Here is a 67,584-nt window from a genome sequence, read left to right as displayed (position 1 = left end):
CTTGAAATCCAAAGCAGATCTGAGATGAAGCAGGATCGTGTCCCAGGATTTTTATACATTTCCAGCAGCCGCTTGGCCTGAGAAAACAATAGGCTTAACTCTCCTTCTCCCAAACATCCTGGCAATTAGCACAGGGTCATTTACCCATTAAACAGTTCAGATCCAGGTCACCACAACCTTCAAACAGACCTAGAGACAATAATACTACTTCACTCCAGTGTCTTCCTAAATGTTAATCTTCCTCTTTTGATCTTTGAATTAAAGCTCTAGCAATAGACAAGACTTGTTTGCTGACATCCCAAGACCTGAGCAAACATCTCCCCTTCTCTCTCTAACAATGCCGGCTGCATTTCAAAGCTCTGTTCATTTACAGATCTTCCTAACCAGTCGCTAAAGTTCGGCCTTGTGTCAGGTCAGACTGGGAGATAATTAACTCTTTCTGGCCCTGTCAACTTCCAATGAGATATTATATTACACTCAGAATGTCACAGCTGGGGGCTCACGGGATCCAGGAGAGCCCCCCCAGCCGGCCCCACCCCCACCAGTCCAGGTGCATATTCAGCCCCCCCCCGTGTCCCTGTCCCACTCAATGCAGCCACCTCTGGGGCGGGGCAGCTGGGTACCAGCCGCACAGAACGGCGACACCCCAGGGTTTGGGTGGGGAGCAACGGGGGAGCCTGGATGCCAAAGGGGAGGTCAGCTGGGAACCCTGAGTTTGGATTAGACCTAGGCACTGGAGTCCACAACATACCAGTGGGGGAAAACATACCAAGGGGTCCCTGTGCTGGCAGCCCCGTGTCCCGCCCCAGAAGTGGCTGCATCTCAGCTCTGGGTTCGTGACCGCTCAAGCTTCTGTCTCCGGTTGCGGGCTCCGTGCTCGGCAGCTGCTGTGGGATGACGGTGCTGGCTGTGCACTGTGGCCTTGCCTTCCTCTTCCTCAGTGCCACCCTCGGGGCCGTCGGCTACGTGCACTGGAAAACCCGGGCCCAGCCGGCCAGCAGGTACCCGCCCCTTTAACGCCAGCGCCCCCTGGGGGCTCCCCCTGCCCTGCTTCCCGAGGCACAGAGCCAGCACTGACTGCCTGGGCACAGCGCCCCCTGCTGCCCCCCCCTCCCCAGTGCTGGAGTGAAAGGGTTACAGCTGCCCGAGCTCTGTGGGTTTCCTGATTTCCTCACAACCTCCTTCCTCTTCCCCTCAGGGGCTGGGAGCAAGGCCCCTCCCCAGAGACAGATGCCCCAGAGGCCCCTCTCACCGGATCACCTCCCCCAGCTCCACCATGCACCCACCTCTCCTGCCCCTGGCCCTCGCCCTCCTGGCAGTGGTGCCCCCGGGGGCTCAGGCAGGTAAGGAGCAAACCTGGCCGTGGGCCTGGCCTCTCTCACCAAGCAGGGTGGGGCCGGGCCTGGGATCGGCCAGGAGGCCTGCAGCGAACAGGGCGGGAGGCTCAGGGCTTGTCCCAGTGCCTCGGGGTCCCTGTATAACCAGCCGCCCCGCCCCAGAGGTGGCTGCATCTCCGCACTGGGGGAGGGGTCCCTGTATAACCAGCTGCCCCACCCCAGAGGTGGCTCCATCTCAGCCCCAGGGGAGGTTTCTCAGGGTCCCCCAGACTTGCCAGTGCTAATTCCCTGACACCGCCGGCCTGTCGGCCACCTCCCCGGAGCACGGCCAGGCCTGGCCTGGCTTGGAGAGGGGCTGGGGGCTCAGAGGAGGGAGTGGAGGGCAGCCTGACCCACTGGGCGTAACACGTCTCGGAGCGGCTGAGCCGGGAAGGGCTCACACCTGGGCGCGAAGCAGGGCCCAGACGCCGGGCACGGCCGCGCTGCAGCGGAAGCCAGGGGCTGCATTTGCCCGGGTCTGGGGCGTCCACACTGGTTTGTAACCCGCACCCGGGCTCCGGTGTCTCCACGACATTTGGCTGCCCGTGTCCCAGACACCCCGGTCGCGCTCGCCGGGCAGTGGGAAGGCAACTGGCAAAGCAACGAGCCCCAGATCCTGGCTTGACTCCGGTTCGGCCCCTCCATCCCCAGGACTCTTGTGTCGGGCGATTCTGGTGTAGCCGGCCCCTCAGCGGCACGGCCGGGCTCCTGCATGCTGGGCCCAGCACAAGACAGCCCGAGCGCCAGGAGCCGGCTGCTGGGGGCCGTGTGCCATGATGCCCGCGGGCGGCTTGTCCTGCCTGCAGCCTGGCGCGCTCCTCGGGGACAGACGCAGGGCCAAAGCCGGGAGCTGTTGTTAGCTGCCTCGCCCGACCCGCTGTGGAGAAATAATGCCAGGGCGAGGGGCTGCGTGCGGGGGCTTTGTCAGGGTTTACAGGTACCGAACGGCGACCCCTTCGCTTGTTAGCAAGGAGGGGCTCTTAGCGTCACAGGGGAATCCCTGTATGAATGTGCCCCACCCCAGAGCTAGCTGCATCTCAACACTGGGCAAGGGGATCCCTGTATAATCAGCACCCTACCCCAGAGGTGGCTGCATCTCAGTGCCGCGTAAGGGGTCCCCATCTCTCCAGTCGGGCAGGACCATTCAGCTCTGGCGTTTGCAGGCCCAGAGGTGACGGTAGAAGCCGGCTTGACTGTGAAACTTCCCTGCAACCTGACGTGGCCGAGCCTGAGCTGGCGGTGGGTCCTGCGGTACCCGGTCTGCGCTGGTGTCAGCGGTGGGATACAGACGATCTACACAGTGACGGTAGCTGGGGCACACAACACTCCGGAGGGGAGGTTTAAGAAGCGGCTGCGTCTCGTACCGAGTCAGGGAACCCGAACCTACGTCCTCGAAGTCCAAACCCTCCACATGAGCGACTCGGGGGCCTTCTTCTGTGCCAGCCCCAGGCAGAACGCCACGCCGATCTCCGTGACCATCACACCCGGTAACAGCCCTGCTGGGGGGCTGGGAACCAGGACACCTGGGTTCTTTCCCCAGCTCTGGGAGGGGTTCAGGATTTTGATGGGGGGGGGCTATAGACCAGCCCAGGGGGAAGCGGGAAGCAGCCAGCAGGGGGCGGGTCATTAACTGGATCCATCACGTTTGGCTCTGCCCCCACAGGCTGCCTGGCCGGGGCGTCCATCGCCGCGGTCCCCAAGGAGCCGGTCGGGGAGGGAGCGTCTGTGTCCCTCTCCTGTACCCCCTGTGGGGCGCAGGGACCCACGTCACCCCCAGCAGGGGGCGCCACGTGGCAGCTCAATGGGAAGCCGCCACCAGACTCCACAGCCCTTCGGATCCTGAGGTCCAAGTTGGCGATAGAGGGTTTCTCCAGCTCGTTGGAGGGTCTGTGGAGCTGCCGCCTGCCTGGGGATCCCCCCCGGTCTGGGGACTACTGCCTGGAGCGCGACCCGGGGGGGCACGGGACCCAGCAAAGCACCAGCCCCACCCCCACTAGTCCAGGTGCGTATTCAGCCCCCGTGTCCCTGTCACAGTCAATGCAGCCACTTCTGGGGAGGGGCAGCTGGGTACCAGCCGCACAGAACGGCGACACCCCAGGGTTGGGGTGGGGAGCGAAGAGGGAGCCTGGATGCGATGGGGGGAGGTCGGCTGGGAACCCCGAGTTTGGGCGCTGGAGTCCACAACATACCTGTGGGGGAAAACGTACCACGGGGTACCTGTGGTGGCAGCCCATGTCCCACCCCAGAGGTGGCTGCATCTCAGCGCCGGGTTTGTGGCCGCTACAAACTTCTTTCTCACGTCGCAGGCTCCCCACCCGACAGCGGCTGGGGGGTGACGGTGCTGGCCGTGCACTGTGGCCTCGCCTTCCTCTTCCTCAGCGCCAGCCTTGGGACCATCTACTACGTGCACTGGAAAACCCGGGCCCGGCCAGCCAGCAGGTACCCGCCCCTTTAACGCCGGTGCCCTGTGCTGCCCCCCTGCTCCCAGTGCCCCCTGCTGCCCCCCACCCCGCCCCACCCCCTGCACCCCAGTGCCCCCCTGCCCCGCCGTTTCTCTGCCATGTGCCTCAGTTGAAGTCTGTCTCCCTCCCTTCCTGTCTTGCAGGCCCCAGCGGGACTGAGGCCTCTGTTTCCCCAGCTTTGCGTCCACACTGCACTGACCCCCCCATCCCCTTCCACTCGCCTGAGACACCAGAAACTCCCCTCTGGGCCTCCATCCAGTCTGGTCACCCACCATGTATTTACTGCACATAATGTAGGACCTACATTATTAATCCCCCCGGCAGGAGTACAGAATGACCGGTTCCCGCGCTCAGGGTCCCCGCTGGGAACGGCCCCAGCCCCTGCTGTTGCCTGGGGAAGGTGAAAGTTGTATGCGCAACCCGCATCCACTTTGTTTACAGCTTGGCTTGTTTACAATACATAACGTAGGCCCTATAGTAAGGTCTGACTGGGCAGGATCTGAGGGAATCTTTCCCCTTTCTCCTCCCCTTCGAAGAAGCCTTAAAGTGCTTTGCACAACCTACCCCGTTGTTATTCACAACCTACCCCGTTGTTATTTGGTTTGTTTGCAATACATAAGGTAGGACCTAAACCCTATTTTTCCTAGAAGACAGGATGAGAGAGGGACTGGTTCCCATGGACCTTGCCCCACTGGACTCAACCCCTGCTCTCCCCCCGCCATTCTGCTGTTTGATGATGCAATCAATCAAATATATCCCCTTTCGTTGATGCTTTGGTTTGTTTACAATACAAAATGTAGGACCTACAATATTGTAGTCAGGGCCTAATAATGTAAGAGCCCCCACCTGCTGCCACTTGGAGAAGCAGAAAATGTCCTTTAGGGCTAGTACCCGTTGTGTTTACACTTGGGTTTCTGTACAGTACACAGTGTAGGATCTACAATATTATTCTCAGCAGTCAGGAAGGGTGGTGTACTGGTTGCCATGAGCAGGAGCCCCACCCATCTCCCACGGTATTCCACTGTTTGGACCAGCAAAAAATAGATTCCGTTTGTTTACAGTTTATCTTGTTTACAATACATCATGTAGGACCTACAATATTGTTCTCAGTGAACTGTAATGGTGGGGGACTGGTTCCTCATTGGAGAAGGGGGGGGTAAAGTTATTCACAACTCGTGCACATTTTGTTTATGCTTTGATTTGTTTACAATACATAATGTAGGACCTACCATATTGTTTGTGGATCGTGACTGATTCTCATCAGCAACAGTTTCCTCTGCCATCTACCCTCCCTCCCCCCTCCTGTTGTTTCAAGCCATAGAAAATGTCATTTGCGGCCAAAGCCCACTTTATTCACACCTTGCATTGTTTATGATACATAATGTAGGACCTACGACATGAGTCTCAGGGGCCAGGAACGGAGACGGGGCCCCTCCTCCTGGCTGTTGCCAGTTGAAGCAGCAGAAAACTTCATAGGGAGCCGTGCCCCACTTGGACTTGTTTACAATACATAGTATAGGACCTACAATATTGTCAACCCAGTTCCCCCACCCCCACCTCGACCAGAGAACTGGTCTCATAGACCCTCCCGCACCCACACCCGAATCGCCTGGGGCTGGGAGTCTCCGAGGGAAGGGGGCGTCTTTGCCCGAGCTGGGGCCTGCGCTCGCCGGCCCCGTCAGCCGTGGCCGGTGGCCAGTTCGGAGTAGATGGTGGCCGGGCCGGTTTCCGCCCCGGCCCCGGCCCCGGCCCCGTGGGGCCCCTGGAAGTGCAGGGTGCTGTACTGGATCCCCTCGGGGCCCTGCGGAGACCAGGCAGGACAGAGCGGGCGTTAGAGGCGCGTTACGGCCTCGGGCGCTGAGCGACCCACTGAGCGAGCTGACGGCAGAGCGCCCCCTAGTGAGCGCCCCACAGCACAGAGCCCCCTGGGATTGCATTGCAGCCAGCCCTGACTGCCTGGGGTGAGCCCCCTGCTCAGCCCCCCCCGCCCCTGCCGAGCCCCCACCCCGCTCCCCCCATTCCCCCGCCTCCTGCAGCCCTCTGCTGAGACCCCCCGGCCCCTGCCGAGCCCCCACCCCGCTCCCCCCATTCCCCCGCCCCCTGCTGAGACCCTACCCACTCCCCCCCACCCAGCGCCCCCTGCTCAGCCCCCCCCGGCCCCTGCCGAGCCCCCATCCCGCTCCCCCCTGCCGAACCCCCAGCCCAGCGCCCCCAGCTCAGCCCCCACCCTCCCGCCCCCTGCCGAGCCCCCACCCCTCTCCCCCCAGCCCAGCGCCCCCGTGCCGGCCCCCTGCCGAGCCCCCACCCCGCTCCCCCCAGCACCCCCTGCTCAGCCCCCACCCCAGCGCCCCCTGGCAAGCCCCCACCCCGCTTCCCCCAGCCCAGCGCCCCCTGCTGCCCCCCCGCCCCCTGCCGAGCCCCCCACCCTGACTGCCGGGGCGTTACCTCGCCATCAGGGTGGGGGTCGGGGGACGGTGGCTTCGGCTCAGCTCCGCCAGGCGCTGTGGGGCCAGGCTGCTCCACTGGGAACGGAGAGAGACAGCGAAAGGTGACGGAGGCCAGGGTTTGGCCCCCCCAGCCCCGCCCCCCCAGATGGGAGCCGGCGTCCCCTAAGGGGGACAGGCCCCTGCCCCATTCACTGCCCCCCTGAGCCAGCCAGTCCCCGCCCTGGGGCCGGGTGGGAGTGCAACGAAGTGGAGTTTTATTCATCTCGTTATGTTGCGTGCGAGTCTTCCTGTCCCAGACTTACGCCGCGTGTGCCTCAGTTTCCCTGTGTGCTGCACCGACACTTCGGGGGTGGGAATTGGGGGTGTGCTTTGCTGGGGCCCTGGGGCAGGGGAGGCCGCCCAGCTGTCTGCACCTCTGTGACCTGGGACCCAGGAGGGGGTGCGACCAGGTGACACCTTTGGCCCGGGAAGCGAGAGGAGGAGGAGGAGCAAAGGGGGATGTCGGAGGTGGGGTGGCTGGAGGTCTGCGAGGGGGGGCTGGAGGGGGAAATCCAGGCCCAGGACTCCCCAGGACGGACTTGGCTGAAAGTCCCTGATTTCTGTGCTAACAGGCTCTGCCCCACGCCGTGATCCTGTCGCCTGATAAACCTTCTGTGTCCCCGGCTGGCTGAGAGTCACATCTGACTGCGGAGTCGGGGGGCAGGGCCCCCTGGGCCCCCCCAGGACCCCGCCCGGGCGGACGCGCTGCGGGAAGCGCACGGTGGGGCGGGGGAGGCCGGATGCTCTGGGGTCAGACCCAGGGAGGTGGAAGCTGGAGACAGTCGCTCAGAGCGAGGAGGGTCCCCCAGTTACTGCCTGGTTTCGTGGGGAGCAGGTCCCGAGCATCGCCCAGGGACCCCGTGACAGGGAGCGGCGCCCCCTAGAGGGGACAGGCCCCTTCCCCATTCCCCGCCCCGCTGAGCCAGCCAGTCCCCGCCCTGGGGCTGGGTGGGAGCCGGTGCCCCCTGGAGGGGACAGGCCCCCTGCCCCATTCCCCGCCCCCCCGAGCCAGCCAGTCCCTGCCCTGTGGTTGGATGGGAGCCGGCGCCCCCTAGAGGCCCCTGCCCCATTTTCTGCCCCCGGAGCTCACCTGCTTGCTCCGGTTTTCCATCAATTTCAGTCACCATGGGGGTCGCGCTGGGGGGGACGGGGACAGTTAGAGGATTTCTGCATGGCAGAGAAACACCTGGGCTAGGCCTGGCCCCTATGGAATAACCCCCTATAGCGGCTGGCGGGCCTCACCCCCTCCTGCACTCCCCCCCAGAGAATCCCCTGCCCTACAGCCCCCAGGCTGGACCCACTGCCTCGGGCACATATCAGCCCCTCCCGTCTGTTCCACAGCCCCTATAGACAAACTCTCCCTCTATACCTTCCCCATCACCCCTATAGGACTTAGCCCGACCAGTCTATACCACGTAGCTCTGTGTCTGCCTCCTCCTGGTCCCTGTAGAATGGCATCCCCTATAGCCCCCATCCTGGGCCCTTCCCCTATAGAATAGGATGTCCTGTATGTACCTGCCCCTATAGGGCACCCCACCTTTCATTCCCCAATCGCTCCCCTGTCCCTTATAGAAATATTTTCCCCTGTAGCCCCATTAGCCCCCCATGGGATCCCCCCGACTCCCTCCCCATCCTGTCCCCCCCATGGAATCTCCCCCTATAGCTGCCCCAGTCCATCACCCCCCCCCCATTGGACTGTCTCTGCCTACCTCCCCCACCCCCTGGGATTGTACAGCCCCCCAGCATCGCCCCACCCCGACCCCCACTGCCCCACCGTACCTGGCATCCCTAGGCTGGCGCCTCCTATAGCAAATAACAGCAACGACGCACACGAGGACCAGGACCAGAGCGGCCCCCGCACAGCCCCCGATCAGAGGCAGGAGGGCGCCTGGGGTGCCGGCGTCTGGGGGGAAAAATGGGGGCTAGGATCACTCACCCGGCGCTGAGATGCGACTGCCTCTGGGGTGGGGCGCGGGGGCTGTTCATAGAGGGATCCCTCGGCCGGTGCTGAGATGCGACTGCCTCTGGGGTGGGGCGCGGGGGCTGTTCATAGAGGGATCCCTCGGCCGGTGCTGAGATGCGGCCGCCTCTAGGGTGCATAGGCACCGACTTCCCGTGTTCCCGGTGGGTGCTCGACACCCCCCTCCGCCCCTGGCCCCGCTCCTGCCCCCTGTCACCCCAGCCCCATTCCACAAATTTGCCCCCTGGCAGTTAAGTAGAATAATTTTATGTCACACCCCTTCCCCAAAATCCCTGCCCCCTTCCTGCCCCCATTCCACCCCCTTCCCCCAAGTCCCCGCCCCTGCCCCACCTCCTCCCCTGAGCATGCCGTGTCCCTGCTCCTCCCCCTCCCTCCCGGAGAGTCGTAATCGCTGCCAAACAGCTGTTAGGTGGCAGGAAGCGCTGGGAGGGGGAGGAGCGGGGACGCGGCGCGCTGGGGGTGGGGAGAAGGAGGTGAGGAGGGGGGCGCTTGGCTGCCGGTGGGTGTGGAACACCCACTAATTTTTCCCGGTGGGTGCTCCAACCCTGGAGCACCCACAGAGTCGGCGCCTATGCTGGTGTGGGTCATGGGGGCTGTTCATAGAGGGATCCCTCGCCCAGCGGCACCTCTGGGTGGGAGCTGGGGAACAGCCACAGGGAACGGCTTCTCCCAGGGCTGGTGCCCTTTAATTTCTGCCCCTCTCGGCCAGTTGCCTGCAGCCCCAGCTGAGCTGGAATCGGGCGGAGAAGCGAGGGGGGTGCAGGGCAGGGGGAGATCCACACACCTGGACTGGTGGGGGTGGGGCTGGTGCTCTGCTGGGTCCCGTGCACCCCCTGGTCGCGCTCCAGGCAGTAGTCCCCAGACCGGGGGCGATCCCCAGGCAGGTGGCAGCTCCACAGACCCTCGAACCGGCTGGAGAAACCCTCTATCGTCACCGTGTTAGACCTCAAGATCCGAAGGGCTGTGGAGTCTGGTGGCGACTTCCCATTAAGTAGCCACGTGGCGCCCCCTGCTGGGGGTGACGTGGGTCCCTGCGCCCCACAGGGGGTACAGGAGAGGGTCACAGACGCTCCCTCCATGACCGGCTCCTTGGGGACCCCTTTGATGGACGCCCCGGCCAGACAGCCTGTGGGGGCAGAGCCAAAAGTGATGGATCCAGTTAAAAACCCACCCGCTGCTGGCTGCTTTCCCCTCCGCCCCGCCCCGCCCCAGGCTATAGCCCCCCATCAAAATCCTCAACCCCTCCCCCCCTCCCAGAGCTAGGAGAGAACCCAGGCGTCCTGGCTCCCAGCCCCCCCTGCTCTAACCCACCAGCCCCCACTCCCCTCCCAGAGCTAGGAGAGAACCCAGGCGTCCTGGTTCCCAGCCCCCCAGCAGTGCTGTTACCGGGTGTGATGGTGACGGAGATCGGCGTGGCGTTCTTGCTGGGGCTGGCACAGAAGAAGGAGCCCGAGTCGCTCATGTGGAGGGTTTGGACTTCGAGGCCATAGGTTCGGGTTCCCTGACTCGGTACGAGACGCAGCCGCTTCTGAAACCTCCCCTCTGAAGCGTCGTGTGCCCCAGCTGACGTCGCTGTGTAGATCGTCTGTATCCCACCGCTCACACCAGCGCAGCGCGGGTACCGCGGGACCCACCGCCACCTCAGGCTCGGCCCCGTCAGGTTGCAGGGAAGTTTCACAGTCGAGCCGGCTTCTGCCGTCATCTCTGTGCCTGCGAACTCCAGAGACGGATGGTTCCTGCCTACAAGAGAGCAAGAGTGACAGGGACCCCTCGCCTGGCGCTGAGGTGCAGCCACCTCTGGGGAGGGATGGCTGATTATACAGGGATCCCCTTGCCCAGTGTTGAGATGCAGCTAGCTCTGGGGTGGGGCACGTTCATACAGGGATCCCCCTGTGACCCTAGAGAACCCCTCCTTGCTAACAAGCGAAGGGGTCGCCGTTCGGTACCGGTAACCCCTGACAAAGCCCCTGCACGCAGCCCCTCGCCCTGGCAGTATTTCTCCACAGCGGGCCGGACGAGGCAGCTAACAACAGCTCCCGGCTTTGGCCCTGCGTCTGTCCCCGAGGAGCGCGCCAGGCTGCAGGCAGGACAAGCCGCCCACATGCATCACGGCACATGGCCCCCAGCAGCTCGCTCCTGGAGCTCGGGCTGTCTCATGCCGGGGCCCAGCCTGCAGGAGCCGCCGAGGGGCCGGCTACACCCGAATCACCCGACACCAGAGTTCTGGGGACGGAGGGGCCGAGCCGGAGTCAAGCCAGGATCCGGGGCCCGTTGCTTTGCAGTGTGGACGCCTGGCGAGAGTGGCCAGGGTGTCTGGGACATGGGCAGCCAGACGTCGCGGAGACACCAGAGCCCGGGTGTGGGTTACAAACCAGTGCGGATGCCCCAGCCCTGGGCGAACGCAGCCACCGGCTTCCACTGCAGCACGGCCGTGCCCGGAGTCTGGGCCCCACTTCACACCCGGGTGTGAGCCCATCCCGGTTCAGCCGCTCTGAGACATGTTACCTGGTACACGTTACCCCCAGCCCCTCTCCAAGTCAGGCCAGGCCTGGCCGTGCCCCGGGGAGGTGGCCGACCAGCCGGCGGTATCAGGGAATTAGCACTGGCACATCTGGGAACCCAGAGAAACGTCCCCCAGGGCTGAGATGCAGCCACCTCTGGGGTGGGGTGGCGGTTTATACAGGGACCCCTAGGCACTGGGACAAGCCCTGAGCCTCCCGACCTGTTCGCTGCAGGCCTCCTGGCTGAGCCCAGCCCAGGCCCCACCCCACTTGGCGAGAGAGGCCAGGCCCATGGCCGGGTTTGCTCCTTACCTGCCTGAGCCCCAGGTGGCACCGCTACCAGGAGGGCGAGGGCCAGGGGCAGGAGCTGGGGGTGCATGGTGGAGCTGGGGGTGGGCGTGATCCGGAGAGAGGGGCCTCTGGGGCATCTGTCTCTGGGGAGGGGCCTTGCTCCCAGCCGCTGAGGGACAGAGGAAGGAGGTTGTGAAGAAATCAGGAAACCCACAGAGCTCAGGCAGCTGTAACCCTTTCGCTCCGGCGCTGGGAGGGGCAGGGGCAGCAAGGGGCTCTCCCCGGGCAGTCAGGGCTCCCCATGGCCCCAGGGCGGTGCTAGGGGCTGTGCTGCAGGGGGCGGGGCGGGGGGCAGCAGGGGTTCTGCCCGGGCAGTCAGGGCTCCCCATGGCCCCAGGGCGGTGCTAGGGGCTGTGCTGCAGGGAGCGGGGCGGGGGCAGCAGGGGGCTCTCCCCGGGCAGTCAGGGCTCCCCATGGCCCCAGGGCGGCGCTAGGGGCTGTACTGCAGGGAGTGGGGCGGGGGCAGCAGGGGGCTCTCCCCGGGCAGTCAGGGCTCCCCATGGCCCCAGGGCGGCGCTAGGGGCTGTGCTGCAGGGGGCAAGGTAGGGGCTCAGCAGGGGGCGCTGGGGGCTCAGGAGGGGGCACTGGGCAGGGCAGCAGGGGGGCTGGGCTGTGGGGACTGCGCAGGGAGCAGCCCAGCACCCCCTGACTGTCCCCAGCACCGCCGCTGCCCCCCCTCCCCCGCTTTAGATTAGATTAGATTAATGGAGATATCCCATCTCCTACAACTGGAAGGGACCCTGAAAGGTCATCGAGTCCAGCCCCCTGCCTTCACTAGCAGGACCAAGTACTGATTTTGCCCCAGATACCTAAGTGTCCCCTCAAGGATTGAACTCACAACCCTGGGTTTAGCAGGCCAATGCTCAAACCACTGTTTTCTTCCAGGGAGCTCACAATGCAACTAGGCAGCTTCCGTAGTTTCGATATCAATCAAGGATTCATCACCGGAATTGGGCTGATACCTGCCGAGCTGGGTGTGGGCAGGCGTAGGGTCATTAACATCTGGAGCAGAGCTTCCCATGATGCAGTGCGCCCCTGCGTCTCTGGTCCCAGAGTTCAGTGCGGTTCTCTGCTCTCCATCCTGTAGCTAATGGAGATGTCTCCATCGCGTCACCCTGGTCGGGGGGGTCTCGGTGTGTCCCCCCCCCGCCCACCCCTCACTGCTCTCTGCAAGTCTGTGCTCTGATGGGTTTTGGTTCAAGTCAAGGCTGGGGGGGCGGGGGTGAGTGAGACAGGCTGGTTACTGCGCCCTGGTTCCCCCAAAACACAGAGCTGACTGGTATCAAGTCACACACACAGACCCGGCAGGGACACACACAGATACACACACGCACACAGCCAGCAGGGACATGGACACACACACACACACACGGCAGGGACACACACACATGCACACATACACACAGAGCCAGCAGGGGGACACACACATACACACACACAGCCAGCAGGGACACGGACACACGCACACCCAGCAGGGAGACACACACACACCAGGGACGGACACACATACACAGACCTGGCAGGGACACACACACATGTAGATAAATCTCTGATAATTTTCATATGACTTTACATTGCGCCTCTTCATATAACCTTGTGGTGGGTCTACCCATGTGTGACCTCTGTTTTCATGGGACTTTGTATCAAAGCCTCATTTAGAAACCTTGTATTGATGAGCTTTGGTGTATGGAAACTTTGTATCAGAGCCTCATGTAGAAACTTTGTGTCAGGCCTTGGTATAACGTTATAGCCCCTAAGGAGCGTTAAAGTAAAAGGAAAATGTCTTTTTGCCAGGAGTAGAACAAGATCTTCCCCCCACTCTTAATCAATTGCCCTGTTGAATGACCGAGGTGTGGATGAGGAAGGCGGGAGGCAGGACCTCCAGACAGCCTCAACCCTTGGAGAGGGGCTGGGAGCCAGACCCAAGGACAATAAAACGTGTCCAGTGGGCTCACTGAAGAAGAGCAGACATATTGACGGCCTCGGGGGTTGGAAGCGAGCACCTTCTTTTGAAAACACCCTCTTTGAACAGCATTGGGACAACCCCCAGAGACAAACAGCACGAAGGACCAACGGACACAGACCCAGAGTTTGAAGCTGGTACAGATCTGCAGGAGAGAGAAGCTGCTATAAAAGTGAGGTGTCTTGCAGAGGACCCCGGGTCTCGTCTTGTCAACATGGGAGCATCGATCCGGATCGGCAGAAGCCCGGCTGCACCCCCTCCCCCATCTAACTCACCTGGCCAGTGCAGTTAAGGGGAGCAACTAGTTGGTAACAACAACAAGATGGAGTGTGTTTGTGTATGTTTGTGTGTGTGTGAGTGCATGAGTGTAATTTTTCTATCATATGCATATAATACAGTGTTAATGAATACATGTATTACTAATAAATGTGGCGTTTTGCCTTATTCCCCCTAAAAAGATCCTGTGCAGTACTTTAAGTACAACATTCACACACAGCCGGCAGACACACATACACACACACACACACACACACACAGACCCAGCAGGGACACACACACACACACACACACAGACCCGGCAGGGACAGACACACACAGCCGGCAGGGACACACACACACACACACACACACACACACACAGACCCGGCAGGGACAGACACACACAGCTGGCAGGGACACACACACACACACACACACACACAGCTGGCAGGGACACACACACACAGACCCAGCAGGGACACACACACACAGACCCAGCAGGGACACACACACAGACCCGGCAGGGACAGACACACACAGCCAGCAGGGACACACACACACACAGCTGGCAGGGACACATACACACACACACAGACCCAGCAGGGACGGACACACACACACAGCTGGCAGGGACACACACACGTGCACACACAGACCCAGCAGGGGGACACACACACACACACACACAGACCCAGCTGGCAGGGACACACACACACACACACAGAGACCCGGCAGGGACAGACACACACAGCAGGCAGGGACACGATGTGACGGAGCAGGGAGCAGGGCAGATTTGACCTGGGAATGTTGCAGGGGGGTTGCAGTGGGGATGGGGGACTTCCCTTGAAGGAAGCTACCTGAGCTGTAACCTGAGCCAGGAACGGGGGTGGGGAGAATTAACACCTTCTGCCCGGGAGACTGAACAAAGGAGAGGAGCAGCGGGAGGAGTGAGGAGTTTAGTTTCGGTTGGGGCTGGGTGGTGCAACGCAGGGAACCCCAAGCTGGGGTCTAAGCTCCCTGAACCTCCCAGAGGGACCTAATTGAGGGGGTCTGGTCGGACCTACACGCTCTGCTTGAGACTGTGTTCCTGTCCTTAAATAAACCTTCTGCTCTCCTGGCTGGTTGAGAGTCGCAGTGAATCTCGGGAAGAGGGGTGCAGGGCCCTGACTCCCCCACACTCCGCAACACACACACACACACACAGAGCTGGCAGGGACACATACACACACACACAGACCCAGCAGGGACGGACACACACACACACACACACAGCTGGCAGGGACACACACACGTGCACACACAGACCCAGCAGGGACACACACACACACACAGACCCAGCTGGCAGGGACACACACACACACACACAGAGACCCGGCAGGGACAGACACACACAGCCGGCAGGGACACACACACACACACACACATCTGGCAGGGACACACGCACGCACACACACACACACAGAGACCCGGCAGGGACACACATACACACACGCAGACCCGGCAGGGACATACACACAAAGACCCAGCAGGGACACACACACAGACACACAGCCGGCAGGAACACACACACACAGACACACAGCTGGCAGGGACATGCACACACACACACACACACACACACACACAGCCGGCAGGGACACACACACACGCCCCCCCACCCCGTGAGGGCTCCTTTCTCGACTGGCAGGGGGCGGCCATGTCCGGGGGGGGGTCCCAGTGACGTCACTGGAATTCCCTGCGGGGCGGGGGGGGAGAAAATTTCCGCGCGCGGCCGGTACGTCACTGGGGCCGGCGCGGGGCGCAGACAGACAGACGCGGCCGGGGCACCAGACACACGGACGGGCTGGATCGGGCGGTGAGCGACCCCGGGGCCGGGCCGGGCCGGGCCGGGCCGCCGGAGGGTGCAGGGAGCGGGGGGCATGTGGGGCTGGATGGGCAGAGGGCGAGCGGAGAGACGGGGCTGTGGGGCGGGAGGGTGAAGAGATCTGTGGAGCCGGGGGGACGGATGGGGGCTCTGGGGCTGGCTGGGGGGAAGAGAGGGGGACGGATGGGGTGGATGGTGGGAAGGGGGGTGGATGGTGGGAAGGGGGGGTCTGTGGGGCTGACTGGGGGAAGGGGGGGGGACAGATGGGGGGATCTGTGGGGCGGGAGGGTGGGGATAGGGGGGTCTGTGGGGCTGGCTGGGGGAAGGGGGGCAGATGGAGGGTCTGTGGGGCTGGCTGGGGAAGGGTGGGGGATCTGTGGGGCGGGAGGGTGGGGATGGGGGGTCTGTGGGGCTGGCTGGAGGACGGGAGGGTGGGGGACAGATGGGGGGTCTGCGGGGCTGGCTGGGGGAAGGGGGGCAGATGGAGGGTCTGTGGGGCTGGCTGGGGGAAGGGGGGCAGATGGAGGGTCTTTGGGGCTGGCTGGGGGAAGGGTCGGGGACAGATGGGGGGGTCTGCGGGGCTGGCTGGGGGAAGGGGGGCAGATGGAGGGTCTGTGGGGCAGGGTGGGGGACAGATGGGGGATCTGTGGGGCGGGAGGGTGGGGATGGGGGGTCTGTGAGGCTGGCTGGGGGAAGGGTGGGGGACAGATGGGGGATCTGTGGGGCGGGAGGGTGGGGATAGGGGGGTCTGCGGGGCTGGCTGGGGGAAGGGTGGGGGACAGATGGGGGGGATCTGTGGGGCGGGAGGGTGGGGATGGAGGGTCTGTGGGGCTGGCTGGGGGAAGGGTGGGGGACAGATGGGGGATCTGTGGGGCGGGAGGGTGGGGATAGGGGGGTCTGTGGGAAGGGTGGGGGACAGATGGGGGATCTGTGGGGCGGGAGGGTGGGGATAGGGGGGTCTGCGGGGCTGGCTGGGGGAAGGATGGGGGACAGATGGGGGGGATCTGTGGGGCGGGAGGGTGGGGGACAGATAGGGGGGTCTGTGGGGTTGGCTGGAGGGAGAGTGGGGGGCTGTGGGGCGGGGGCGGCGCGGCGCCCCCAGGGGAAAGGCCCCGGCCGGGGCGGGGGATCCCCGCGGGTCTCTCCGGGAACCCCTGGGGAATCCCCGGGGGGGACTCGGGCCTCGTGGACCCGGGGATTGAATGAATGGACAGGAAAAGTTCCGGCCTCCCAGCCAATCAGAGCGCGAAGGAGGGTCTAGACCCTCGCTACTCAGCCAATCAGCACAGGGACAGAGTTAAAACGGAGACGCCAGTGTCTCTGAGCCAATCAGAGCCTGGGGAATGGGAAATACCACCGCTCCTAGCCAATCAGCTCTGGGAGTGGGATATACCACTGCCTCTCAGCCAATCAGCTCTGAGCAGGGGCAGGAGGGCGCGCCGGCTCTCAGCCAATCAGCACCGTGTAACCCCTTCCTGTCCGGCTCTTTCTCCCCGCAGGCATCCCCTCCCCCCCCCCGAGATGAGTTCAATAATCTTCAGCCCCTGGGGCAGCGCCAAGCTGGTCCCGGCTCCCAGCCCCGCCCCGCAGGGGGCGCCCGAGGGGTCCGCAGGGGGGGCGCCCGGAGCCGCCGAGGGGAGAGCCCCGTGCGACTGGAGCGAGCAGCTGGAGGTTGGGCAGAGGCGGGACTGCGGGCACCACGTCTGCCAGCAGTGCGAGGGGGACTCGGAGAGGTGAGGGGCGCTGGGGGGCAGGGGCATAGCAGGGAGTGGGGCGGGAGGCACTGGGAGGGCTGGGCTGCACCGCGGGGAGTGGGGTGGGAGGCACCGGGGGGGCTGGGCTGCACCGCGGGGAGTGGAGTGGGAGGCACCGGGGGCGGGGGCTGGGCTGGGCTGCACCGCGGTGAGTGGGGTGGGAGGCACCGGGGGGGCTGGGCTGCACCGCGGGGAGTGGGGTGGGAGGCACCGGGGGGGGGGGGGGCTGGGCTGCACCGCGGGGGAGTGGGGTGGGAGGCACCGGGGGGGGGCTGGGCTGGGCTGCACCGCGGGGAGTGGGGTGGGAGGCACCGGGGGGGCTGTACCGCGGGGAGTGGGGTGGGAGGCACCGGGGGTGGGGCTGGGCTGCACCGCGGGGGAGTGGGGTGGGAGGCACCGGGGGGGGGGCTGGGCTGGGCTGCACCGCGGGGAGTGGGGCGGGAGGCACCGGGGGGGGGGGGGCTGGGCTGCACCGCGGGGAGTGGGGTGGGAGGCACCGGGGGGGCTGGGCTGCACCGCGGGGAGTGGGGCGGGAGGCACCGCGGGGAGTGGGGTGGGAGGCACCAGGGGGGTTGGGCAGCAGGGGGCGCTCTCCCGTGCCAGGCAGTGCTGATACCCTCACACCTGTTCTCTCCTGGGCTTTGCAGTGCCGGGATCCTGTACTGTGTTCAGTGTTTGCAGGACCAGGAAACGCAGCTGCTCAAGGACCTGGACCGGCTACGTGGAGCTGCGGGGGATGATTCCAAATTCAACCCCAGCCTGGCGCAGGTGGGTGAGGGAACGGGTCTGTCCCCTCTAGGGGGCACCAGCTCCCATCCGACCCCAGGGCGGGGACTGGCTGGCTCAGGAGGGTGGGGGAAGGGGCCTTTCCCCTCTAGGGAGCGCCTTGGAGCTCCTCTAACCATTCCCCCCACCCCACTCCCGGGGCCCGGCCTCCCCCAGACACACACCACCCCGTGTCCCTGGAGGAGCTGGTTTCTTGACCGTACGGTGCCCTGAGCTGCCATGTGCGGGTAAGTCCGCAGGCAGGCAGAAGGACGCGTGGCGCTAGTGCTCGGGAAAATCTAGTCCCCCCCCTCAAAGCACTGTCCTAGCACGAGGCGGATGGAGATTTGGGGACTAGTATTTCATAGAATCATAGAATATCAGGGTTGGAAGGGACCTCAGGAGGTCATCTAGTCCAACCCCCTGCTCAAAGCAGGACCAATCCCCAACTAAATCATCCCAGCCAGGGCTTTGTCAAGCCTGACCTTAAAAACCACTAAGGAAGGAGATTCCACCACCTCCCTAGGGAACCCATTCCAGTGCTTCACCACCCTCCTCATGAAATTTTTTTTCCTAATATCCAACCTAAACCTCCCCCACTGCAACTTGAGACCATTACTCCTTGTTCTGTCATCTGCTACTACTGAGAACAGTCTAGATCCATCCTCTTTGGAACCCCCCCCCCCTTTCAGGTAGTTGAAAGCAGCTATCAAATCCCCCTCATTCTTCTCTTCTGCAGACTAAACAATCCCAGTTCCCTCAGCCTCTCCTCATAAATCATATGCTCCAGCCCCCTAATCATTTTTGTTGCCCTCCGCTGGACTCTTTCCAATTTTTCTACATCCTTCTTGTAGTGCGGGGCCAAAACTGGACCCAGTACTCTAGATGAGGCCTCACCAATGTCGAATAGGGGGGGAACGATCACGTCCCTCGATCTGCTGGCAATGCCCCTACTTATACGGCCCAAAATGCCGTTAACCTTCTTGGCAACAAGGGCACACTGTTGACTCATATCCAGCTTCTCGTCCACTGTGACCCCTAGGTCCTTTTCTCCAGAACTGCTGCCTAGCCATTCGGTCCCTAGTCTCTAACAGTGAATGGGATTCTTCCATCCTAAGTGCAGGACTCTGCACTTGTCCTTGTTGAACCTCATCAGGTTTTTTTTGGCCCAATCCTCTAATTTGTCTAGGTCCCTCTGTATCCTATCCCTACCCTCCAGCGTATCTACCACGCCTCCCAGTTTAGTGTCATCTGCAAACTTGCTGAGAGTGCAGTCCACGCTATCCTCCAGATCATTAATGAAGATATTGAACAAAACCGTCCCAGGACCGACCCCTGGGGCACTCCGCTTGAAACCGTCTGCCAACTAGACATGGAGCCGTTGATCACTACCCATTGAGCCCAACGATCTAGCCAGCTTTCTATCCACCTTTTAGTCCATTCATCCAGCCCATACTTCTTTAACTTGGCGGCAAGAATACTGTGGGAGACCGTATCAAAAGCTTTGCTAAAATCAAGGAATAACACATCCACTGCTTTTCCCTCATCCACAGAGCCAGTTATCTCCTCAGAGAAGGCAATTAGGTTAGTCAGGCATGACTTGCCCTTGGTGAATCCATGCTGACTGTTCCTGATCACTTTCCTCTCCTTTAAGTGCCTCAGAATTGATTCCTTCTGGACCTGTTCCACGATTTTCCCAGGGACTGAGGTGAGGCTGACTGGCCTGTAGTTCCCCGGATCCTCCTTCTTCCCTTTTTTAAAGATGGGCACTACATTAGCCTTCTTCTAGTCATCCGGGACCTCCCCCGATCGCCATGAGTTTTCAAAGATAATGGCCAATGGCTCTGCAATCACATCTGCCAACTCCTTTAGCACCCTCGGATGCAGTGCATCCGGCCCTATGGACTTGTGCTCATCCAGTTTTTCTAAATAGTCCTGAACCACTTCTTTCTCCACGGAGGGCTGGTCACCTCCTCCCCATACTGTGCTGCCCAGTCCAGCAATCTGGGAGCTGACCTTGTTCGTGAAGACAGAGGCAAAAAATGTATTGAGTACATTAGCTTTTTCCACATTCTCGGTCACTAGGTTGCCTCCCTCATTCAGTAAGGGGCCCACACTTTTCTTGACTTTCTTCTTGTTGCTAACATACCTGAAGAAACCCTTCTTGTTACTCTTAACATCTCTTGCTAGCTGCAACTCCAAGTGTGATTTGGCCTTCCTGATTTCACTCCTGCACGCCTGAGCAATATTTTTATACTCCTCCCTGGTCATTTGTCCAATCTTCCACTTCTTGTAAGCTTCTTTTTTGCGTTTAAGGTCAGCAAGGGTTTCACTGTGAAGCCAAGCTGGTCGCCTGCCATATTTACTGTTCTTTCTTTTTCCAGGGGCACTGTGGGGCAGGGAGCAGGGCGGGAGGCTCAGCAGGGGGCGCTGGCCCCACGGCAGTACTGGGGGGCCCGTGGGCTCAGCTCTCTCCTCTCACTCCTAGCAGGTGCACATGGTGGAGGAGAGCGAGTCCCTGCCGGGCCCGTCCCACCGGTGCCTCGTGGTGCAGGGGCCGCAGGAGGCCCGGGGGCGGTTGGACCAGCGGCTGGCCGAGGTGGAGGCTCAGCAGAAGACCTTGCAGAACATCGTGACGGTGCTGAGCCGGGAGATGGGCAGGCGCGAGGGGGCCAGAGGCTCAGCCAACAGGGGCTCGTCCAACGTCCTGGGGGAAGCCATGGCCCGCATCCTGTACCTGGAGGAGAAGGTCAGCGCTTGCCCCACAGCTGCGGGGAGGGGGGTCAGAGCCCCACTTGCCAGCTCACTGTTGACCTCTCCCATTTGGCCCCTGCTCCCAGAGTTGACCTATGACCCTGGCTTGGACCAAGGATTTGACGTTCGAGTCATGATCCCTGAGATTCAGCCTCCGGCCCCATGGTTTAGCCATGAACTTTCAGGGTTGACCTATGACCCCACTGCTCTCGACTTTGACCTCTGACCCCTCATCTTAGTCCCATGGTTGCCCCAAGAGCTTTCAGAGTTGACCTGGGAGTTCTCACCTTTGACCCCTTGCCTTGGACCCGTGGTTGGCCCACGTGCTCTCAACTTTGACCTCTGACCCCTACCATTTGATCCAGGGTCCAAAAGTAGACCAAAGACCTTTCAGAGTTGCCCTACAACGTCCCCTATTGGCTACCACCTTTCACCTGCTCCCCCGTGGTTCAGCTTGGGCCCATGAAGCCTGAACCTTGACCCTTGACCGTAGCCACATTGTCCTGTCTCCTCCCTTGTGGTATATTGCCCCCCGCCCATGAGCATCCCAGCCACCGACTTGACCCCAGACCTCAACTCCCGCCAACTTCTCCGTCCCCTTTCTTCCAGGTGGCCAAGCAGGACACGCTCTTGGCCCTCAAGGACGTGATGATCAGCAACCTAGGGGCCCGGGTCGAGGCCCTCGAGCACACCTCCTACAACGGGCAATTTCTCTGGAGGCTCCCTGATGTGAGGCGAAAGATGCAGCAAGCCCTGTCCAAACAGACCCCTGCCATCTACTCTGCCCGTGAGTGCCATTGCCGGGGAGCAGAAGGAAATCCCCCAGCATGCACCACACCTTGGCCACAGCAATATCATGTGGCAGAGAGTTCCCCAGCCCAACAGCATGTGTGGGTCAGTGCAAGAGATAGTAAATCCCACAGTATGCACTTCAACAGGGATGCATCACCCTGGAGGATATCCTGGCTGTGCTAATATCCAGCAGCAGGGAGTTCCACAGGTTCACGCCAGCCTACAGCAAGGAAAACAGCGGTGGATGTTCAGAAATCCTCCGCAATGCTCTCCACGGAGGCAACATGCCTTCTGGGAATATTTTAGATACATAAAGATCCAATAGCAGACAGTCCTGCAGGCAAAACACCAAGACCAGATGGCGATGTTGAGGTCTGTGACCCTATAATGCCCCTCACCAGACAGCAAAGCCCCACAACTGGAATGTTCTCAGCACAATGATTTCCTGTTGTGGGGAGTTCCAGAGGTTAACAGTGGGCAGAGTATAGCCTAAATCCCACATAATGCACCACAACGGGTATTATCCCCCAGAACACTTTGCGCATGGTGAAATCTAGTGGCAGGTAGTTCCACAGGTGAACACTATTCAAAGTCATTAGCTCTACGGCAGACAACCAGGCAACAGTGGTAGGAAGTAATAAATCCCCTGTGATGTGTCAGTCTGCCTGGAACAGCCCTCGGCACAACAATGTCACAGGGCCTGGAGTCCCACAGGTTAACAGTGGCCCCAGGTCAGTGCACTTAGTGGAACATGGGGGAGGGAAGCAGAAATTCCCCCACCACGCAATTGTCTCCGGTGAAATAGCTTGGTGGGGTAATATCATGGGGCAGGAGTTCCACAGATACAGGCGTTTGGCAGTGGGAGAGGCAGATATCAGTCATCTCTCTCTCTCTATCTCTGCCTCCGTCAGCCTTTTACACCGCCCGCTATGGCTACAAACTCTGCCTCAAGATTTACCTCAACGGGGACGGCACCGGGGCTGGGACGCACATCTCTCTCTTCTTGGTGCTGATGAGGGGCGAATACGATTTCTGGCTCAACTGGCCTTTCCATCTCAAGGTGAGAGGGGCCTGGGATGCAGGGCCTTTCCCCTCTAGGGGGCGCTGGCTCCCATCCAGCCCCAGGGCATGCGCCTGGCTGGACCTCTAACGACCTTTAATCTTTCAATCTGCTCCCCAGGTCTCCTTGACGCTCCTGGATCAAGTCGGCAAGCGTCACTTCTCACACGCTTTCCAGCCGTCGCCAGCCTCCTCTTCCTTCCAGCGGCCCGTGAGCAAGTACAACATAGCCAGCGGCGTCCCCGAATTCTTCCCCCTGTGCCAGCTCCACGCCCCGGGAGCCACCTACATCCACGAGGACACCTTAGCCTTCGAGGCCGTGATCGGCGACATCAACCTCTAGGGTGTGGCAGTTCGCCCTGCGGCCCACGGGACTGGGGCTTGGACCTCACTCGGGCCTAGAGACATAGCCGACAGCTTGGACTCCCAGGTTGGCGTCTTTCAAGATGGCCGCCCGCACTGCCTCTCCCCCGCCAAGCTTTCGCCCAAGGTGGCCTCCCGCAACACATCTCCCCCCCAAGCCTTCGCTCAAGATGGCCACCCACAGCAGCTGTCCACAACGCATCTCCCCCCACCAAGCCTTCGCCCAAGATGGCCACCCACAGCAGCCGTCCACCACGCATCTCCCCCCAACCAAGCCTTCACCCAAGATGGCTGCCAACACGTCGCTTCCCCTCCCATGGCTTCATTGAAGAAGCTGGCCATGAAAAATGGAGGTTGACTCTTCTTGGTAACCACCATGGAAGAGGTTTTCGAGACAAGATGACCCTTAAGTCTCTTCCAAGATAGCCACCCATGAATATGTTCTACTTCCTTTGAAAGCTTGGTCCGAGACTGTGACCACACCTCAGAGACCAGCTGCACTGCCATTCCTGGGGGGCCTGTTCCCCAGCTCTTATTTTCGTAGACCCTACACAAAGTCATACTGAACACGACCTCAGGAGCAACATGCCAAGCAGCTCTGGGCTTTTCAGGAGTCCGATGATCCCGCTGGGAAGGGGAACAGGATGGGCAGAAACGGGACATTATTGTATTCAATACCCCAAAGCAGATTGGAATATTTAAGAGGGAAAATATTTGTAACTAAATTAAACTCTTATTTATTTAGTTGACATTAAATCTATTTATGGATCGCAGGAGCTGCTCTCCAGGGTTGGCATTTTGCGCCGCCCCCCAACCCAAAAATAAACTTAGTGGGTCCAGTGGAGAGAATTGAAATTGAAGTGTGATGTTTCCCCTCTAGGGGATGCTGGCTGCTGGGGGGGAGGGGGGACTGGCTGGCTCAGGGGGTAGGCAATGGGGTATGGGTCCCCCCTAATTGAGACATAACTCAGAGGGAGCTAAATTGGTTCAATTCTTTATTGTGTCAAGGATCTCAGAGGCAGTGAGAAGCCAAACACCCCTTCCCTCTGGATCAACACCCTGGCTCTGCCCTAGGGGGCGCTCCTACTCCACATCACAGGGGGCTCCTAGAAGCCCCCCTAACTACTCTAACACACACACAAGGCACCCCTGTCTTTGGGGGGGGCAGTCACCCTTACATAGCTAAAGGTCTGGGATCCCCAGCTGCCCCACAGCAGACCTATCCAGCCTGGTATCCCAGTGCTGCCACCAATGATCAGCCCCAAGGACCCACAGTTGTTACAGCTAACAGGGGAAGAGGTCGTGCTATGGGGGTGTGGCAGTGGGGAGCAAGTTGTGTTTCAAGGGGGTGAGAGGAGTTACCCCCAAAACACCAGCACCATAGATTAGTGGATGAATGGCGGGGGGGCAGCAGGGGGGCTGGAAGATCCTAAGTGAAATGCCCCCCCTAATTCAGGTATGGGGGTCCTCCAATGCCCTGGCTTTAATATTGGGGTCCCCATTGCGTGGTATAACATGCTGGTGTCCCCCAAACCTCCCCCCCCCATGGTGACATGATAAATCAGGGTCCCCAAACCCTCCACTATCCCAGCAGGACATAGCTAGGTTCCCCAAACCCCCATATGGGGATGGGCTCTAAGACCTCCCTCCCCAGGCCACCCACTAAGTATAGATTGGTTGCACCCGCTGTTGCCTCTCCCAGAGAAGGAACCAAGGGACCCCCAATAATTTGGGGGGCCCCACCCAATGGGCCTTCCACCCTCTCCTGCTAATGGGGTACCCAGACCCCCTGCTCTCCACCTCCCAAGAAGGCAGGACCCCATTATTTTCAGGGTCCACAACACGTGATGTGGGAGGTTCCAAATATGCCCCCGGGCTGGGTTTCAGGGGAGGCTTCTGGGGGATCGGGGGACCCCACTTTCCAGGCAGGTGGGGGGGCAATAGGGGGAAGGGTGATTGCCACTTCCCATATGGGGGGCAGCAAGTTGAGGGGCGCCCTGAGGTTTGGGGGTGCAGGGCATAGGCTGGGTAAGACATAGGGCACACAGGGAGGATGGGGGGGTCAGGGGCTCCCCCACATAGCTAGGGGGGGAGCTGGAGGCACTAGCGGTCGAGCTTCTTGTTGATGAGAAGGGAGCAGGAGCTGAGGGCTCCCCCCAGCTTGGCAACCTCGCTGCAGGCGGCGGGGATCAGGGTGAGGTCGGACAGCTTCTGGAACGGCTGCGGGGAGACACACAGGTCAGAACGGGGGAGCAAGGCATTGTGGGTAAGGAGGAGCCACGTCCATGCCACTCCCTTTGCATTGACAGCCCCACCCACTCCTAGCCCCACCCTCCTACTGCAAACCCTGCCTCCAGATTGCCAAGCCCTGCCCCCATTCACTCCATACCACTGATCCCTGATCCACCACCCACCCACTCCTAGCCCCGCCCTCAGTTCCACATGCCCCGCCCTCCTACCCCAAACTCCACCCCCAGGTCTCCAAATTCCAGATGGCCCATGCCTCGCCCCATCCACTCCTAGCCCCGCCCCCACCTACTCCTAACCTTGTCCCCAGGACCCAGTCAAATTCCCATGCCCACTCCTACCCCAAACTCTACCCCCAAATCCCCCTGCCCCCACTTACTCCTAGCCCTGCCCCTAGAGCCACATGCCACGCCTGCACTCACTCCTAGCCACGCCCCCACCCACCTCAAGCCTTGCCCCAGACTCAACTCCCCTCCCCCATGAACCCTACCCAGTCCAGCCCCGAGCCCAGCCCAAGAAAGCCCCACCCCTTGCCTCACCCCCTCCCAGCCTGCAGCTGCAAACTCCACCCCCAACCACCACCACCCCAAAACCCTGCCCCCACCCTTGCTACTGGCCTAAGCCCCTCCCCCATCCAAGCCCCACCCAGGGACCCGAAACCACACCCCATCCACCCCCCACAGGGCCTTAAGGCAGCCCATGAACCCTCCATTCAACAAAGCCTTTAGCCCCGCCCCCAGCACCCAAGAGCTCCGCCCCCACCCCCTCACCTGTAGGCTGTTGGGGAACTCCTCGGGGCTGCGGTGGAGCAGGGCGCTGCCCTTGGGCCCCAGGCGCACGTAGATGCAGTTCCCGGCGGGGTCGTCCGGCACCGTCAGTGTGTCATAGTGGTGATCGGTCAGCTGCTCCATGGTCTGGGGGCGGGGGGAACAGGGGTGAGAGCAGGGCCTGGCGTCCCCCCTCCGCCACACAGTCCTTAGATCAGTGCCCTGAGCCCACCCAGCCCAGTCACCACCGCTACCACCACCACTCAGACCCCTGGCCCCACCCAGCCTGGTATCCCACTGCCACCACAGCTCAGCCCCCCTGGGCCCACCCAGCCCGGTATCCTACTGCTACCACCACAGCTCAGTCCCCCTGGGCCCACTCAGCCCGGTATCCTAGCGCTGCCACCACAGCTCAGCCCCCCTGGGCCCACCCAGCCCGGTATCCTAAGGCTACCACCACAGCTCAACCCCCTGGGCCCACCCAGTCCTGTATCCTACTCCTGCCACCACAGCTCAGCCCCCCTGGGCCCACCCGGCCTGGTATCCTAGCGCTGCCACCACTGCTCCGCCCCCTGGACCCACCCAGCCCAGTATCCTAGCGCTGCCACCACTGCTCCGCCCCCTGGACCCACCCAGCCCGGTATCCTACTACTGCCACCACAGCTCAGCCCCCCTGGGCCCACCCAGCCCGCTATCCTAGCGCTGCCACCACTGCTCCGCCCCCTGGACCCACCCAGCCCGGTATCCTAGCGCTGCCACCACAGCTCAGCCCCCCTGGGCCCACCCAGCCCGGTATCCTACTGCTACCACCACAGCTCAGTCCCCCTGGGCCCACTCAGCCCGGTATCCTAGCGCTGCCACCACAGCTCAGCCCCCCTGGGCCCACCCAGCCCGGTATCCTAAGGCTACCACCACAGCTCAACCCCCTGGGCCCACCCAGTCCTGTATCCTACTCCTGCCATCACAGCTCAGCCCCCCCTGGGCCCACCCAGCCCGGTATCCTAGCGCTGCCACCACTGCTCCGCCCCCTGGACCCACCCAGCCCGGTATCCTAGCGCTGCCACCACTGCTCCGCCCCCTGGACCCACCCAGCCCGGTATCCTAGCGCTGCCACCACTGCTCCGCCCCCTGGACCCACCCAGCCCGGTATCCTAGCGCTGCCACCACTGCTCCGCCCCCTGGACCCACCCAGCCCGGTATCCTAGCGCTGCCACCACTGCTCCACCCCCTGGACCCACCCAGCCCGGTATCCTAGCGCTACCACCACAGCTCAACCCCCTGGGCCCACCCAGTCCTGTATCCTACTCCTGCCACCACAGCTCAGCCCCCCCTGGGCCCACCCAGCCCGGTATAGGCTCCGTTACCCTCATGGCTTTCTTGGCAGCCTCACTGCTTCCGATGGCGACTGTGTCCGGTCCAGCCATGCTACAGAAACTCTTCAGATGGGAGGAGCCCGCCACGGGGACCGTAGAGACAGCAAAATCCTGGCACCCGGGGAAGGGTGAGAAAAAAACATGCCTGGATCCCAGCTCTGCCGGTGCCCCTCACTCCCGGCCCTCAGCCCCCTGCCAGCCCAGCTCTGCCGGTGCCCCTCACTCCCGACCCGCAGCCCTGGGAAAAGGGAGAGTTGCGGGGTGAGAGCCAGGACGCCTGGGTTCTATCCCTGACCCTGCCAAAATTCCAGCTCACCCGAAAAGCATCCGCCACCGCCTCCGCCCCTCGGTGATTGGTCCATTTGGAGATGCCCACAAAGAACTCTCGACCTGTAAGGAGACAGGAAGGGGCAGGACAGGACTCATTAACCCTCGAGATGCTAGTGCCAAATTAGCTCCCGTTGCTTTGGCTTCACTCAGATGCACCCAAGCTGGAGCTGGCCCCTCGGGTGCCCCATCAGAACCACCTCCCTTTGCCCCCCCCCCCCCCAACCAACCTCCCAGTGCAGTCGGGAATTGATCAATGCCCTTTAAATGAAGGCAGGAGCGGGGCGGGGCAGGGAGCCAGGACTCCTGGGTTCTATCCCCAGCTCTGGGAAATGAGCGAGGACTAGGGGGTTACAGGAAGGCAGTTTGCGCCACACCGTCCCCTGCTGGTTCACACCCAGGGTACACGCCATGGCTACTTGCCCTCCCGCAGCCAGGGGTGGGGCACTCACCTGTGAAGAGCACGTCGCTGCCGTCCAAGGTGGCCCCGTCATCCGTCACCTCCACCACCCGCATCTTCAGCTCCTCCAGGACCTTCTTGATGCTACTGATCTGGATCGGGCCCCCCCACCCCCAACAACAGAAATTAACTCTTTCAGAGGATTCCCCTACACTCCCCACATTCCACTGGCCCGTCCCTTAGCAACCCCATGAGACGAACTACCAGACAGATTTCAGGGCCTACACTCAAGGAGAGAGAGATTGGGAGGGTTCCAAAATGGCCACCAAAACCCCCTTGCCGGCACCCCCCAGTTGAAACCCTTGTCCTCCCCAACCAACCCTGCCAACATGTGTTCTTTGACCCCATCCAATGGCTCCCAATCTAGGCCTCTGGCACCACTACTACGAGGTAGGCTTCAGCGGCCTACACCCAACACCAATCAGAGATTGTGGGGGTTCAGAAAGTCAACATCCCCTCTTCCACGTCCCCAACCTACCCCGCCCGTGTGCACCCTCATCCCATGGCATTCAGCTCGCGCGTCCAGAGTTGCTACTACCAGGCAAGGTTCAGCACCACGGGCTGGGTTCAGGAGGGTGGGAAATGGGACATTGGGTTTTTCCCCCTCTAGGGGGCGCCTGCTCCCATTTGGCCCCAGGGCAGGGACTGGCTGCTCCGGGGGGCAGGGAATGGGGCAGGGGCCTGTCCCCTCTAGAGGACTTCCACGAGGCCCAGGGAAAATCAGCCCTGGCCGTCCCATGTACTAGGAGCCGCTCCAGCCACTGCTGTGACATTTCGCCAGTTCGCTGCCTCGTCCACTGGGATGAGCTAAAGAAAACGTGGCCCTCGAGTTCTCGGCAGCCCATCCAGCCGCTTTGCACGTTATTGCCACTGGGGGGGGCGCAACCGCCCCCCACCAACTCGCTCAGCCAGGGCCGGAGGGAACCTAAGAGACGGGGACACAAAGCGGATGGGGGACGGGGGGGGGGGGGGAAGAATGTGCTGGGAAAGCCCCTGGGTCTGGGCCGTGTTTGGAGAAACCTCCCTGGGGCTTCTCCGAAAATAGACAGAGCTGAGCCAGGGTTTATCCAGCCAGGAATTCAGGGAACAGAGCCCGGGACTGGAGTAGCCAAGAGCTCCCCCCCCGCCACTCCCCCTGCCCCGCTCCCCACAGCGCCCCCTGCTGGGAGAGGCCAGTGCTGGAGTAGCCAGGAGCTCCCCCAACATCCCCTCCCCCGTGTTTCTGGTAAAGGGTCGTTAGCGTGGCTGAGAACAAATTGATAACGAATTATGTTAATGTTGGTCTTCAGCCAACAAGGTCCATACCGATCCCAGCCTAAGAGCTGTTCATCAGAATCAAAATGTAGGGGGCGCTGGCTCCCCCCCGGCCCCAGGGCGGGGACTGGCTGGCTATGGGGGACAGGGAATGGGACAGGGGCCTGTCCCCTCTAGGGGGCGCCGGCTCCCACCTGGCCCCAGGGCAGGGACTGGCTGGCTCAGGAGGGCGGGGAATGGGGCAGGGGCCTGTCCCCTCTAGGGGGCGCCGGCTCCCACCCAGCCCCAGGGCAGGGACTGGCTGGCTCAGGGGGGCAGGGACTGGGGCAGGGACCCATCCCCTCTAGGGGGCACTGGCTCCCCCCCCGGCCCCAGGGCAGGGACTGGCTGCGGAGGGGCGGGGGTTCCCGAAAGGTCTCAGGAGGCGTAAGGGAGGGGTTTGCATCACCGATGAGGTCATGCTGGGATGAGCAGTTGCCTCGGTAACTAGGGTCAGGTGGCCAACTCTCCTCTCCAGAGGGGGGGGGGGGGAAGAGAAGGACTAGTCCCAGGGTCTCCCTGGGGGAAGCAGATGGAGAATTAGCCTCCTCCCCACCCCCGCTACAATAACTGATGGCTTAACGAACGGAGCACTGGCACTGCTAGACCCTGCTCCCCTCCCAGAGCCGGGGAAGGAACCCAGGAGTCCTGGCTCCCAGCCCTCCTGCTCTAACCACCAGCCCCCACTCTCCTCCCAGAGCTGGGGAAGGAACCCAGGTGTCCTGGTTACCTCTCCCCGCCGCGTCGGCTCCCAGGGCCGGGTGACGAGCGCTGTATCGCCCTGGATCACAGCCGTGTCCTCCACCAGCACGGAGCAGGGCAGCCCCTCGTCGGCCACCAACTCGATCACCTGCAGCCCCAGCTTCTGCCGCAGGATCCCGGTGTAGACCCCGTACTGCCGGTGCGCCTTGGCCAGGTCCACCGGCTCGGCCGGGCCCGCCCCATCCCCGGCAGGCCGGGCGCCCAGCGAGTCCGGGATGCTGCGGACGATGGCGTGGGGTGTATCTGCCGAAGGAGAAGGGGACCGGCCATGGCTGGGAGCTCACCCCCTGCCCCAAGCGGGGCAATGTCCACGCCAGGCGCAGAGACCGATTCGATCCCCGCACGGGTCTCCAATCGGCCGGCGGATCTCCCCCCTCACCGACCGATCAACGACTCCCGATCACTCGACCAAAGGCAGATCCCTCGGGTTCTCCCTGAAACCGACCAGTTTCCCACTCAATGAGTCAGTTTCCTCTGATCAATTTCACGCCCTGGGCACCAACTCCCCAGACAGCTGATCAATTCCATCCATCTTCCGGTCAATATCGCATCCCTCCGCCAATCCGTTCTGGTTCCGGGCAAACCCCGATTATCCAATCGAGAGCGTCTCCAGCCCCAGATCTCCAATCAATTTCTCCCCCCTTCTCTCTTCCTGACCTGTGGCCACCGGCCAATCAATTTCCCTGGGGACTGCTTCTCCCACCAGCTGATCCATTACCCCGATCGATCGCTCCTTAGCATTAACGACCCAAGCAAGCAATCGGCCACGCAATTTCTCCTCGGCTCAGTGCCCCCGCTCGGCACCGCGTTGATCCATTTCTTCCAAGAGCCAGTTCCCCCCGTTAACTTCCTCCCGGGCACGACATTGGTCAGTCAACTTCCCTTTGGAACCAATTTGTTTCCTCCAAGCACCAGATTGATGCGGTTTCTTCCTCAGTTAAATCCGACTGCCAATCCGTGGATCAAATCCCGAGCGAGGGGAGTGGGTTGGAGCGGGGGGGAGCTGGGAATCAGGACACCTGGGTTCTCTCAAGTTCTCTGCTCAAACAATCTTCATCCCAGAGTCCCTGACGCCAGGGGAAATTCTTTGCCTCTTTGTAAATCTCGCTCGCTCCAGACGGTATAAAAATAAAAATTCCCTCCCCCTTTCCAGGAATTTGGGGGAGAAAAAAAGCTATTTATTGTGTCCACACAAACGAGAGTCCATCCGCCAGGACCTATGAGAAGAGAGAGAGGCCGCGCGGTTAGGGTCGGTTTTCTTGGCTCCATCCGTCCCCTCGAAAAAACACTGAGGGGGTTTGTCCCCCCGAAACCCAGCCTCTCCAAAGTCAGTCTGAATTCGGCCCCTCAATAATGCAGGGCACACACGTCTGTTTTCTTCAGTCACCTCGTAGTTCCCTGCCTGGCGCACAAGCCCCCAAATCTGTCCCAATGAACGTCCACCCTCCAGATCCATCCCGAGTCCTGTTCCCCTCTAAGACCCCCCAAATCTGTCCCCATTAAACTCAGAAATACACCCCTCCACCAAGTCATACCCCAAAGATCTGCTCTGAGTTCTGTTGCTCATGAACTGGACCCCCCCAAAACAGGGCTCAGAGTCACCCTAAAAATCTGTCTCCCCAAACTGTCCATAACAAAGAGACACAAATCAGCAGGAATTCTGCACACCCCAAAAAATCTGCCCCCAGAGTCAGTCCCATGCTAACAGGGACCCCAAAAACTCATCCCCTTGGAAGTCACACAAACCATCTGCCCTGTGCCCCAAATCTCTATCTGCCACCAGTCCCCCAAAATGCTACCTCCCCCCCCCCCCCGGGTAACTCCACACCCCAAGCGTCCTGCTAGACTCTGCCCCCGTGAGAGCTTTGAGCCCAGATCAAACATCTCGGTAGTATCCTGGGTTTTCTCCCCGGCTCTGGGAGGGGAGTCGGATCTGGTGGTTGTGGGGGGGCTGGGAGCCAGGACTTCTGGGTTCTATTCCAGGCCCTTCTGCAAATCTCCTCCTGTCCGAGTCTCTGTTTTCTCCCCCACCCCCCCCTCCAGTCTGTCTTATCTTCAGGGACAGTGACTGGCTGTGACTTGTTTGGGGCCGCCAACACACAATGGGGCCCATGGCCAGCTGGAAAGAGAACTCAGGAGTCCAGAGGTGGGGGTGGGGAGGAAAAGGGGGGCTGGGAGCCAGGACTCCTGGGTTCTCTCCCCAGCTCTGGGAGGGGAGTGGGGGCTGGTGGTTAGAGCACAGGGCGTTGGGAGCCAGGACTCCTGGGTTCTCTCTCTGGCTCTGGGAGGGGAAGTGGGGGCTGGTGGTCATAGTGGGGGGGGGGGCTGGAGCCAGGACTCCTGGGTTCTAATGTAAATTGCGGTGTCAGTGGGGGCAGGGAGCAGCGGCCAGTGTGACGGGGGTAGGGCAGCGTGATGCCCGATGTGGGGGGGCGGGGTCTGGGTGGAGTCCGGCACAACAGGGACCCCAATGTCCGGGGGAGGGGGTCTGTGCAGCACCTGGCACAATGGGGGGCCCCCCCATCTCTCCTCTGAGACCAGCCTTAATTAATAATCAGTAGTCGGGATGCTAATTGTCCCATATGCCCTGTGTATGGAGGGGGCAGGAGGCCTGTCAATGGCACTGGGTCCCCTGCCCCCCCCCCGCCCCGATCTCCCCGGGCCCGTTCCCCGCCTGCCCCCCACCCCCGCCCCCGATCTCCCCGGGCCCGTTCCCCGCCTGCCCCCCCCCCGCCCCGATCTCCCCGGCCCGTTCCCCGCCTGCCCCCCCCCCCGCCCCGATCTCCCCGGCCCGTTCCCCGCCTGCCCCCCCCCCGCCCCGATCTCCCCGGCCCGTTCCCCCGCCTGCCCCCCCCCCGCCCCGATCTCCCCGGCCCGTTCCCCGCCTGCCCCCCCCCCGCCCCGATCTCCCCCGGCCCGTTTCCCCGCCTGCCCCCCCCCCCGCCCCGATCTCCCCGGCCCGTTCCCCCGCCTGCCCCGATCTCCCCGGCCCGTTCCCCGCCTGCCCCCACCCAGGGCCTGGGGAGCCGGGCAGGGGCTGGGCCCAGATTCGCTCAGGGCAAAAATATGCAACAGCTGGTTCCTTTTAACTGTGTATCCGGAGGGGAGAAGGCGGGGCGGTGGAGGAGAAAACACACACCCCCAGAGACACAACCTGACACACACACACGAGACACACACAACCCCCCTTGCCAGCCGCACCCCCCCACACACCTCACAAGGCCTCCACGCACACAACCCAGGGAAGAGAGACGCACACATACAACTGCGATGGGCACTGGAGACACACCCAGAACCACCCCCCCTCACACACACACACAACCCAATCTGCTTTCACCCAGCCGCAACCAGAGACAACACAAACTTCCAGGGCCCCGCCCCTCCCCCAGGCAGGCAGAGGGACACCCCCGACCCAGGACAGATGAATCCACCCCCTCACCCCCCAGCAGAGAAAACAGGCCTGGAACAGCCCAGGGAGCGAAGGAATAACTCCTCCCCCGCCCCCGCCCCCTACACATGTTCGCAGCAGGGAAATCCAGGAGACTGGGGGGGGGGGGGTGTCCCCTCTTCTCCCCACAGACTGTTCCCCTCTTCTCCCCACAGACTGTCCCAGCCCAGCTCCGAGGCCTTGTGATCCCTCCCCCAGGCAGCTGCTCCAGGTCCTTCCTGCCCCCCCCCGCCCGCAAAGCGGCCACCAGGATGTTGTTTGGGGCGGATTTGTCCCCTAGGTCCATAAATAATAAATCTGGCTCCTTCCACAGCTCCTCGGGGGGGCGGGGGGGAGCCTTCTGCTTCCTCAACTTCCCAACTCCCAGCCAGACCTGCTCCGACCTGCCACACCCAGGGAGAGAACCCAGGAGTCTGGGCTCCCAGCCCACCCTGCTCCCACCCACCACACCCAGCCCTCTCCTAGAACCTGGCAGAGAACCCAGGAGTCCGGGCTCCCAGTCCCCCCTGCTCCCACACATCACAGCCCAACCCCCACCCGGAGCGAGAACCCAGGAATCCGGGCTCCCAGTCCCCCTGCTCCCACACACCACAGCCCAACCCCCACCCGGAGCTGGAGAGAGAACCCAGGAGTTCGGGCTCCCAATCCCCCCTGCTCCAACCCACCACACCCAACCCCCATCCAGAGCCAGAGAGAGAACCCAGGAGTCCCGGCTCCCAGCCCCCTTGCTCCCCATCCAATACCCTCCCTCGGTCTCCAAACAACCCAGCGACCTCCTCTGGGCCACCCCCAAATCCTGCAACACCCCCACAGCCGTTCCCAGCTCCGCCCGCTGCCTGAGGGTCACCCCCAATCTCAGCCCCCCAGTATCCCCGCTCATCTCAGCCCTCCCTAAACAGCACCCCATAACGGCTGGCCCCGGCAGCCCCCCTAAATCCTCAGGACCCCCACACCCAGTCACCCCACAACCCCTTGTAAGATCTGCCCCAAACCACAGGCGATGCCCCCAGCCCCCCTTCTTTGGGCCAGAACACCCCAGTAACTCTGCCCCCCCTCCGAATCCACCCCCAACCCCGCCCCTCTGTCCGCCAACCCACCCTCGGCAGCGCCCCCACCTCAGCCCCCCTGAAACCATCCCAGACTCCCCATAGATCGGCCCCCTCTCAACTTCCCCCCCCGGGTCCTCCCCACAGCCCCCACCCACAGAATACAGCCCCCCCCATACCGACCCCCAGGGCTCCACCCTTAGCCCAGACCCCCGGGCCCCGCCCAGCGCCCCCCGGCAACTCCCAAAGAGTCAATCTCAGGCCCCCCGGGGTCCCTTCAGCCCGTAGCCCCCCCTTCAAGGATCCCCAAAATCCACCCCCCCCCTGTGCGCTCTTACCTCCCAGCAGGGTCCGGGGGGCGCTGGGTTTGGGGGGGTCTCTCTCGCCGGGGGCCCCCCGCCCCAGAATGCCCCGGGGCTGCTGCGGGGGCGGTTTCCTGCCAGCGACCCCCCCGATCCGGCTGCGCCAAGCGGGGGGGGACCCCGGGACGCGTCCGCCTCGCCCGCCACCGAGTGCAGCAGCCGCCCAGCCAGCCCCAGCCCAGCGCATTGTCTGGCCGGGAGGCGGGGCTAGGCAGGCCCCGCCCCGGCCCCGCCCATTCGGTCCACAGGCCCCGCCCACTCGGTCCACAGGGCCTTAAAAGGGGCGTGACTGGGCTCTTACTGGGCTTGATGGACTTGGGGCTTTACTGGGGACACCGGAGCTGGACTGGGGGGACAGACCCCCAACCCACGGGCAGCAGCCGGCCAGGGGAGCGCTGGGCCGGGAGTCGCAGGGCCAAGGACGTGGCCAGAGGGGCCGGGCGAGCCGGGAGTCAGGGCCCCTCCTGGGGGTGCCATGGGGCTGGGGGGGCTGCTCCTGGCCCTGCTCCTCCTGCCCCTGGCGCTGGGGCTGCTGGCACTGGGGCTGCTGGCGCTGTTGGGTCTCCAGCTGCTGCTCCTGGTGCCCACCCTGCGGGCGCTGCTGGCCCTGGGCTTGCTGCTGGCCGAGGGGGCCCTGGCCCTGGCCTGGCTGCTCCTGCTCCGGCGCCGCCCCCAGCTCGGGCTGCTTCTGCTGGGCCTGGCGCTGGGGAGCCGCTGGGCGGTGAGGGCAGGGGCTGCGGGTCGGGAGTGAGGGGCACCCTGCCCTGGGCTCCCCCCAGCTGTGCCGGTGCCCCTCACTCCCGACCCACAGCCCCTGCTAGCCCAGCCCTGCCCCCCCCCCCCCCAGCTCTGCCGGTGCCCCTCACTCCCGACCTGCAGCCCCTGCTAGCCCAGCCCTGCCCCCCCCAGCTCTGCCAGTGCCCCTCACTCCTGACCCACAGCCCCTGCCAGCCCGGCCCTGCCCCCCCAGCTCTGCCGGTGCCCCTCACTCCCGACCCGCAGCCCCTGCCAGCCCAGCCCTGTGATTCCATCAGTTCTGAACACAAGGAAACGTCTAACGGAGATTAATGGCTGAGGGCAGCCGGACTCGGGGGACACACTGGGAGCCGGACACACGCATTCTCTCTCAAATTCCTCTCCCAGTTCTGAGGCTCTTCCCATCCGACAAACCCAAGTGCCTTTATCTTACCTACCTGGAAATCTGCTATGGGCCAGTGCTAGCCATTCTAGGCCAGTAGTAGCCAATCCCTTAGGCTGCCTGGTGGTTTCCTTAAAAATAACTAACCTCCACTCACCAAAATAGTGTGTCCCTCCCCTGGGTCCTTCTGTGCCGAAGCCCAGCACCCAGGAGAGGTGAGAGCTCCTTGGATCATGGTACCACGGCGTTAACTCTGGAGCCTACTGACGGCAATGACAGATGGCAGCGCTCTTAGATGGGTTAGCACAAACATCTGGGGAGAAGCTTGGGCTGGTGTGTGTCTCTCTGCTGCCCCCTCGTGGCTGGTGTGTGTCTGCACACACTTGGGTCCCTGCTCCCCAGATGGCTGGTTGTGTCCGTCTCTGAGCTTGTTTGGCTCCAGGCCTGTTGTGCATTTGTTGTGGTGCCGTCTGTGGTTTGGCTGCCCTGCCGTCTGGGGCTCGTCTCGGGGGGGGGGGGAGTGTCTGTGCGTCCGTCTGTGTGTGTGAGACGTGTGTTGTCTCCTCGCACGCTCCATCTGTGCCTGGCCCCCGTCGTGTCTGTTCACGGCCGCCGCAGCTGCCTTCTTCCCCCTCGGGTGGAGCAGCTGCTCCGGGTGTGCGGCTGGCTCTGGGGGGTGGCTGGTGGGGCTGTGTGTGTCTGTGTGTGTGTGTGTGTGTCTGTCTGTTTATCTGTTCACCTCCTGGCTGTGCTGGGTTGAGGGGCCTCCGGGGCACAGGGCCGGGCTCACTCGTGTGTGGAGGGGGAGGCCCGGCCGGGGGCGGGGCTGCACTGCAGGATGGGTTCATGGCCCGGGGGAGCGCGTTCCCGCGTGTCGGTGTCGCGCTGCGGGGGGCAGAGCTGGGGGGTCCCTGGGTTGTGGGTGTGAGGCAGGTCCCGCCCCCCACACTGCAGGTCTCATCTCTGCCAGCAGGGGGCAGAAGAGACCCTTATCCCCCCTGGTCATTTAGAGCCAGCTCAGTGCCAGGGTTCAGTATGGCTGGGGGGGGGGGGCACAGTAACCCTCTGCCCCTGGGGGGCGCGGCTGGTCATCACACCAACTTGGGGGGCTGGGATAACAAACCCCATGTACCCCCCACCCACCCACGGGCCCTGCTGCCTGAGCCGAAACACACAGGAAAAAATCACCAGACAGACCCAGACACGGCCCCAGCTCTGCCGGTGCCCCTCACTCCTGACCCACAGCCCCCTGGTATCCCCCCCAGCTCTGCCGGTGCCCCTCACTCCTGACCCACAGCCCCCTGGTATCCCCCCCAGCTCTGCCGGTGCCCCTCACTCCTGACCCACAGCCCCCTGGTATCCCCCCCAGCTCTGCCCCCCCAGCTCTGCCGGTGCCCCTCACTCCTGACCCACAGCCCCCTGGTATCCCCCCCAGCTCTGCCCCCTGAGCTCTGCCGGTGCCCCTCACTCCTGACCCACAGCCCCTGGTATCCCCCCCAGCTCTGCCCCCCCCCCAGCTCTGCCGGTGCCTCTCACTCCTGACCCACAGCCCCTGGTATCCCCCCCAGCTCTGCCCCCCCCCCCAGCTCTGCCGGTGCCTCTCACTCCTGACCCACAGCCCCTGGTATCCCCCCCAGCTCTGCCCCCCCCCAGCTCTGCCGGTGCCCCTCACTCCCGACCCGCACCCCCTGCCCCCCCAGCTCTGCCGGTCCCCCTCACTCCCGACCCACAGCCCCCTGCCCCCCCAGCCCAGCCGGTGCCCCTCACTCCCGACCCGCAGCCCCTGACCCCCCAGCCCGGCCGGTGCCCCTCACTCCCGACCCGCAGCCCCTGACCCCCCAGCCCGGCCGGTGCCCCTCACTCCCGACCCGCACCCCCTGCCCCCCCAGCTCTGCCGGTGCCCCTCACTCCCGACCCGCAGTCCCCTGCCCCCCCAGCTCTGCCGGTGCCCCTCACTCCCGACCCACAGCTGCAATTACAGGATACTGAACAGGGCTGAGTGCACGTGGCAAACACTCCCGGCCCACTTGGCGAGCGTGTGTCATGTCCCCTCTAGTGCACGCTGTCCAAGGAGGATCGTGGCGGTGACTGGGCTGGTGAGCGACGGGGCGAGGCCCACACGTCTCCAGGCTCCGGAGGGACATCGCTGAATTGCTGAGGGCTCAGAGAAGACGAGTCCAGGCCTAGAAAAACCTGCCTCAGCGCAAGAGGCTCCCAGCACGTGATCGACGGGCTGGCAGGATCCCCGCTCTCAGGACCCACGTGGGGAAGGGAAACGTGAGAACGGGCTAGATTGAGCCAGGGTGTCTCTTGGAGAGACCCCGGCGTCAGGCCCTGGGCCCCAACGATAGCAGTGTCATCGGCCTTTCACTCAGGTCCCCAGCCCGCTGCCCCGCCTAGGGCTGGCAATCGAATTGCAGCGTTAATTGGCGGGCGCTGGGCTCTCATTAGCAGCATGACAGCGGGGGGAGGGAGCGATCGGGTGCCCCTGCCCCACCCCAGGCAGGAACCCACAGGCATTCGGAGCAAGGAGGGACAAGGAGGTGGACAGACGCCGGACGGACGGAGCCATGAACGCAGCCCTGGGCTTGGCCTTGCTGGGCGGGTTGCTCGCTTTGCCAGCCGGTGAGCAAGCGGGTCAGGTCTCAGCTCCGGACATCTGGGGAAAACTCAGTGGGGGGGCTACAGGTCGGGAGTGAGGGGCACCGTCAGACCTCGGGGGGGGGGAGGGCTGGGCTGGCAGGGGGCTGCGGGTCGGGAGTGAGGGGCACCGGCAGAGCTGGGCTAGCAGGGGCTGCGGGTCGGGAGTGAGGGGCACCGGCAGAGCTGGGGGGAGCAGGGCTGGGCTGGCAGGGGCTGCGGGTCGGGAGTGAGGGGCACCGGCAGAGCTGGGGGGAGCAGGGCTGGGCTGGCAGGGGCTGCGGGTCAGGAGTGAGGGGCACCGGCAGAGCTGGGGGGGCAGGGCTGGGCTGGCAGGGGCTGCGGGTCGGGAGTGCGGGGCACCGGCAGAGCTGGGGGGGCAGGGCTGGGCTGGCAGGGGCTGCGGGTTGGGAGTGAGGGGCACCGGCAGAGCTGGGGGGGCAGGGCTGGGCTGGCAGGGGCTGCGGGTCGGGAGTGCGGGGCACTGGCAGGGCTGGGGGAGCAGGGTTAGGCGAGCAGGGGCTGCGGGTCGGGAGTGAGGGGCACCGGCAGGGCTGGGCTGGCAGGGGCTGCGGGTCGGGAGTGAGGGGCACCGGCAGGGCTGGGGAGTGGGCAGGGCTGGGCTGGCAGGGGCTGCGGGTCGGGAGTGAGGGGCACCGGCAGGGCTGGGAAGGGGGCAGGGCTGGGCTGGCAGGAGCTGCGGGTCGGGAGTGCGGGGCACTGGCAGGGCTGGGGGAGCAGGGTTAGGCGAGCAGGGGCTGCGGGTCGGGATTGAGGGGCACCCACCAGTCCCATTAATAATTTTTTAGTCACGTGCTCTCGGGGCTGCTCCCTTTCACGTGGGTTGCGCTGCCCCCTGGTGGCCGCTCTCGCCAATTGCAGCCACTGCACACAGACTGGACACCTGGGTCCCAGTCCCCTGCCCGGACGCCTGGGTTCACTCATCCTCTCCCTCCCCTCTAGGGGAGGCCTTGCACTGCTACACTTGCCTGTTCCCCACCATCGCGCCCCTGGACTGCCTGAAGTTCGTCACCCCCTGCGCCCCGACGCAGCGCTGCCTCAGCTCCGTCGTCATGGGCCGCCGAGGTCAGTCTGGCCGGGGGGAGCGGGACACAGCGGGGCCTGCGGAACTCCCTGCTACTGGATTTCAGCAGCACAGCAGGGAGCCAGGGGGCTGAGCCGGGGTTACTGGGACGGTTGATGGTGGCAGCGCTGGGATCCCGGCCGTGGAGGATGGGAAGGGGTGGGTGGCTGCACTTGGTCTCCATCTCATCCCTCCCTCCCCTGCCCCCCAGGTGCCCTGGAGCTGGTCGTCTATGAGAAGAGCTGTGGGGAGGCCAAGCTCTGCGGGGCCCGGGGGACGCGCTGGCTGCTGGGGGCCAATTTCACCTACTCCACGGCCTGCTGCTCCAGTGACCTCTGCAACGGAGGGGCCCACCCGGCCTGGGGGGCACTGGGGATCGCCCTGCCCCTCGCCCTGCTGCTCTGACACCCCCCAGAACTGCTGCCCGAGGCCTCAACCCCTGACCTGGCTCTGAGAGCCCCCCCGCACCCAGCCCTGGGACCCCTCCCATCCTCCAGCAGCTCTGAGACCTTCTCTCTAACCCCCGCCCACCATCCCAGCTCCTTCTCAGCTCCACTGCCGGGGCTCTGCCCCCCTCCAAACCCCATGGAGAGCCCCCACCCTCCTCCCAGCCCACCCCACAGCACCTGGGAACCCTCCTCTTCCCACTCTGTGTGTCCCACCCCTGCATTGAAAGCTCCAAGATGCCCCCTCCAAGACAGTGACTCCTCCCTCTGAAGATCTGTGCCCCCCCCCCGCCTCCGAATTGTGCTTGGGAAATAAAGAGTTAAAAGCCGCCCCCTGGGAGTGACTGATGGGGGGGGGGGGTGAAACTGGGGGAGGGGCTACAGAGCACTGGAATTGATGGGGGAAGTGAGATCAAGTTAGTGATGGTTTCAAGGTTACCCCTGGTGGCTCTGCCCCACCTCCTAGCGTTAGCCAGGTGTGGCGTCAAAGTGTCCTCCTACCTTGAGCCATGTGACCGCTGCCAGCCAATCAGAACCTCTGAACACCCCCCCCCCCAACTGCTCCAAGATTCCTACCCCCAGCGCTGGTCCTGGTCTCTCCCCACCACGCAGGCGCTGGGAGGGAAGCAGGGCTCCTAGGGGTGAGCGCCCTTTGCTGCCGTCCCGGACGCCTGGGTCCCATCCCCTCCCCCCGACTCTCATGACTTCACCAAGGGGAGTTTTAAAGGTTTATTTAAAGGGTTTAACAGTTCAGCATGAATCCACACACCCTCTCCGGACAGAGTACAGCCCCCCAGAAATCAGCCCCCCCCCCTCCGGGCTCTGTAGCCCCCATGCTGGGGGGGGCCCCGTTGGCCCCTCCAGGGCTATTTCAGGGCTTTGGCCACCGTCTCGTAGGCGAGTTCGATCTCCTCGGCGTCGGGGCAGGTGCTGGCGAATTCCTCGCGGGCGTAGGCGTTTCGCAGGTACCGGTGGATCCCCTCCAGTGCCTCCGGGATGGTGAATCCCCGATACTTCTTACACACCACCTGGGGGGGGGCACGGGGGTCAGGCCCACAAAGCGCCGGGCACTGACGGGGCCGCAGCCCGATCCACCGCCCTGCAGCTAGATCCACGGCCCCACGGCCAGACCCACGGCCAGACCCATGGCCCTATAGCAAAACCCACAGCCTAACCCGCAGCCTGACCCATGACCCCACAGCCTGACCTGAGGCCTGACCCACAGCCTGACCCGCAGCCCCACAGCCCCGCAGGTCCACGGCCCGATGCACGGCCCAACCCACAGCCCCGCAGCTAGATCCATGGCCCCATGGGCCGACCCACAGCCCAACCCATGGCTCCACGGCCAGACCCATGGCCCGACCCACGGCCGACCCCACAGATATAGAGGTTGGTAAAAGATCGAGAAAGCACCAGGCAGGCCCACCCGTCCTGCGCTCACCGACCGCTCCCAGATTCTCAGCTGGGAGCCGGAGCCCCCAAGAGCGACAGAGCCGGAGAGAGACACCGTCCCAGGCGGAGCCATCGACACCGAAACACAGCCCCAGAGAGAGCCCGGCAGCAGGACCCCGAGCTACCGAGCAGGGCCCTGGGGCCAGAGGAGAGCACCCCCTGCTGCCCCCATCCTGCAGCACAGCGCTCCCTTCTGTCCCCCACCCCCCAGCACCGCACCCCCCGCTGCCCCCCACCCCGCAGCACCGCGCCCCCCGCTGCCCCCCACCCCGCAGCACCGCGCCCCCTGCTGTCCCCCACCCCACAGCACAGCGCCCCCCGCTTCCCACGCTCCCCACAGCACCACGCCCCCTGCTGCCCCCCACCCCACAGCACAGTGCCCCCCGCTTCCCATGCTCCCCGCAGCACCGCCCCCTTCTGCCTCCCACCCCACAGCACAGCGCCCCCCACTGCCTCCCACCCCACAGCACAGTGCCCCCTGCCCCCCCCCACAGCACCGCGCCCCCCGCTACCCTCCCCGCAGCACCACGCCCCCGGCGCCGGCCGTGGCTGAGAGCGGTGCCCCCTGGTGGCCGGCCCCGGCCCTGCGCCCCCACCTGGACGATGTGCAGCTTGGGCAGCAGGTTGCAGTCGGCCAGCGTCAGCTCGTCCCCGTCCAGGAACTTGCGGCTCGAGCGCGTCTCGTCCTCGGCGCTCGTCTCGTCCACCTCGTCCGGCAGCGGCGTCATCAGGTAATTGTCCAGCACCTTGAGCGCCTTCAGCAGCCCCTTCTCCAGCACTGGGGGGCAGGCAGCCAATGAGACGCATGGGCAGATGGAGGACAGCCAATCAGAAGAGAGGGTGAAGGAAATGGGGCAGAAAGAGAGGGGCAGCCAATGAGAACAGAGCAGAGACGGAGGACAGCCAATCAAAATCCAGGGCGTGGCATCCAGCCAGTCAAGAGAGGGTAAAGGGGGGGAAGCCAATGAGAATGAATAAAGAGACATATGGCAGCCAATCAAAAGGGGGAGAAGCTCAGGGGAGCAGAGAGGCAACCAATCAAAATCCAGGGAAGCTGGGAGCCAGCCAATGAGTGTCAAGGCGAGATCGGAGGCAGCCAGTCAGAGGAGAAGGTAACTCAGGAAGGCCAGGGAAGTAGCCAATGAGAATCTAGTGCAGATGAGGGGGGCACCAATCAGAAGAAAGGGTAATGGAGGCAACCAATGAAAATCAAAGCAAGATCAGGGCGATCCAATGGCAGACAAGAGCAGCCAATGAGAACCAAGGGGAGACAGGAGCGACCAATGAGAGGCGACAGAGGGATTGCAGCAACAGAGAGAAGGAGCCAATTAGAATGAGGAGGGAACAAAAGGGGCAGCCAATGCGAGGACAGAGCTGGAACCAATCAGAACCAAGGGGAGAGGAGCTGGCAAAGGGACACGACCAATCAGAACGGAGAGGAGACAGATACCGCCAAGAGAGGGAGCCAATGAGAAGCAGGGGGTGATGTGGGGTAGGAGAGACACAGGGGAAGAGACACAAAGGGGCCGACCAATGACAAGGGGCAGTCAAGAGAAAGAGCCAATGAGAACAAGAGAGCAATAAGTAGCAGCAGAGAGACAGCCAATGGGAATGGAGGGGCAGGGGGTGTTGACTGAGAGGCGGCCAATGGGAACAAAGTGGAGTCAGAGGGGCAGCCAAGGAGAACAAGGAGGAGATGGAGGATGGTGAAGGTTTGCCCACGAGACAGCCAATGGAAAGACAGAGAGCGACCTGGGGCAGCCAATGAGAAGTGAGGGGTTTCCCCGCCCTCTCCCCCAGGGGGAGATTCCCCTTCGCCCCTCCCCCCGCCCCAGGGATTCCCCCTGCCCCGCTCACCGGGGTCCTGCGCCGGGTTCGAGTTCTTGATGTAGGCGGAGAACTTGGCAAAGATGTCGAGCCCGGCTGTGTTGGACTCGGGGTTACGGGCGGCCAACCTGGGGTACCTGGGGGGGGCAGTGAGAGATGCAGGCATGTGGGGTCCCCCCTCCTTTATCATCCACCCCCCCAGACACCCCCTCCTCACACACCCCAGTGCCCCCCACACCTCCCCTACAGCCTCCAAAACCTGCCCTGATACCCCTCCCTAGTGACCCCCACACCCAGAGGATCCAGCTCCCCCATCCCCCCCAAAACAGGAAACACACCCCTTCCCCACCCAGAGGTCTCAGATCCCCCCATTTCAGTGAACTGGTGGGCGGAGCTACCCACAGGTGTGGCTGGGGATTGGTCCTTCCCCGGTGGCCAGCGGAACTCCCTGCCACATGACGGGCTCCCAGCCTGCCCTTCCCCCGCACACGCCCCCTGCCACCCCAGACCAGCTCCTTGGCACGTACTTGGGGGGGCACAGCACCTCCTCCAGGAACTCCTCGATCTTGTTGGTGTCGGTCCGGACCTCGGTCCCGTACATCAGGAAGGGGAGCTGCCCACCCGGGCAAAGCTTCTGAACCGTCTCAGTCCTCCTGCAATGAGAGACGGGGGCTGCAGGTCGGGAGTGAGGGGCACCGGCAGAGCTGGGGGGGGCAGGGCTCGGCTGGCAGGGGCTGCGGGTCGGGAGTGAGGGGCACCGGCAGAGCTGGGGGTGGGGCAGGGCTGGGCTAGCAGGGGGCTGCGGGTCGGGAGTGAGGGGCACCGGCAGAGCTGGGGGGGCAGGGCTGGGCTGGCAGGGGCTGCGGGTCGGGAGTGAGGGGCACCGGCAGAGCTGGGGGGGCAGGGCTGGGCTGGCAGGGGCTGTGGGTCGGGAGTGAGGGGCACCGGCAGAGCTGTGGGGGGGCAGGGCTGGGCTAGCAGGGGCTGTGGGTTGGGAGTGAGGGGCACTGGCAGGGCTGGGGGGGGCAGGGCTGGGCTGTTGGGGGCTGCGGGTCGGGAGTGAGAGGCACCGGCAGAGCTGGGTGGGGGCAGGGCTGGGTTAGCAGGGGCTGCGGGTCGGGAGTGAGGGGCACCGGCAGAGCTGGGGGGGCAGGGCTGGGCTGGCAGGGGCTGCGGGTCGGGAGTGAGGGGCACCGGCAGAGCTGGGGGGGGGCAGGGCCGGGCTGGCAGGGGCTGCGGGTCAGGAGTGAGGGGCACCGGCAGAGCTGGGGGGCAGGGCTGGGGCAGCAGGGGCTGTGGGTCGGGAGTGAGGGGCACCGGCAGAGCTGGGGGGAGGAGCCCAGGGCTGGGCTAGCAGGGGCTGCGGGTCGGGAGTGAGGGGCACCGGCTGCGTCTCACCCACCGTTTCGTGTCCACCGTGGTGACGTTGAAGGTGACGCCTTTGAGCCAAAGCACCATGAAGAGCCGCTGGGAGAAGGGGCAGTTCCCGATCTTGGCCCCATCGCTGCCGGCCTGGCACAGAGCAGAGGGGTCTCAGCAACCGCCCAGTGCCCGGCCCCACCTGCCCCAGAGCTTCCACCTGCCCGCCCCCGGCCTGCCTTGGAGCTGCCACACACCCCCATGGGGCAGGGCTGCCCAGCCCCCTCCCCCACTCCGTGTTATCTAGGCTGCAATACCGGCAGCCACCACCAGGGGGGCGCCCCCAGCTATAACGCCTGATAGGTGTCCTGCTGCCATACCCGCCTTGGCCACCAGATGGCGCCCCCTTGCTAGACAGACCCCATGGGGGTGTGGCTGCCATACCAGCCTTGACCACCAGATGGCGCTCTAAGCCTGCCCTATAGGGACCCTGCAGCGGGCTCCCTTTTGCAACTCCCCATAGCCCCCCTCAGCTCCCCCAGGGGCTGCGCTCCGCCCCCCACCCCCTCCTGCTCGGTGCCATGGGGGCGGGGCGGGGACTGGATCTCAAGGGATATGGGGGGAAGGCGCACCCCATGGGGGTGGGGGGAGTCGCTGACTGACAGGCCCTCTCCTGACAGTGTGTTGGGGGCCGATGGGGGGGGGGGCTGGGGGAGGTGTTGGGAGGGGGAAGCAGCAGGAAAGGGAAGGGCCTGTGGGGTGAGGTAGGGTCTGCGGGGGGACAAGGGGGAGGGAAGGAGGGGGTGTCTGGGGGAACAGGGGGTGGGGGTGCGGAAGGAGGGATGTTTGGGGGTGGGAGAGAATGGGGTGGGGGCAGAGAGGAGAGTGTGTCTTTGGGGGGCAGGGGTGGGGGCAGGGAGGAGGGGATGTTTATGGGGGAAGGGGGTGGGGGCAGGGAGGCGGGGGTGTCTGGGGACAGGAGGGGATGTCTATGGGGATGTGGGGGGCAGGGAGGCGGAGGTGTTTGTGGCAGAAGGGGATGGGGTGTGGGCAGAGAGGAGAGTGTGTCTTTGGGGGGCAGGGGTGGGGGCAGGGAGGAGGGGATGTCTATGGGGGAAGGGGGTGGGGGCAGGGAGGCGGGGATGTCTGGGGGCAGGGAGGCGGGGGTGTTTGTGGCAGAAGGGGATGGGGTACGGGCAGAGAGGAGAGTGTGTCTTTGGGGGGCAGGGGTGGGGGCAGGGAGGAGGGATGTCTATGGGGGAAGGGGGTGGGGGCAGGGAGGCGGGGATGTCTGGGGGCAGGGAGGCGGGGGTGTTTGTGGCAGAAGGGGATGGGGTACGGCAGAGAGGAGAGTGTGTCTTTGGGGGCAGGGGTGGGGGCAGGGAGGAGGGGATGTCTATGGGGGAAGGGGGTGGGGGCAGGGAGGCGGGGATGTCTGGGGGCAGGAGGCGGGGGTGTTTGTGGCAGAAGGGGATGGGGTACGGGCAGAGAGGAGAGTGTGTCTTTGGGGGGCAGGGGTGGGGGCAGGGAGGAGGGGATGTCTATGGGGAAGGGGGGTGGGGGGCTGGAGGCGGGGATGTCTGGGGGCATGGGAGGCGGGGGTGTTTGTGGCAGAAGGGGATGGGGTACGGCAGAGAGGAGGTGGTGTCTATGGAGGGCAGGGGGGCAGGGAGGCGGGGTGTCTGGGGCAGGAGGGGGTGGCTGGGGCAGGAGGGGGTGTTGGGGGGCTGGTAGGAGTGTGAGGTTTGGGGCAGGAGGAGGGGCACAGATCTCTGGCTGTTGGGGAGGCAGTTGGCTGGGAGGCAGCACCGCAAGGGTTAACCCCCCCACACCCCCTCCAGTTCAGGGGGTCACAGGACACCCTGCGCACCCCCCCCCCACACACACACACTCCCCCCCCCAACACAGGGGTCACAGAGCACAGCCCTGGGAACAGGATCCCGGCTCTCCAGCCAGATCCTGCTGCCCGCTGCCACACCCCCCAGGCCCCCAGCCAGTTGCCCGGGAGACGCCGGCAACCCAGCCCCCTCCACCAGGTGACAGGCAGAGCCAGTCGCTCGGCAGCGGCTTCACACCCGCCCCTTCTACCAGCACCCACAACTGGTGCCTTTGGATACACAACCTGACACACACAACTACCCCCCACAAAGGGTGGCTACAGTGACACAAGGCCCCGGCCCGCTCAACTGGGCCACACCCACAGCCAGTTGCTGTAGAAACAGGTCACACCCACACACAAGGTGACAGACCTGACCGGTTGCCATGGAGAAACAACACACTCCATCCAGTGATGGTTATTACAGAGACGCAGCCGCCCCTCCCTGCCACAACAGCCGTAGCCGGCAAACCGGACATCTGGGTTCTCTCCTGGCTCTGGTACGGGAGTGGGGTCTAGTGGTTAGAGCGGGGGGCGGGGGGGGCTGGGCCAGGACTACCTGTCTCTGGATGAGGGATGGACACGGGGCCTTCCTCGTCTTGGGCCACCAGCTCCGACCCAGGGGCCAGCTGGCTGGGTGCAGGGTGGGGCGCAGCGGGGGGGGATCCGACTTGGGCTCGGTTTATGGGTTTACCTTGAGCCAGGGAGGGGGAGGCAGCCGGTGGGACTGCCCCATCCCTAGCCAAGTCCCAGAAAGCAAAAATGTTAAGGGAGTCGGGAGTCAGGGACACCGGCAGAGCTGGGGGTGGGGGGCCAGTGCTGTGATATCAGGGGGGCTGTGGGTCAGGATGAGGGGCACCAGTAGAGCTGTGTGTGTGTCATATGCCCTATACCGTGAAGTGCTGCAGTGATTCCCCTTTGACTATCCCCTCCCTGCTGTCCCCCGTAGGTCCAAGCCCCAGCATCCACCCTCACCCAGTCCTCAGACAACCAGAGCCCCGAGATAAAGCTCGGTATCCACATTCCCCACTTCCAATCCATCCCCCCTCCCTCTGGGCCGGCGGGCCCCATCCCTGCCCGGACACTGTCTGAGAAAAGGAAATGCAGGGCCTGTCCCTTTAAAACCAGCCCCCCTTTCGTGTAATGCCCCCTGGTCCTTACCCCAGCCCCGGAGAGACATTCCAGCCCCAGGGTTTTATAGGGAGACTCGCCCTTCCCAGGTGCAATCTGGCCAGGCGGAGCCAGGAAACGTTGAGTCAACCTGAGGCAGGCTCTTTACTGCACTGTGTTTGGGGCCCCGCTTACCCCTGTCCCCCTGCAGTGATGTCACCCCAGAAAGTTCTTTCATTCACATTCCTCCACCCCCTTGGGTTAATTGGTTCCTTCCTCTAACTTCAGTCCCCCCACCCCCCGGTCATGGATTTGCTGCAGGGAGCTGGGTGGGGGGCAGTAGGGGGGCGCTGGGCTGCGGGGAGCCGGGTGGGGGTCAGCAGGGGGCCTGGGCTGCGGGGAGCTGGGTGGGGGTCAGCAGGGGTGCTGGGCTGTGGGGAGCCGGGTGGGGGTCAGCAGGGGGCGGGGCAGGGGGGCTCGGCTGGGGCCTTTCCAGAATCAGGCCCCCCCACAGCAGGTGCTGCACAGACACATAAGGAGAGAAGCAGGCCCTGTCCTGACGAGTTTACTCTCTACCTAGAGAAACCAGAGAGAAATCAGGATCCCCATTCAACAGATGGAAAAACTGAGGCACAAGAGATCAAGTGACTTGCCCAGGTCCCCCCTCCTAGGACTGGGGAGAGAACCCAGGAGTCCTGGCTCCCCATCCCTCTGCTCTAACCCACTGGACCCCACTCCCCTCCCAGTGCCAGGGACAGAAACCAGGAGTCCTGGCTCCCCCCTCCAACCCAGCAGACCTCACTCCCCTCCCACATCGGAGTCCTGTTCTGCCATAACTAAAGTTACACTAATTGCAGCTGCTCTGAAGTCCCAGGCGCCGCACCCCAGGGAGTGGGTGAGCCCAGCCCAGGGGAAACCAGCCCTCAGCCCAGTTTGGATTTTAAACAGACAAAGAAAATTGGTCTGGGAACCTGCTCTAGGGAAAACAACAGGAGACAAGGAGGGGTAGCTAGGAAGGAAACCAGACACAGGAAGGACCATGCACAGCTGAGGATGGAACCCAGGAGTCCTGGCTCCCAGCCCCCCTGCTCTAATCACCAGCCCCCACTCCCCTCCCAGAGCCGTGGAGAGAACCCAGGAGTCCTGGCTCCCAGCCCCGCTGCTCTAACCCACCAGCCCCCACTCCCCTCCCAGAGCCATGGATATAACCCAGGAGTCCTGGCTCCCAGCCCCCCCTGCTCTAACCACTTTCCCCAACTCCGCTCCCAGAGCCAGGGAGAGAAACCCAGGCGTCCTGCCTCTCAACCTTCCTGCTCTAATCACTAGCCCCCCCCGCCGCCCCCGTCCGCTCCCCTGGGACAGAACCCAAGAGTCCTGTTTTGTATCCCTGCCCCACCCTGATCCAGACACACACCCACAAGAAAGAGGAAGAAAGAGATAGAAAGAGGGGAACAGAGCAGACACAGAAAGAAAGAAGAAGAAAGAAAGAAAGAAAGAAAGAAGAAAGAAGAAGAACAAACTCGAAGGAGGAGACGCAGATCAAAGTGGAGCAGAAGGAAAGGCCGTGCTGCATTACTCAACTGCTGGGGCGTACGAAGCTCGTACAAAGTTGGATTAAGATCTCCCAGGGGTGAGATTTGGGGGGGGGCTTCCTCCTAGGGAGGGAGAGAAAAGAGGAGTGGAAAGACCCGTGAAAGAGACAGACGGTTTAACCGAGCCCATACCCAAGCACAGCCCGTTTAAACCGGCCCAGAGAGAGAACAAAAGACAAGCAGAGAAGGAGGAAGGAGAGCGAGACAGAAGAGGAAAGGGACAGAGCCCCCGGCTGTGTAAACCAGAAGTAGCCCCAGTTTGATTGTCCAAGGGGATCTTCAAACCAGTTGAAAAGTTTTCCTCCATTGACCTTTTCCCCAAATCAAATGTTTCAAACTACTGGCCACAAAATTGTTCCGCCAAATCATTGGTTTTTTTCCAAACCCAGTTTAAAAATTGCCCCCAGTTTGAGGGGTTTCAAACCCCACTCCAGGCACTCTGCTTTCCGAGTGGCTTTATTTCGGTTTAGCTTAGTCAGTTTCTCAACACCGGCCTTGTTTACATGGGAAACTCGCTGCAGTGTTTGAACGGATGAAGGTGCTCCACGGATGCTTTAGAAGGCCTGGTCGTGGTTTCACGTCACTACGTGAAGAGAGTTGAGTCTTCAGACGGATGTACAATTAATTCGAGTTGGCTGCATTCGAGGTAGCGTCTCCGGGCGTAGTCTAGCTGCAGTGAGATTGTCCACAGGACAAATTAACTCCCAAGATCCCCAGAGCGGGCGGATTACCGCTGATCGGTTGTGCCGTTTCCACCCGAAGCCTCAGACTAGACCCGAAACGGCTTTCAAATCATGTGCGAATTGGAGAGTTTGAACATTTTTCATTCCCGAAGTGGGAGGAAAAGCCAAACTCTCAACATTTTACGCCACCCGGAAATCTGACCAAAAACCCCCCAACAACCCCGCTTCCGGTCAATCAAAACATTTGGTTCATATCAAAGTGTTTCATTTCAGTCTGGATCTTTTTAAAACACAAACTTCCAGGCCACAAGTCGTTTCCAAGCGAAAATCGAAGCTTTTCATTCCAAGAATGGCAAAAAACGGGATGTGTCAACATTCACCAAACTTTTTCCCCCCAATTTTTTCGCCCCGGAACAGAACGTTCATTGAAATTGACACTTTCACAAAGGAAATTTTGGTGCTGAGAACCTGGTGTCCCCCCACAATGAAAAATGTTTCTGGAGAAAATTCTCCTGAACCCCGTACAGTCGTTGGGCCAAGCCAGGCCCAAGTACACCCGCACTCAAGGGAAGATTAATCCAGGACTTAAGTGCTTTCGTTAACCCCACAGCCAGTCGTGATTTTCCAACAGCTCTTTTTGCGTCAAAAAGTGTCGCTTTGTTGAAAACGTTGGCAAAACAGGGTCGGTTTTGACAAATTGCCCGACAAAAAAAAAAAAAACCACCGATAAAAGTTGTTTGAAAGTTTTGTGGCTACGTTTTCAAAACAAAATAAAAAAATTCTGATTTTACGATTCAAACCGACTTTTTAATCGGGACACAAGCTAATCAGACTTGAAAGAAGATTTTTAAAAGTTTGAAAACGGGAAGACAACATTCGATTGACCCAAACCGACCAAACGTTTGGGTTTTTTTCGTTCATGTCTGGTGGAAATGGCCGCTTTTCTCTCCCAATTCAGGACCATACAACTTTTCAAAGCTCTAAGATATTCGTGGGCCAGGGAAGCCAGCATCAACCCACTTCGGCTGTGCGTGGAGCGATTTCAAATCAGGTTAGAAGCGTCTCAAAGCAGTTTGTATCAGAGGGAGGCGAAACCGCTGTAAGACCAGGGCTTCACGTGGGAATTCAGATCTAGGAGGGGCCTACGGCTGGAAGTTGAAACTGGACAAAGTCAGAGGGGAAATAAGGTGGACATTTTTTAACTGGGAGGGGAATTAACCAGTGGGACAACTTGCTGAAGGATGGTAGAGTCTCTGTTTTTAACTCAAGATGGGCTCATTAGCGCGAAGATCTGCCCAGGCTGGGGCAGGAATAGACACAGGGAAGCGCCAGGCCTGCGTCAAACAGGCGCTAGATCACAATGATCCTCAAATCTAGGAATTTCTCCGCCCCTCTGGGGGCTGAATATTAAACTTCAGGAGTCCAGGTGCTGAATAAATGGGTGGAAGTCAACGGAGAGCGGCCAGATCGGGGCTCGTGACGCTCAGTGGTTTTAGATTTGGGCGTAGGCCAGGCCAGAGAGAAACAAAACACGCCCGCCGAGGGAATGAAAGCGATGCAGAGGGGAGGCCGTGTGTATTTGCATGCGGTGCTAACTTTAGCTTCTATCCGTCTGACTCTCCCACCTAGGCCAGTCCTGTAAGAGTGTCTTCTGCCAAGCCCGTGACATCCAAGCCACGCTTTGGAAACGTAGTTCAGGGATCTACACGCAGATCTGAGAGCAGGAGCCGGGGCGGCCGCAGCAGATTGTTCAGTTCCTTGAAAAGGGGGGGGGTTATTGGGGGGGGGGGGTTGGGGGGGTAGGAAAACCTTCTTTCTGGTCGAATGCCCGGCTGACGAAGCAGTTTCATTTTCAACCCTTTCAGCGTCGGAGGAGAGGAAGGATGCAGGCCGCAAAGTTAATTTCCCCCCCGCCAAAAAAAGAGAAATCAATCGAAAAGCTTCGAATTTTTCTAAGCCATAAAGTTGGTCTCACCAGCCCCGAATTCGGGGGACACGTCAGGGGTCCCCCAAGCTGCAGTTTTCACACATACACTCCCCAAAAAACAGTTGCACCCCCAAGAAGTGCACCCAGCGGTGGTGCGGTTTTGTAACTGATCTATAGGGTACGGGACAGACCCTGTGTGTGGTGGTGGGATCCCGGTGTCCCGGCCCAGCATAGCTTCTCCCACGGCCCACCCGGCGTGGCCGGCTGGGGCCACAGCATTTTGGGGCCGGCTGGCCGCATGCGCCCGAGTCCGTTGAAGACACTTCCCCAAACGGGGTGGACGTGAGTCGACGAGCAACCCTGGGAAAGAGTGAGGGGGGGCGGGAAGGCGGGACCCACCCAGAGGCTGGGGAGAGAAAAGGGGGAGCGAGGCAGAGCTGGAGGAGGAAGGCAGGAGAGGGAAGGAGGCAGAGGAAGGAAGGAAGTTGGGGGAGGGAGGAAAGAAGGGGGCAGAAAAGGGGCCGCGGGAAGGGAGGGAAAGAGAACCGGGGCCAGGCGAGGGGTGGGAAAAGGGGTGTGAAAAAGAGGGAAAGGAGATGTGAAAAAGAGGGAAAGGGGGTGTGAAGAGGGAAGGACCCTGGAGGGAGACAGGAGGGGTGAAAAAGCGGGAAAGGAGAAGAGGGGGTGTGAACGGGAGGAGAGAGGGGTGTGAAACAAGGGCAGGGGGTGTGAAAGGGGAAGGAGAAAAGAGGGGGGCAGCGAGAGGAGGGGAGCAGGAAAGAGTCGGAACCCCCCACTTCAGGGGGAAGGAGGAGGAGGAAAGTTGATCCCCCTCCCAGATAACCAGCTCCCCCCTCTCCCCTCCCCCACCCAGTCCCCGACCCGGGGGGGGGATTCAGAGAAGTGAAGGGGGGCCGAGGGGGGACTCTCTCCTCCTTCCCGGGTTCTCACTCTCCTCTGGCCCCACTCCCGTTGGGGGACGGGGGGGCAGGCCGGGCTCCCCCCGGGAAGGGGGTCAATGCGGAGCGGCTCCGGAGTTTAGGGCGCCCCCCGTGCTTACCTTGACGAACAGCTCCACCTGCGTCTGCTCCTCGGCCATGGCCCGGGGCTGGCTCCGGGGCGGGGGATTAGAAACGGACAAATCCCCCCAGCTCCGCAGCTCGGGCGCGTGTCAAGGCTCCCCCACGGGGCGGGAAAAGCCGGGGCCGGGCCGGGGGGACGCGAATCGCCCCACTTCGGAGTCCTACGGGCAACTCTCGGCGCAACACGGAGCCGATCCGGAGCGGCGGGTCCGCCCCGCCAGCCCCACCCAGGAAGAGAGTGAGTCACCGGGGAGGGGAGGGGGCAGGCTGGGGCGTGGGGGGGGGCTGCCTCTCTCTCCTGCCAGTCCCGCCCCCTTCCCTCCCTCCCTCTGCCCCCCCAGCCCCCTTCCCTCTCCTCCTGCCCCACCTACCTCTTCCCTCTGCCCCCCCAGCCTCCTTCCCTCTCCCTCTGCCCCAAGCCCCCTCCCTTCCTCCCCACCTCCCCCCTACCTCCGCGCCCCCTGCCCCCCACCTCCCGCCCTCTCCCCTTCTCTGCTCCCCCTGTCCCGGCTGCTCTGAAGTTTCCCTTCCCGGGACAGACAGACGGTGCCAGGGAAAGACTCGCGTCCTTCGTGGGCAGCTGCAGACAGACAGACAGACAGAGCTGCCCCGCGGATCAGGACTCCTGGGTTCTCTCCCGGCTCTGGGAGGGGACTGGGGGCTGGTGGTTAGAGCAGAGGGGGCTGGGAGCCCGGACTCCTGGGGTCTCTCCCCAGCACTGGGAGGGGAGCAGAGGGGGCTGGGAGCCCGGACTCCTGGGTTCTCTCCCCAGCACTGGGAGGGGAGCAGAGGGGGCTGGGAGCCCGGACTCCTGGGTCCTCTCCCCAGCACTGGGAGGGGAGCAGGGGGGGCTGGGAGCCGGGACTCATGGGTTCTCTCCCCGGCTCTGGGACCAGCAGCTTAGAGCAGGGGGCTGAATACAGGGAGGAAAGGCCCATGTGGCCGTGGCAGGGCGGAGACTTGAAGCGACACAATAAACCGCTGTCCTCGGCTATGAATGGGGAGCCCCGGGCGGGAGGCCACGGAAATCCGGTGTCAGTCATTTCAACGGCTCACAGACCGGGTGGGGAAGGAAACTGGAAGGGGAGGGCAGAGATTCAAATCACCCCCACACTGACAACCGACAACCACCCCAGGGACTGCGGGTCAGGGGTGAGGGGCACCGGCAGGGCTGGGTCCCATGTCCCCCTCCCTCCAGCTCTGTTGTTTAACAGGGTCAGGGGGAGGCTGATTACAAAGCTCCCCCCACTGCCCCCCTCCAGTCCTTGGGGCGTCTCAGGCCTGGCCCAGTGGCCTGGGGACCAGAGCCGGCCCCCTGCTGCCCCTCCCCCATCACCCAAGTGTATCTGTGCATCCTCCGCTCTACCCAACCCCACCCCTGCTACCCACCCCCCTACCCATCCCTCCTCCCATCCCTCTATCCATCCATCCCCCCCACCCACCTCTGTCCAGCCCCCCATCTAGCTAATCCCCAGCCCCCCATGCATCCTTCCATCCGTCCCCTGCCCCCCTCCACCCCAGCATCCCCCCCCCCAGCTGCCCCGGCTCCGCCCCCCTCCGCCATGCCAGCCGCCTGTTCTGTCAATATTGACCTTGGCAGCCGGGCAGCCTGTGACCCCTGCTGGAGGCCTGGGCCCGCAGCCCGGATCTGGGGGGCTGGGGGACACCCTGGGACTGTGAGCTGCTCCCCAAGGGGCCCAGCCAGGCTCCTGCCCATGGGGGGCTGATTTAACCCCTCGTAGCCCATATTCCCCCCCCCCAAGCACACGCCCGACGGAGCCCCTGGGCTGCTGCTCGGCCCCGGGTTACCCATTAACCAGCAGCAGCTTCCCCTGCCCTGTGCTGGTCCCCGAGTTACAGTCCCCGCTGGCCAGCCCTGGGCACTCAGCCTGCAGCTCCGGGCCAGCGCTGGTGTCCCTGTGTAGCCAGCCGCCGTGCCCCACCCCAGAGGGGCTGCACCTCTGCACCGGGTCCCTGTCATCTGCCCCCCACACACCCTAGAGGGGCTGTGCCTCTGGGCCAAGAGAGGAGTCCCTGGGTAACCAGCCGCCGCGCCCCACCCAGGGGAGTCCCCGTGTAACCAGCCCCCACCCCAGAGGGGTCCCCGTATAACTAGCTCCCACCCCAGAGGTGGCTGCGTCTTGGGGTCAGTGACTGGGGCGGCCAAACGTAGGGACCTGGCGAGCCGCGAACGCGAATCCTCAGATGTTTGAGAGCCACGAGACACCCACAACCTGCCCAGCGGGGCAGCGCCTCCCAGGTCCTGGGGCTTCTGCCCCGATCCTTCCCCCCGCCCCCAGGGCAGAAGCCCTGAGCTCCCCCCTGCCCTGTCTGGTAGGCAGAGAAAGAGGGGGCCCTGGGGGGCTCCGTGAGCTACTGTTTGGCCTTCCCGAGCTATAACATGACAGGGGGTGAGGCTGCAGTTCACGGCCCGACCAGGAGAGGGCAACAGATCATCAACTGCATCCGTAAGCAACCCAGCTCTGCCGGTGCCCCTCACTCCCGACCCGCAGCCACTGCTAGCCCTGCCCCCTCCCCAGCTCTGCCGGTGCCCCTCACTCCTGACCCGCAGCCCCTGCCAGCCCAGCCCTCACCCCCCCCCCAGCTCTGCCGGTGCCCCTCACTCCCGACCCGCAGCCACTGCTAGCCCAGCCCTGCCCCCTCCCCAGCTCTGCCGGTGCCCCTCACTCCTGACCCGCAGCCCCTGCTAGCCCTGCCCCCTCCCCAGCTCTGCCGGTGCCCCTCACTTCCCGACCCGCAGCCCCTGCCAGCCCTGCCCCCTCCCCAGCTCTGCCAGTGCCCCTCACTCCCGACCCGCAGCCCCTGCCAGCCCAGCCCTGCCCCCCCCAGCTCTGCCGGTGCCCCTCACTCCCGACCTGCAGCCCCTGCTAGCCCAGCCCTGCCCCCCCACTCTGCCGGTGCCCCTCACTCCTGACCCGCAGCCCCTGCCAGCCCAGCCCTGGGCCCCCCCAGCTCTGCTGGTGCCCCTCACTCCCGACCCGCAGCCCCTGCCAGCCCAGCCCTGCCCCCCCCAGCTCTGCCGGTGCCCCTCACTCCCGACCTGCAGCCCCCTGCCAGCCCAGCCCTGCCCCCCCCAGCTCTGCCGGTGCCCCTCACTCCCGACCCGCAGCCCCTGCCAGCCCAGCCCTGCCCCCCCCAGCTCTGCCGGTGCCCCTCACTCCCGACCCGCAGCCCCTGCCAGCCCAGCCCTGCCCCCCCCAGCTCTGCCGGTGCCCCTCACTCCCGACCCGCAGCCCCTGCCAGCCCAGCCCTGGGCGCCCCCCATCCCTGCTGCCGCCAGGTCACTGATTTTTTCTGCCACTTTCCTCCTTTGTCCTGAGGCCCGAGGCCGGTTCCTAGGACTCCCAGTCCCAGATGCCGTGAGTGGCAGCTGCTGTCTTGGCTGGGCCCACGTTCCCCCCCACCTCCGCCCCCCGGCGCCCACGGGGAGATGAACAGACGGTCCCCGGGCCTGGAGCCGACAGCTGCTCCCTGCGAACCAGCCAGAGCCAGGAAACGCGATCCGGAGGCGCCAGCCCTGGGGACCAGAGAGAGAAACAGCCAGACATCGAACGGCCAAAGAGTCCCCCTGGGCTAGCAGGGGCTGTGGGTCAGGAGTGAGGGGCACCAGCAGAGCTGGGGGGGCAGGGCTGGGTTAGCAGGGGCTGCGAGTCGGGAGTGAGGGGCACCGGCAGAGCTGGGGGGGCCTTGCTGTCCATAAGGTGCAATGCTGCTACTGGCCACAAGGTGTCAGGCTTGTGCCACTCAACCTCCCCCGCCCCCCGGCTACCCCCCACTCTAATCCCTCTAGCCCCCCCACCCGAGCCCGTTCCCCAGGGGTCTCCCCCAGGAGCTGGGGGCGGATTCTTCGGTCGGACGGAGGCTCCTGCTGCCCCCCGGAGGAGGGGGGGTGATGGGGGGCAGGGGACCGTGTGCAGGGGAGGGGTGGAAGGCCAGAGGTGGGCCCAGGCTGAAGGCCCCTCGCTCCATGGGGGGCTACAGGGGCCACCAGACCCTGGCTTGGGCTGAGCTGCCTTTACAGTACGTCCTACAATAACCAGCACTTCCGCAAAACCCGACCCCAACGAACCAGGGAGACCCTACCATAACAAACCAGCCGCCCCCCAGCGTGGACGAGAGAGACCCTACCATAACAAACCAGCCGCCCCCCAGCGCTCATGGGAGACCCTACCATAACAAACCAGCCGCCCCCCAGCGTGGACGAGAGAGACCCGACCATAGCAAACCAGCCGTCCCCCAGCTCTCATCAGAGACCCTACCATAACAAACCAGCTGCCCCCCCAGTGCTCATGGGAGACCCTACCATAACAAACCAGCCGCCCTCCAGCGTGGACGAGAGAGACCCTACCATAACAAACCAGCTGCCCCCCCAGTGCTCATGGGAGACCCTACCATAACAAACCAGCCGCCCCCCAGCGTGGACGAGAGAGACCCTACCATAACAAACCAGCCACCCCCCAGCGCTCATGGGAGACCCTACCATAACAAACCAGCCACCCCCCAGCTCTCATCAGAGACCCTACCATAACAAACCAGCCCTGCCCCAGCGCTCATCAGAGACCCTACCATAACAAACCAGCTGCCCCCCCAGTGCTCATGGGAGACCCTACCATAACAAACCAGCCGCCCCCCAGCGTGGACGAGAGAGACCCTACCATAACAAACCAGACGCCCCCCAGCGCTCATGGGAGACCCGACCATAACCAACCTTTCCCAAGCCACTTTTGATACAGGAGACCCTACAATAACAAAGGGCGCCCAGACCCGGGGAGCAGACAAGGGGGTGAAAGGGAGGGCAGCTCATGTGGGCAGGGGCTGGTTTCTTTGGGTCTCTCCCCCTCCCAGAGGGTTGACCCCCTGGCCCCGATCCCAGAGTGGGGAAGGTTCATTAGCTGGAGCTGCTAATCAGCTGGCCTGGAGGATTAAGTGGACAGGCTGGTGAGTCACGTGACCGGCTCCCAGCTGGGATCACCCCCCCCTCCCCCCCAGCCCCTCTGACTCCGAGATGGGCTGGCGAGGGACGGAACGGACAGACAGACGAAGCCACCACCACAGAGAGAACCCAGGCATCCTGGCTCCCAGCCCCCCCTGCTCTAACCCACCAGACCCCCACTCCCCTCCCGGAGAACCCAGGTGTCCTGGCTCCCAGCCCCCCCTGCTCTTACCCTACAGACCCCACTCCCCTCCCACAGAACCCAGGCATCCTGGCTCCCATTCCCACCTGCTCTAACCCTACAGACCCCACTCCCCTCCCAGAGAACCCAGGAGACCAGCTCCCAGCCCCCCACCCCGCTCTGACCCATGACCTCCCTGGTTGCCTCCCCTTCCCCTGCTGCCCCCGAGGACGCTGCCCTGGGCCTGGCTCCACGGCTGCCCCGGTCCTTCCTCCGCAGCCTCCGGACTCTCTTCGAGATCCTGGACGAGCAGCGGAGCGGGGCCGTGCACCTGTCGGAGATCGAGAGCCGCTGGGGCCGGGGGGGCCCGGGCCTGAGCCCCCCGGGGGGGCCGCAGCATGAGCGCCTGCCCCCGGGGGTGCTGCCCGCCCTGCAGCAGGTGGCGGGGCCCAGCGGGGGCTTTCTGAGCTTCCCCTGCCTGGTGGCTGGGCTGAGAATCGCGCTGCTCCGGGACCGGGAGGAGGAGCAGGGGCCCGGGCCGGAGCCGGCTGAGACCGGACACAACTCGGCACAGGAGAGGACGAGCGGGAGCCAGACGCGTGAGTGAGGGGGGCAGGGCGGGGGCCCTGGACTCCTGGGTTCTCTCCCTGACTCCAGAAGGGGAATGGGGGCTAGTGGGTTAGAGCAGGGGGGGCTGGGAGCAAGGGCTCCTGGGTTCTCTCCCCAGCTCTGGGAGGGGAGTGGGGGCTAGTGGTTAGAACCGGGGGGACTGGGAGCCCGGACTTCTGGGTTCTCAGGGGGACAGGGGGCTAGTGAGGAGAGAGACCCAGAGAGCCACGGGGTGGGTGGGGGGTGGAGGGGGAAGGTTCAGACACACCCAGAGCCCTGCCCCCGGGGGCAGCCGAGAGCTTGGGATCCTGACCCCGCCTGGGCCCTTCTCAGGCCCCTGAGTGATCCCGAGGCCCCAGTGGCAGCTCCCAGGGCTGGGGGTGATGGGAGGAGTGGGGGGTGGGTACAGGCTGTGTAGGGGAATGGAGGGGGGGATGGGCAGCCAGGCTGTGGGGCCAGACCCCCCCGGTCTCTCAGGAGGGGGGCTTCAGCCTGGCAGCATACGGCCGAGGGCTTAGCAGAGCTGATCCTGTCTGCCCGGCCATGGAGAGCCCCAATCCTCTTAGAGCCAGGCCCGCCCCGGCCCCATGGCCAGCCAGAGCCCTGGGGAGCCGGCCCCATGGCGGGGGAAGGGCAAGCCATTGATTTCAGCCACGAGAGGGGCCCGATACTGCCCCAGCCCCCCTACCCCCCACACACCGACCCCAGCTCCCGCGGGCGCCGCTCCCAGCGTCTCCCCCCGGCCTGGCACCTGGCAGATTTCACTCGAGTTAAGCCGCAGATTAAGGCGTCTAATCCGACCCACCGGCCGGCCGAGCGCCAGCCCCAGCTGCTGCGGGCGCCTCCCTTCCCGGATCGCTGCCTTCGGCCCACGAAACTCCCACCGGAGAGTACAAGCAGCCGCCCCACCCCAGAGGTGGCTGCATCTCAGCGCTGGGGGAGGGGCTGTATTTGCTCCAGCCTGGGGCCCACGGGCATGAGGAAGACCCGAATCCATGAGCTAGACGGAGCTAAACTCACCTCAAACAGCCCGGGAGTGAGGGGCGCCGGCGGGGCTGGGGGGAGCCCAGGGGGCTGCGGGTCGGGAGTGAGGGGCGCCAGTGGGGCTGGGGGGAGCCCAGGGGGCTGCGGGTCGGGAGTGAGGGGTGCTGGCAGGGCTGGGGGAGCCCAGGGGGCTGCGGGTCGGGAGTGAGGGGCGCCGGTAGGGCTGGGGGAGCCCAAGGGGCTGCGGGTCAGGAGTGGGGGGCGCCGGTAGGGCTGGGGGAGCCCAGGGGGCTGCGGGTCGGGAGTGGGGGGGGCCGGCGGGGCTGGGGGAGCCCAGGGGGCTGCGGGTCGGGAGTGAGGGGTGCCGGCGGGGCTGAGGGAGCCCAGGGGGCTGCGGGTCGGGAGTGAGGGGCGCCGGCGGGGCTGGGGGAGCCCAGGGGGCTGCGGGTCGGGAGTGAGGGGCGCCGGCAGGGCTGGGGGAGCCCAGGGGGCTGCGGGTCGATAGTGAGGGGCACCGGCAGGGCTCGGGGGAGCCCAGGGGGCTGCGGGTCGGGAGTGGGGGGCGCCGGCGGAGCTGGGTTAGCAGGGGCTGTGGGTCGGGAGTGGGGGGCGCCGTCGGGGCTGGGGGAGCCCAGGGGGCTGCGGGTCGGGAGTGAGGGGCGCCGGCGGAGCTGCCTACGTGTGGCTGGCCATCGGGCAGCACAGCTGTGTCCACGGGGGGGTGGGGGGGTCGCTCCTGGCGCCAGGCCCCGGCTGCCCTGTTCCTGCTGAGTCGGCTGGGCTGGGCCACAAGCCCCGGCTTTGTCCCTCGGTCGGTCTCCATGGGAACCCAGCCCCATGGCCTCTCAGCCCCACAGCCAGCCCTAGAGATTCCCATCCCCCTCAGTCCCCCCCCATCCTCTCCCCCACCCCTTAAATCCCTGCCCCCCCTTCTCTACCATGCACGGCAATCCCGAGCCGAGGGGCTGAGACACAAGAGAGGGGGAGAGGGGGAGGGTGACCAGATGTCCCGATTTTATAGGGACAGTCCCAGTATTCAGGGCTTTTTCTCATATAGGCTCCTATTACCTGCCCACCCCCTGTCCCGATATTTCACAGCCCTAGGGGGGGCAGGGGGCTGCGGGTCAGGAGTGAGGGGCACCGGCAGAGCTGGGGGGGCAGGGCTGGGTTAGCGGGGGCTATGGGTCGGGAGTGAGGGGCACCGGCAGAGCTGGGGGGGGCAGGGGGCTGCGGGTCGGGAGTGAGGGGCACCAGCAGAGCTGGGGGGGCAGGGGGCTATGTCTCGGGAGAGAGGGGCACCGGCGTGGGACGCCCAGGGCCAGTTAATGACATGGATGAGGATCGTGTCTGTGTCTCCAATACGAGGATTGATGGATCAGTACAGGCCCAGCCGGGCGATCAATGAGGCCCTGTAATTAATTAGTGGTTTAATTACAGCAGCGAGGACGGGACAAGGGGACAAAGGCCCCAGGCCCCATTCCCCGCCCCCCTGAGCCAGCCAATCCCCGGCTGGGGAGAGCCGGCGCCCCATACAGGGGACAGGCCCCGTGCTCACCCCCCCTTTTCCCCCCAGGTGAGGGGGAGCCGAGGGGCGTGACCCGATCCCGCAGCATCAACAGCGCCCTGAGCCAGGCTGGGCGGCCCCGGAGCCTCCGCGTGCAGAAGGAGCCGCGACGCCACACAATCACCCACGGCATCGACTACGGGGCGGTGAGTCCCCCCGGCCCGGCCCTGCGCCCCCCTCTCCCGACCCGCAGACCCCTGGTATCCCCCGGCCCAGCCCGGCCCGGCGCCCCCCTCTCCCGACCCGCAGACCCCTGGTATCCCCCGGCCCAGCCCGGCCCGGCGCCCCCCTCTCCCGACCCGCAGACCCCTGGTATCCCCCGGCCCAGCCCGGCCCTGTGCCCCCCTCTCCCGACCCGCAGACCCCTGGTATCCCCCAGCCCAGCCCGGCGCCCCCCACTCCCAACCCGCAGACCCCTGGGCTCCCCCGAGCCCGGCCGGCGGCCCCCACTCCCGACCCGCAGCCCCCTGGACCCGTCCCGTCCCTGTGCCCCTCACTCCTGACCCGCAGCCCCCTGGGCTCCCCCGGCCCGGCGCCCCTCACTCCCAGCCTGCAGTCCCCTGGTGTTCTCTACTGGTGAAGAACAGAAATAATTACTGAAGTCCTAGAGGATGGGGGGGGGAATGGGGCAGGGGGCCTGTCCCCTCTGGGGGGCGCCGGCTCCCATCCAGCCCCAGGGCAGGGACTGGCTGGTTCGGGGGGGCAGGAATGGGGCAGGGGCCTGTCCCCTCTCGGGGGCGCCAGCTCCCATCCAGCCCCAGGGCAGGGACTGGCTGGCTCAGGGGGACAGGGAATGGGGCAGGGGGCCTGTCCTCACTAGGGCCGGGGGAGACAGTTTCTTTCCGTCCCCGTCTCTGTCCCCCCCTGCCCGGCCCAGCCGGGCGGAAGCCGGGGCTTAGGGGCCATTGTCTCGGCACCGCGGGAAGTGCTGCGCTCAGCGGCCGGGGGCTTAGCCAGGCACAGGGTGTGTCCCCCCCCACCCCAGACTGGGCTCCCTGGGGCCGGACCCCTCAGTCAGCGCCAGGCTGGGCTGCCGAGCGGGAGCCACCGGAGAGGGGCAGAGAGGAGATGTGAAGGGGGCAGCGCGGAAGGGGAAGGACACAGGGGGCTCTCCCACACGGGAGCGGGGGTTGGGATGTGGGCGGGGGCTCCCTGCCAGCCCCCCCACCTTGCCATGCGGCGCTGCCCCCTGCTGTCGCTGCTGCTGGCCCCCGGGGCTGTTCAGCGCGGCTACACCATCCTCATCCTGCCCCTGGGCACCGGGTTGTACAGCTGGGAGGCGGAGCACTTCTTCCTGGGGGTGAGTGACAGCTCCGCCCTCGGGAACCCAGGCGTCCGGGGCACCCTGCTCTAACCACCAGCCCCCACTGCCCTCTCAGAGCCAGGGAGAGAACCCAGGTGTCCTGACTCCCAGCCCCCACTCTCCTCTCAGAGCCGGGGAGAGAACCCAGGAGTCCTGGCTCCCAGCCCCCTCTGCTCTAACCACCAGCCCCCACTGCCCTCTCAGAGCCAGGGAGAGAACCCAGGAGTCCTGGCTCCCAGCCCCCCTGCTCTAACCACCAGCCCCCACTGCCCTCCCAGAGCCGGGGAGAGAACCCAGGCATCCGGGCTCCCAGCCCCGCCCCCGTTCCCCGAGCCGGGGAGAGAACCCAGGCGTCCGGGCTCCCCGCCCCACGCTGACCCCCGTCTCCCCCCAGCTGCAGCGCAGGCAGGCGCGGGAGCGGGAGCGGGACGCGCTGCTGCAGGGGCTGGAACTGGCCGAGCGCCTGCGGGGCTGGTACCGGCGCCACCTGCTGGAGGCCCAGCGCAGGCAGGAGCAGGCGGGGGCGGAGCCGGTACGTACCATCGCCCCCTAACGGCGCGGGGGGGAATGGATCAGGTCATTGTCTTTGGGGGGGATGGGAGGGGTCAGATCGGTCCATTGTCACAATGGGGGGTGGTTCGTGTTTTTAATTGAGGGGTGGGCAATAGATCAGTCCATTGTTTCTAATGGGGGGTGGATAAATCCAGTTAGCCTGGGAAACATGGATCAACCATTTTTACTGGAAGGAGAGACGGATCAATCCATTGTTATTGTGAGGGGGATTGGATTGATCTGTTAGTATTAATTAGGAGATGGGGATAGATCGATCTTTGGGGTGGATCAAACCATTGTGATTAGAATGGGGATGGATCAGTCCCTCCGGGGGGGGTGGAAGGATCCGTCCTTTAGGATTATGGGGGGAATAGATTGGGCCATTGGTATGAATAGGGTGGTAATGGAGCAGGCTGTTGTTACTGGGGGAGGGGGGGAGCAGAGCTCAGTCCATTGTGTAAAGGGTGAAGGGAGCGGTTTGGTCCATTATTAATAATGGGGGGGATGGAGCGGTCCATTGTATTTAATGGGGAGAGGAGAGAAGAGATGATTTCATTATTACTGTGCAGAGGGGTGAGGGTTACCAGGTGTCCGGTTTTTGACTGGAATACCCGGTGGAAAAGGGACCCTGGGGGCTCCGGTCAGCACCACCGACTGGGCCGTTAAAAGTCTGGTCGGGGGTGCTGCGGGGCTAAGGCAGGCTAGTCCCTGCCTGTCCTGGCTCCGCGCTGCGCCCCAGAAGCAGCCAGCAGGTCCGGCTCCTAGGCAGAGGGGCCACGGGGCTCCACGCGCTGCACCGGCTATGCACTCCCATTGGCCAGTGGGAGCTGTGGGGGCGGTGCCTGCAAGCAAGACTGGCGTGTGGAGCCTCCTGGCTCCCCCACCTAGGACCCGGACCTGCTGGCTGCTTCCAGGGTGCGCGCAGCGCAATCAGAGGGGCTGGGAGAGGCTGGGACCCTGCCTTATCTCCCCCCACCCCATTGCCCCACTGATCAGGAGCCGCCCAAGGTAAGCCCCTGCCCCGAGCTCCCTCCCATCCCCTGAACCCCTCACCCCCTCTGGCACCGCAACCCCCTGCCTCAACCCGCAGCCCCCTCCCCCACTCCAAATCCCTCAGTGCCACCCTCCTGCCTGGAGCCCCCTCCTGCACCCCAAACCCGTCATCTCCAGCCTGACTCCAGAGCCCTCACCCCCTCCTGCACCCCTACCTCCTGCCCCAGCCCAGTGAAAGTGAGTGAGGGTGGGGGAGAGCGAGCCACCGAGGGAGGGGGAATGGGTGGGGGCGGGGCTTTGGGAAGGGGCGGGGCTAGGGTGTCCGGTTGTGTGTGACTAGAGGGGTGGGTTGTTCTGTTATAAAAAGTAGGTGGGGTGGATCAGTCCATTGTTATCATTAGGGGGTGAATGGACTGATTCATTGTCACTGTCTCATGAAGGCGAAATGGACCGATCCATTGTAATCGCTGCAGGACAGATGCGTCCACAGTATTATTGGGAGGAGGCAATGGGTCATTCCATTCATATTATTAGCGGGATGAATGGGAGGAACAATCCATTGTTACTGTTGGATGGAGGATATTGGCTCATTCCATAACTATTTAGTGTGGATGGATCATTCCATTGTTTAGTGTTGGGGGGGGGAGTGAAATGGATCATTCCATTGTTCCCATGACGGAGGGGTGAACTGTGATATGGGATGCAGTGGATCAGCCCAAGCTGCCCAGGGTGGGTACAGGGGACCCAGGCGTCCGGCAGGTGACGTGCACGCTCGCGGCAGGAATTTTCCCCATTGACTATTTCTTCTCCCCGCCCCCCAGGATTATTTCCCGGATTCGTGCCCCAATCAGAGCTGCCTCCTGCTGGCCAAGATCCAGGAGGTGAATCTCGGGCTGCGAAACCTACTGGCCAGCCCTGGAAAGGTCAGCGGGAGGGGGGGGGCTTGCAGGGGCTGGGGGTCGGGAGTGAGGGGCACCGGCGGGGGGGAGGAATGGGGAGCTAGGCACTCTCTTGGCTAGTATGAAAAGGGACTCCACTGATCTGTTCTTCCCCCCCACCCAGGCTGACCCTCCCCCCTGCTTCCCCTCCAGCCGGTTTGGGGGCCCCCTCTTCCAAATGGGAAAGCAGCAGGAATTTCAGCAGCAAGCCGTGAACGTGCTGAAGGAGCAGAACCGCCTGCTCATCAAGGTACGGAGGCGGCCATGGGCCCAGGAGGGGGAATTTGGGACTCGGAAAAGGGCGGCAGAGACGGGTTCAAGATGGCCGACTCTGCAAAGTCCACCCTGCCTCCCTCAGGGTGCGGCAATTGGTCAAGATGGCCAACTCTCTCGGGGTCTCTGCCCTGCGCCCTGGTGGCTTGGTTGGCCGAGAAGTCGCATAACAAGATGGCCACCTGATTGTTCTATTCCTAGAGTGGCAAGGGGTGAGATTCAAGATGGCCAACTGCACCCAACTCTGCCTTGTGGCAAGGTTGGGTTCGAGGCCCGGATTCAAGATGGCGGCCTAAGGTGCCTAGCGGTGAGGTTGGGCGGGGGGGGTAGGTCGGGGGTGCTGCGGGGCTAAGGCAGGCTAGTCCCTGCCTTTGCTGCCATGTTTTGACAGTGGGTTCAAGATGGCCACCTCATACATCTTCATTGCCAGGCAGCCAGGAGGTGAGGCAAGGAGGTAGCGCCCCAAGTTGGCTGCCTGGGGAAGAGGCAGTGCCACCAAACGGCCACCAGATCGGTCTTCCTTGATAGATTGGGTGAAGGCCCAAGATGGCCGCCCGAGAAGCGAGGGCTGTCGACTGGCGGCAGGGATAAGCGACGGGCAGCACAACAAAATGGCCACCTGAGACATCTTCCCTGCCCCGGAGCATCCAGGTTGGGCTGGGGCAGTGGGCTCAAGGTGGCCGGGAGGTTAGCGCCACCTGCTGGCTGTCCTAGGAGTCCGTGCTTCCCCCTTCCCATCCAGGGGGGCAGCTGGGGGGCCGGGCCAATGTGGCCACCCGAGCATGACCGCTGTCCTCTCGGTGGCAGGAGGTGTCAGAGAAGAGCGACCGCATCGCCCAGCTGGAGCAGGAGAAGGCGGCCCTGTGCAGGCAACTCCAGGAGAGCCGGGGCTACCGGCTGTCCAGCCACAAGGAGTCCACCTTCATCTGACGGACGAGGTCACTTCCTCCTGCAGACCTACCTGACGAGGTCACTTCCTCTCTCACACCAGCCAGACCCTTCTGAGAGAAAAGACCTAATTTTCACCCAGCACAATGATATAACTTCCTGTCGATCTCCCAAGGCCAATGAGGTTACTTCCTTCTGTCCCACCCCCCCAATGCACAATGAAGTCATTTCCTGCTGGACCTGGAAGGAACTAGCTCACTTCCTCCTCCTGGCCTATTATGTAATTTCCTCCTTCCTGTCATTGGTCCATGATGTCACTCTCCTGATGGTATTACATCATCTTCAGACTCTGCTGACATCACTTCCTCCCCTTCCTCCTCCTCGCCTTTTCTGATGATGTCGTCACTTCCTGTCCCTTCTTCCTCCAGCCCCTGTGCGGTTTCATCATGGTCAATACTAACCCCGCCCCACCCTCTGAGGTCATGGCCTTTCTCATGGACACACGCACACAGCCTGACACAACCACCCCATGATGTCACACTCATGGCTTCCTGTCATCTGGGAGCCTCCCGATGACATCACTTCCCATTTTAAAAAGAAGAACAGGAGTACTTGTGGCACCTTAGAGACTAACAAATTTATTAGAGCATAAGCTTTCGTGGACTACAGCCCACTTCTTCGGATGCATATAGAATGGAACATATAATGAGGAGATATATATACACACATACAGAGAGCATAAACAGGTGGGAGTTGTCTTACTAACTCTGAGAGGCCAATTAATTAAGAGGAAAAAAAAAAAAAAAAAAAAACTTTTGAAGTGATAATCAAGCTAGCCGAGTACAGACAGTGTGATAAGAAGTGTGAGAGTACTTACAAGGGGAGATAGTCAACGTTTGTAATGGCTCAGCCATTCCCAGTCCTTATTCAAACCGGAGTTGATTGTGTCTAGTTTGCATATCAATTCTAGCTCTGCAGTCTCTCTTTGGAGTCTGTTTTTGAAGTTTTTCTGTTGTAATATAGCCACCCGCAGGTCTGTCACTGAATGACCAGACAGGTTAAAGTGTTCTCCCACTGGTTTTTGAGTATTTTGATTCCTGATGTCAGATTTGTGTCCATTAATTCTTTTGCGTAGAGACTGTCCGGTTTGGCCAATGTACATGGCAGAGGGGCATTGCTGGCACATGATGGCATAGATCACATTGGTAGATGTGCAGGTGAACGAGCCCCTGATGGTATGGCTGATGTGATTAGGTCCTATGATGATGTCACTTGAATAGATATGTGGACAGAGTTGGCATCGGGGTTTGTTACA

General features: G+C 63.3%; 5 protein-coding genes across 6 annotated transcripts; 3 read left to right on the top strand and 2 right to left on the bottom strand.

The window, feature by feature from the left end:
* Window positions 1-16,752: 16,752 nt before the first annotated feature.
* Window positions 16,753-19,473, top strand: LOC128847405 (skin secretory protein xP2-like). Its single transcript, XM_054046796.1, has 3 exons — window positions 16,753-16,975; window positions 17,644-17,764; window positions 19,462-19,473. Exons 1-3 carry the CDS (start codon window positions 16,764-16,766, stop codon window positions 19,471-19,473), a joined length of 345 nt encoding a protein of 114 aa, XP_053902771.1. The 5' UTR covers window positions 16,753-16,763.
* A 782-nt stretch (window positions 19,474-20,255) lies between these two features.
* Window positions 20,256-23,624, top strand: LOC128847696 (TNF receptor-associated factor 1-like). Its single transcript, XM_054047315.1, has 4 exons — window positions 20,256-20,510; window positions 21,125-21,302; window positions 22,219-22,367; window positions 22,488-23,624. The coding sequence occupies exons 1-4, from the start codon at window positions 20,259-20,261 to the stop codon at window positions 22,707-22,709; spliced, it is 801 nt and encodes a 266-aa protein (XP_053903290.1). The 5' UTR covers window positions 20,256-20,258; the 3' UTR covers window positions 22,710-23,624.
* An 87-nt stretch (window positions 23,625-23,711) lies between these two features.
* On the bottom strand, window positions 23,712-30,344 carry DDAH2 (dimethylarginine dimethylaminohydrolase 2; the record flags this gene model as incomplete). The annotated part of the gene is given in 7 exon segments (XM_054046795.1): window positions 23,712-24,949; window positions 25,747-25,890; window positions 27,108-27,227; window positions 27,433-27,506; window positions 27,896-27,995; window positions 29,927-30,193; window positions 30,195-30,344. Coding segments are annotated over 7 exon segments (972 nt in total), but the record flags the coding sequence as incomplete, so codon positions are not given.
* Window positions 30,345-40,836: 10,492 nt separating this feature from the next.
* CLIC1 (chloride intracellular channel 1) lies at window positions 40,837-53,093 on the bottom strand. The gene is made up of 6 exons (XM_054047691.1): window positions 53,009-53,093; window positions 44,804-44,913; window positions 43,929-44,054; window positions 43,432-43,538; window positions 42,171-42,352; window positions 40,837-41,150 (listed from the first exon to the last, which is right to left on the bottom strand). Exons 1-6 carry the CDS (start codon window positions 53,045-53,047, stop codon window positions 40,989-40,991), a joined length of 726 nt encoding a protein of 241 aa, XP_053903666.1. The 5' UTR covers window positions 53,048-53,093; the 3' UTR covers window positions 40,837-40,988.
* Window positions 53,046-66,855, top strand: SAPCD1 (suppressor APC domain containing 1). 2 transcript variants are annotated; one of them, XM_054047690.1, is made up of 6 exons: window positions 53,046-53,268; window positions 61,332-61,468; window positions 63,020-63,157; window positions 64,992-65,051; window positions 65,233-65,358; window positions 66,189-66,855. In XM_054047690.1, exons 1-6 carry the CDS (start codon window positions 53,046-53,048, stop codon window positions 66,309-66,311), a joined length of 807 nt encoding a protein of 268 aa, XP_053903665.1. In that variant the 3' UTR covers window positions 66,312-66,855. The 2 variants fall into 2 exon arrangements, with proteins under 2 accessions (XP_053903665.1, XP_053903664.1); XM_054047689.1 differs by having other exon boundaries at window positions 64,992-65,093.
* The last annotated feature ends 729 nt before the right edge of the window (window positions 66,856-67,584 follow it).

This window comes from Malaclemys terrapin, chromosome 13 (genome assembly GCF_027887155.1).
Source record: "Malaclemys terrapin pileata isolate rMalTer1 chromosome 13, rMalTer1.hap1, whole genome shotgun sequence".
In the NCBI taxonomy this organism is placed as follows: domain Eukaryota; kingdom Metazoa; phylum Chordata; order Testudines; family Emydidae; genus Malaclemys; species Malaclemys terrapin.
The sequence above is the reverse complement of the archived record's forward strand: the minus strand, read 5'-3'. Positions and strand labels throughout refer to the sequence as shown.

Bases quoted from the DNA above. Each gene is read 5' to 3' on its own strand.
- SAPCD1 (XM_054047689.1), top strand. From the start codon at position 53,046: ATGGCCCGGGGCTGGCTCCGGGGCGGGGGATTAGAAACGGACAAATCC. The intron at 53,269-61,331 runs GTGAGTCACCGG...TTTTCCCCCCAG, and splicing joins CAGCCCCACCCAGGAAGAGA to GTGAGGGGGAGCCGAGGGGC. The intron at 61,469-63,019 runs GTGAGTCCCCCC...GTCTCCCCCCAG, and splicing joins ACGGCATCGACTACGGGGCG to CTGCAGCGCAGGCAGGCGCG.
- LOC128847405 (XM_054046796.1), top strand. From the start codon at position 16,764: ATGAGTTCAATAATCTTCAGCCCCTGGGGCAGCGCCAAGCTGGTCCCG. The intron at 16,976-17,643 runs GTGAGGGGCGCT...TGGGCTTTGCAG, and splicing joins TGCGAGGGGGACTCGGAGAG to TGCCGGGATCCTGTACTGTG.
- CLIC1 (XM_054047691.1), bottom strand. From the start codon at position 53,047: ATGGCCGAGGAGCAGACGCAGGTGGAGCTGTTCGTCAAG. The intron at 44,914-53,008 runs GTAAGCACGGGG...GCTCTGTGCCAG, and splicing joins AGGTGGAGCTGTTCGTCAAG to GCCGGCAGCGATGGGGCCAA. The intron at 42,353-43,431 runs GTGAGCGGGGCA...CCTGCCCCCCAG, and splicing joins GAACCCGGCGCAGGACCCCG to TGCTGGAGAAGGGGCTGCTG.
- LOC128847696 (XM_054047315.1), top strand. From the start codon at position 20,259: ATGGTGGAGGAGAGCGAGTCCCTGCCGGGCCCGTCCCACCGGTGCCTC. The intron at 21,303-22,218 runs GTGAGTGCCATT...TGCCTCCGTCAG, and splicing joins CCCTGCCATCTACTCTGCCC to CCTTTTACACCGCCCGCTAT. The intron at 22,368-22,487 runs GTGAGAGGGGCC...TCTGCTCCCCAG, and splicing joins ACTGGCCTTTCCATCTCAAG to GTCTCCTTGACGCTCCTGGA.